The sequence below is a fragment of the Triturus cristatus genome, chromosome 4_1 (genome assembly GCF_964204655.1).
Source record: "Triturus cristatus chromosome 4_1, aTriCri1.1, whole genome shotgun sequence".
In the NCBI taxonomy this organism is placed as follows: Eukaryota; Metazoa; Chordata; class Amphibia; order Caudata; family Salamandridae; genus Triturus; species Triturus cristatus.
In genome coordinates, this window is record NC_140585.1 from 43,884,327 (window position 1) to 43,956,163 (window position 71,837).

Here is a 71,837-nt window from a genome sequence, read left to right on the forward strand (position 1 = left end):
AAGCCGTTGGGATTTTCCCTGCTGGGATTATTGATTTCTCCAAGAACTCATCTATTATGCATGAACTACTATTCCTTGGGGGTTAATTCATGACGTCTTCCTCTGCCCGATTTTATGTCAATGCTAGCATTCCTAGACACCTTCCAGGTATAAATATACCTTCACTTGCCCTAGCAATTCACGGCACAGCACAGCTCGGCAATACCGCTCGCCACGGCAAGTCCTGAAGGAGTTCGAGTCCCCGCCGGATGCACTGAACAGACGCTGTCTTCCCTGCACGCAGAGATTCCAGCTTCCAGTGTTCCAACTCCCCTTGCGGGGTGTTAGAGTTCGCAATCTGGAAAGAGTTTCCCACCTCTCTCATTCTAAGGTATGCAGCTGACGAGAACCTAAAGAAATTCTTGGCATCTCATATAAAATACTAACTTAAGCTCAGACCAACTATAGCTTAAATCAACACCTACTTCCTACCTCGCACTACATTCAAGTTAGGTACACTGGGGTAGAATTATTTAGAAGCACCAGATGAGCATCCTCTTTTAGCCTGTGTATTTATGAGTATGTATATAGATATAGGTCATAGCTAAAAGACAATGCTGTTGCAATTTTACTTCTTCTTACGGCTGACGCTGTGCATATTATATCTTGCTTACTGTCTAATGATCGTGACAGCTCATATCTCTTACACGAGAACTAAGACTGTTCAATAAATCCTTTTTTATTGAAAACGCCTGTCTTCCTATTTTCTGTGTAACTCTGAAAAAACTAAGCATGCACGATTGACTGAGTGAAACTGTTATCTATTGTTTCCACGATTCTGAGACACGTTCCGATTTTGAAAGGAAACACTTTGGTGCCGATTACGATCCTGGAAAAAAATCCCCGTACGACTCGTATTCGGTCTTTTTACCGTACGAATCGTACAAGTGCCGTACAAACTGCCAAGTACGATTCGCATGGGAAAAAGTCCATACGAATCGCATTGGGAATAATTCCCCACACGTCCTCGGGTCTGAAAATGTGTCCGACACATCCTCGGACGATTTACCGTACAAATGTGAAAAGTGAAGTCTGACCGCGCAAGTACGATCCATCCCGTGCGTCCGATGTTACAACCGGATGGAAAAAACACCGTCCGCACCGAACTCCCATAGCAACCATGGAGACATGTGCCCGCATACGCGCCCAACACCCCCCCCAGCCCCCGTATGTACGCGCCCAACCCCCCCCAGGCCTCGTATGTACGAGTCGAACCCCCACCTGTGCATGTACACCCGTGTACGTACGAGTCGAACCGCTACCCGTGTATGTACACCCGTGTATGTACGAGTCGAACCCTCACCCGTGTATGAACACCCGTGTACGTACGAGTCGAACCCCCACCGTGTATGTACACCCGTGTACGTACGAGTTGAACCCCCACCCGTGTATGTACACCCGTGTACGTACGAGTCGAACCCCCACCCGTGTATGAACACCCGTGTATGTACGAGTCGAACCCCGACCCGTGTATGTACACCCCCGTACGTACGGCCCATACCCCCACCCGCATATGTATGGAGCGTACCCCCACCCCAACCGTGTATGTACGACCCGTACCCTCACCCGCGTATGTATGGAGCGTACCCCCACCCCAACCATGTATGTACGGCCCGTACCCTCACCCGCGTATGTATGGAGCGTACCCCCACCCCAACCGTGTATGTACGGCCCGTACCCCCAAACGCGTATGTATTGAGCATACCCCGACCCCAACCGTGTATGTACGGCCCGTACCCCCACCCGCGTATGTATTGAGCGTACCCCGACCCCAACAGTCTAAGTACGGAGCGCACCCCAGGCCCCAACACCAGCACCTTCACCCAACATCGCGCATGTACGAGTCGTACCAAGCCAGAGACAAGGACAGCACTGTACAACAAAATGGCCGATGTCCACACCGTACACACGCTAAAAACACACGTACACAACCAGGACAAAGCAAAACAACACAAGAAGACTCTATTTGAATCGCACAAAGCCACAAAACATGTCCAACAAGCACAAATACAACACATTCACTGACCTGCAACTGCCAAACTCCCAAACAGAGGCCCAAAACACAACCACTCCTTATAACACACCCACCCAAAGTTCAAACACAGCCACACCCACCAATGGACCAATAAAAAGGGCCCACAGACACAAACCATGAGCCTTTGCAACAGACTCACTGCTGCCAGACCCCACAGACAACCCACAGCACCATACTTGAACCTTTACTACACCTTACACTTGCACACCTTCACACAACCACCTTCACAAACACCCCCTCATAACATTCACACACACACCTGCACAACCACACACACACAACCATCCACACCCACACCCCCCACAACCATCCACACCCACACCGCTCACCATGCCCACTAACAAGAATCCAAAGTTCACTAGCCAAGAGTTGGAGGTCCTTGTCGACGAAATCCTCAGAGTCGAGCCACACCTCTTTGGAACATTGGTCAGACAGACCAGCATTTCCGAAAAAACAGCCATGTGGCAGACGATTGTCGATGCTGTGAATGCTGTTGCGTCCACCAGAAGGACCAGGCATGAATGCCAAGCCAGGTGGTACGATCTGCGGAGGAGGGTCTGAGCCAAAATGACCGACGACCACAACCAGGCCAACATCACTGGAGGAGGGCCGCCCCGCAGACGCGTACAATACCATCCCTGGGAGGAGAGGGTGATGGCCATACTGCCGGTGGTGGCAGTGGACGGAGTAGAAGGACTCCGAGAGCCTGGTGAGTACACAAACAACTCACCTCACATGGGGGGAACGTCATCCACAACCAAACTCACAATCATGCACGCAACCACCCCAAAGCCATCGCATGACTCAACCACACTCCATAAACATGCACATGCCACTAGCGCCACCATGCCCCATGCACCCAGCTAGACAATGCCAAGTCACAGGCCACAGAAAATACCAACACAAGACACGGTAACCCGGATGGCGGGAGTGTGGGCCTCAAAATCACATAGTGCAACTCAGAAGCAGACAACTATGCCCTCAGCCCATAGGGCCTAGGTCACAGCCAGACAAACAGTGTGTCCCCACACAGGAAAGACTTGCCAACAAATGGCGGATGCCTGCATGAAGACATGGGGGTGAAGGCACTTTTTGCACATGACAGCAGCTAATGAACAGCCAACACTGTGAAAGAGTGGCAGCACACACCACCACAGCAGCAGCACAGACACAGACACTACACCCAATGGGTGCCTGGAGATCAGAAACAAACTCACATGAACAAGCCAAGGGCCATTCAAAGACCTGCAAACTCTGTGTGCCTAGGAAGCTGGGCTGAGGTGACAGAGGGTGACAGACAGAGGGAGGAAGAGGGGGACAGAGAGGGAGGGAGACACAGGGAGACGGACAGAGGGAGGAGGTTGACACAGGGAGGGAGGGAGAGGGGGACAGAGAGGGAGGGAGACACAGGGAGACGGACAGAGGGAGGAGGCTGACACAGGGAGGGAGGGAGAGGGGGACAGAGAGGGAGGGAGACACAGGGAGACGGACAGAGGGAGGAGGCTGACACAGGGAGGGAGGGAGAGGGGGACAGAGAGGGAGGGAGAAAGGGAGACACAGGGAGACCAATTCACCCCTGGGTGGCGTGGGAATGTCTGCCCGTCAGCAGGTGGACTGCGTGCATGTAGACAAGGGTGGCCAGTGCCTGAATCCCCCTCTCTCCTCCATGGCAAAACACTGGGCCATGTGTCAACCTGTGTACAAGCACAACGCCAGCTACCTGCTTCATATAAGTGTGTGGAACAACTCCATTTGCCATGTACAGTGCAACACGGAAGGCGCCAATGCATGGCTCGCCACACCTGCTCACTCCACTGCTGACTGCAGTCACAATTGACGCAGCAAGTAAGACTGTGTCACACATAGGTAAAGTCTCAAAAGCTGTGGCCAAGGGACATACCCATGCACAAGTGCACTCTGAGTGGAATGCAAGACATATCCAAATACCCAGAGGAAATGTGCCAACTTTCAAACGAATGAAACATGGATGTTGCATGGAACAAAAATAACATTGTCTCTCTCACACACAGGTCAACGTCGTGGATCACCCCCCAACACTGGGGGGGAAGACTCACAGGACCTGGCTCTGCGGGATGACGATCCCACCGGCAGCGACGACTCTCACCACTCTGTGGACGACCCCGACCAACCTGGCCCCTCTGGTGTCCAACCACCTGCAGCACCTGCGTCAGGTACAACTGGGCCAACCACCACCCCCACTCCTGCCACATCCCAGGAGACACCCAGGATCCCTGCCCCACCACCACAACGCAGCCAGGTCGACCAGGAGGGACACGGTGTACCGGGCACCCAGGAGGAGGCAGGCGACAACGCAAATGCCACCCCTCAGGGGTCCCGGAGACCCGATGTGCCCACAAGGGCAGGCCAGGCGCAAGTGGGCAGGGGTGGTGGGAGTGGAGGACGGCGGAGGCGCGAGCCTGACCAGTTGGCTGCGGAGCCGTTATATTCCCATGTGAGAAACATCCTGAACACATACCGGCAGGACACCACGGGCATGAGCCAGGTTATGTCCACCCTCAACGAGATGAAGGGGACCCTCGAGGAGATCAAGACCCAGCAGGCCCAGCAACATGCGGAGCAACATGCCTGTCTACAGCGACACCAAGGACGGATAGAGGACAGACAGGCCGAGCTCGTGACGTTGTTCACGGGAATAAACCGTTCACTCCGTCGGATAGCCGACAACATGGGCAACCCTCCCTGTGCCACCAGGCGAAGAACATCACCACCCACAGGGTGGGATCAGGAGGAGGAGGATACATCCGACGGAGCATCCCAAACATCGTCACGGCCTGCTTCTGAGGGTTCCCGCAGGAGGGTGGGTTGTCCACGGAAAAGACCGTGAGGGTCAGCGCAACAGCACCATCTCCCAGGACACCTGGCCTGGCACCTGGCCCAACAGCAGCACATCAGCAAATGAAATTCTCTGCCACATGGACTTGCTGGTCACTGTCTGACCAATGTTGACAAAGACTGTGGCATGGACTCTGATGATTTCCAATGGCAAGGATACCAACTCCCTCAGTGAACTTTGGATTCTACACACCCGGAAAGCTCCTCTTGTCACCCCCCCCCCCCCCAACACGTACCCCTACACAAATAAAAACTGTCACAATCAAGAGATGATGCCTACATTTTGCATTATTACATTACATGTGTCTTGTAAAGTCTAACCATGCCCGAGTTCTCATATGACTTCAACCATCCATACCCTGGGGCCTGAGTCTGGCACAGGACACACATGGGTCACAATGTATTAGCCAAGACAGACATGGAGCACCATACACACCCGTGATGGTCCCGACCAGCTCAGGGGGTGGCCGCACAACCGTGCCGACAGACATATTGAGGACAGCAACAGTCATGCGCAGAGGTCAGGGATCATGTGGAGTGTCCTGGGGGGCACCCAGGCATGTGTAGACAGGTGGCAGAACCATGTCCTGCAAGCTTGAGTCAGGTGGATGCTGAGAATGGTGGCCTGGCCAACGTTGGATGCATGGGGATGGCACATGTCACAATACCCACACAGTCATGGACACCATGCACAATACAGAGTCTAATCCCAGACAAACAGCTTGCATCTTGCTACTCTACACATAGACACATAGCCACTATCACTGAGAACCATGCCAGACATGCCGTATGCACCGTGGCAACACACCAGCATTGACTGGGAAGAGGCACCTTGGAGGCATAGGGACACCTTTATTAGTCATGTATTCCGGAATGCAGAGGCAACTCGGAGTACACATACACAGGTCATGTGGAGTAAAATGTGGGTCCAACACTAGCACCCCCCTTCTGCAACACAAATGCTTGATATCCATGGAACTGGCACACAAGTGTCGGGTAACAGCTAAACACCCCCTGCTGCTCACGGAGAGGCTGCCATACACCATTGATCCTCTGATGTGGAAGTCACACACCATGTCAAGCCAATGCAAACCGTATATGTCCGAGGGCAGTGTTACACACATTGATGCCTTCATCACAATCCACTATCCCATTACAGATGACTGTCAACAAGTCTGACCATCTATTCAGGTGAATCCACCTACATGTCATGTGTCCCATGGTGATGCGACATGTCTGCAGAGGAACCAAACATCGACAGGGGCAGTGTGCACACATCGTAAACAACTGCCACACCCAATACACCCCCGATGCATCCCTTACCCTAAGTAGACTTCAAAACTTGTCCGTGCGTGTAACGCTGAGTCAGCACACGATGACGTGTCCATGAGGAATAGCAGTGCCACAACAATGCAACCAGCAGACGGCATGCGCAAGTACCTGGGGATGAGAGACGCACAAGAAGTCAGCCACAAAAAGCCCATCCACTTGCATGTGCATGTACTCGACACATATAAGGATGACAACATGCTAGTTCACATTTATGACTGCGGAAAGACACCCATCACTGGCACCATCACTCGAGTGACACATCCACACACACCTCTGACTCACGTGGCATACATGCAGATGGACACACACATAGCAACACATGCCACACAGGGACCAATGCGTGCACACTCAGACACTGGTACTCACCACTAGGCAAAGAAGTCGCGTATGAGCCGACTCCGGATGTCCTCTTGCGGCTCCACATCCTCCACATCACTAGCCCCATTGCCAAGCCCTTCGTCCTCCACGGGTGGATGGTCCTGATCATCTTGATCCAGGATGAGTGGCACAGCTTTCTCAACTGCCATGTTGTGCAGCATGCAGCAGACCATGAAGATTTTGCAGACCTTCACCGGGGCATATGGGAGGGCGCCGCCGGTCTTGTGTTGGCACCTGAATCGACTCTTCAGGAGGCCAAATGTCCTCTCTATCACTCGCCTGGGCCGGCGTGCTGGGGTTGCGGAGAGGTGTGATCAGCCATGGCATGTTGGGATAGCCAGCGTCCCCTACATGGAAACCACATGGACATGAGTAGGACAGGAGAAGCCGTCGGGCTGGAAGTCTACGCAAAATACAGGACAGACAGAGTGTACCCACCAACAACACATGCTCGTTCGTTGCGCAGCTGCGTCATCATTTCAGGCACCCTGCTACGCCTCATGATGTAGGCATCGTGTGCTGATCCTGGAAAACGAGCACAGACATGTGAAATCACCATGTTGGACAGACACACCACAAGGGCATTGATGGAGTGGTAGTGTTTGCGATTCCTGTGCGCTACCTCCTGTGCCCGTGGTGGTACCAAAGACACATGTGTCCCATCTATGGACCCAATGACATGGGGCATCCCTCCCAGGGCATAGAATCCACCCTTGACCCCAGTCAACTGTTCAGGAGTTGGGAAATGGATGAACTAATCCAGGTGAAGCAACATGGCCTCTCAGAAATCATGCAGCACACGGCTGAACATGCTCTGGGACATGCCACCAACATGAGCTATGGTATATTGAAAGGTACCCGTGGCAAGAAAATGTAGGGCTGCCATTACCTTCAGCTTGGGTGTGAGTGCCGTAGGATACCTGTGCAGCGGTTGCAGGTGTGGTGCCAGCCTTGCCGTCAACTCCTCAATCAACGGTTGTGGGAAGCGGTAGCAGCGTATAGAGTCATTCTCCCGCATGTCAGCCAAGTCCGGAATTGGTCGGGGAAGAGGCGGCGCTCTGCAGTAATTTGGAAGTGACAAGGAAGAGTGAGTGCACAACAACAACAATTTATATGTACTGAGCACATGTTAATCTGTCAATACACATATGCCACATAGGGAGTCAGGTATGTGCTACATGCCCTGGACACGTATGGCTGCCAGGTGACACTCCTACCAAGACCCAGCTACACACGGAGATTGTGAACCTCCACATCCCATGGCATGGGACTAGCTGTGTCCCAGTGTAAGTGAACAGCCAGACGCAACACAGGAGTGACATACATCAACACATCAGCAGAAGTAGGATGTCGATTGCAGAGACAGGTAGCGGAACACTAGAGCCACAGGTCACATGACATTACACTAGGACAGCCCACACACCTTGCCATTAACCCCTTCTGTGCCCATGACGAGCTGGACTCGTCATGGAGCACAGTCGTGCTGTGCCCATGACGAGTCCAGCTCGTCATGGGACCCTACCTTGGGGGAAGCGCTGGCGCTCCCCCCGTGATTCGTCGATTATTTTTTTTTTTACTGGGGAGGCAGGGGAATGTCTTCCCCTGCCTCCCCCCGCCCCCCCCCCCCGCGTCATCAATGACGTCAGCGCACGAGCCGCGCTGACGTCACCGGAGGCTTCCCCTTTGCTCTCCGAGGCGCAGGAAGCCATTTGCTTCCTGCGCGTCGGAGAGTAAAGGTCAGTTTTGGGGCTGGGGAGGGGGTATTATTACATCGGTGGGTTAGGTAGGGTGGGGGCACAATGTTGGGGGGGGGTAGAAATGTTTTTATGTAGGCTCCGCTTTGTTCCTGCGCTTGGATCGTCCAAGTGCAGGGGCTTCTATGTGAAATGGATCCAAAAAATAAACGCTCGTTTTAGTTTTTGTCTCGTTTTCTGTGTGATGGGTGCTGCTAGCGTGGGATGGGGGGCGAAATAAAGTCAGCCATAGGGGTTGCAAAGTGGCCAGATTGATTTTATTTGCATCCAAATACACCAGCATCAGAGTTTGCCAGTGCAGTGTGACTTTCGTTTTCTCGTGTAACTTTGAACAGCATTGTTGTACCAAGGGGGGGCGAAAGAAAGTAAGACAGAGGGGTTGCAAAGTGGCCAGATTGATTTTATTTGCTTCCAAGTACACCAGCATCAGAGTTTGCCAGTGATGTGCTTCTTTCGTTTTTTGTCTTCCTTTGAACAGTATTGTTGTTCCCAGGGGGGGCGAAATAAAGTAAGCCATAGGGGTTGCAAAGTGGCCAGATTGATTTTATGTGCATCCAAGTACACCAGCATCACATAGTTTTCCAGTGAAGTGCTACTTTCGTTTTCTGATCTTCCTTTGAACAGCATTGTTGTTCCCCGGGGGCAAAATAAAGTTAGACAGAGGGATTGCAAAGTGGCCAGATTGATTTTATTTGCATCCAAGTACACCAGCATCAGAGTTTGCCAGTGCAGTGCGACTTTCGTTTTCTCGTCTAAATTTGAACAGTATTGTTGTTCCCAGGGGGGGCTAAATAAAGTAAGACAGAGGTGTTGCCAAGTGGCCAGATTGTTTTTATTTGCATCCAAGTACACCAGCATCAGAGTTTGCCAGTGTATTGCTACTTTCGTTTTCTCGTCTTCCTTTGAGCAGCATTGTTGTTCCCAGGGGGGGCGAAATAAAGTCAGCCAAAAGGGTTGCAAAGTGGCCAGATTGATTTTATTTGCATCCAAATACACCAGCATCAGAGTTTGCCAGTGCAGTGCGACTTTCGTTTTCTCGTGTAACTTTGAACAGCATTGTTGTACCAAGGGGGGGCGAAAGAAAGTAAGACAGAGGGGTTGCAAAGTGGCCAGATTGATTTTATTTGCTTCCAAGTACACCAGCATCAGAGTTTGCCAGTGATGTGCTTCTTTCGTTTTTTTGTCTTCCTTTGAACAGTATTGTTGTTCCCAGGGGGGGCGAAATAAAGTAAGCCATAGGGGTTGCAAAGTGGCCAGATTGATTTTATGTGCATCCAAGTACACCAGCATCACATAGTTTTCCAGTGAAGTGCTACTTTCGTTTTCTTGTCTTCCTTTGAACAGCATTGTTGTTCCCCGGGGGCAAAATAAAGTTAGACAGAGGGATTGCAAAGTGGCCAGATTGATTTCTTTTACATCTTGTGATCGGTGGGTGCTGGTAGGGGGGTGGGGGGTGAAACAAAATAAGTCAGAGGGGTTGCAAAGTGCCCTGTTTTTTTTTTTAGTATACAAATACACCAGCATCACAGAGTTTGCCAGTGAAGTGCTACTTTAGTTTACTCGTGTAACATTGAAGAGCATTGTTGTTCCCAGGGGGGGCAAAATAAAGTGAGACAGAGGGGTTGCAAAGTGGCCAGATTGATTTTATTTGCTTCCAAGTACACCAGCATCAGAGTTTGCCAGTGAAGTGCTACTTTCGTTTTCTCGTCTTCCTTTGAGCAGCATTGTTGTTCCCAGGGGGGGGCGAAATAAAGTCAGCCATAGGGGTTGCAAAGTGGCCAGATTGATTTTATTTGCATCCAAAAACACCAGCATCAGAGTTTGCCAGTGCAGTGCTACTTTCGTGTTCTCGCCTAACTTTGAACAGCATTGTTGTACCAAGGGGGGGCGAAAGAAAGTAAGACAGAGGGGTTGCAAAGTGGCCAGATTGATTTTATTTGCATCCAAATACACCAGCATCAGAGTTTGCCAGTGCAGTGCGACTTTCGTTTTCTCGTCTAACTTTGAACAGTATTGTTGTTCCCAGGGGGTGTGAAATAAAGTAAGACAGAGGGGTTGCCAAGTGGCCAGATTGTTTTTATTTGCATCCAAGTACACCAGCATCAGAGTTTGCCAGTGTATTGCTACTTTCGTTTTCTCATCTAACTTTGAACAGCATTGTTGTTCCCAGGGGGGGCGAAATAAAGTAAGACAGAGGGGTTGCAAAGTGGCCAGATTGATTTCATTTGCATCCAAGTACACCAGCATCAGAGTTTGCCAGTGTATTGCTACTTTCGTTTTCTGGTCTTCCTTTGAACAGCATTGTTGTTTCTAGGGTGGGAGAGTGTACCATTTCTGGAGGTACTGCAATACCTGGTTGATGGATGAATTGGAAAACACAATGTGCACCATGGTTCTGTTTTTATGGATGTGGTCTACCATACTGCTTATGTTTTGTAAGGATGTAAGCAATGGACAGTGAAACGGTTCCCTTCAGGGCCCTCTAGTCATGTCCATAACTTTTCCGGTGAAACCCCTCGCTGATTTCTGAATAGTTAGTGAGAGATCGTTTAGGTAACCATGTTGTTTCTGCTTACATTGCACATGCTTTGCATTCCCTAGGAGTGTTATTTTTTTTTTAGGCAGTGTATTACTCTTATCAAGTGCATAATTTGAATTGAGCCACATCCAAGTGTTTATAGCGAGCACAATTAGGTTATAGCTGAAGGCAGTGCGAGTTTCTCTCAGTGGGAAGTATGGCGTTCAGTGGGGATGTGGCACTATGGCCGGAGCTGTTGAATTTGGAAATGGGGAACCGGGTTCTGCATTCATGACCAGTCCACCACACCACTGTACTGAGGGAGCACATTCCCATGCTACACCGTAGAAGGCCCCACTAGACCTTAGAAGGCTTGATGTCTTAGCACAAGCAGGTGTACTGTAGTGGTGTCAACTTACAAAAGAGTACAAAGTACAAGTAGAGGTATAAAAGTGCAATAAATGGCAGACACGCAAAACACAGGAACACACTGGGTAGGCACTTCTACGGGCATGGAGAACAGAATTTCCTATAATGTAAAGACTTCCTTCACACAATAGAGAGGGTGTGAATTAAGTTTGGAAGTGTCTTAGCAGGAGGAGAACTTTGAGGTTTGTTTTGAAGGACTGGGAAGAGGGAGGGGGTGGTCCGGAGCTGAGGCTCAGTTCCAGATTCTCGCCGCGTTGCTTGTAAAGGATTGGGCCATCGATCTTTCCTTTTTGAAAGTGGGAGGGTCAAGCAATACATTTTGCGCAGTACGTGATGGTCTAGAGCATTATATGCATATGTTACAATCAAGTTTTTTTTCTTCTTTTTATTCTAGTCTAAAGCTTTTCGACGGTGGCTGTTCTGCAGTTTTGTGTAGTTGCATTGTGTTGGTAAGAAATTTTTTGTTGTTGTATTTACACCAAATGAGTAATAATATAATGTCTGAATGAATTTTTTTGTAAGTGATGTCATAATGGCGGCATATTTAGTTAGTGGTTTGAGCATGAAATTCTTTGCGATGTGTTTTGCATAGTCTTATGTGTAATTGCTTTTCTCTTTCTTTTTTAGTGGGATATTGTTGATCCATACTGTGTCTGTACAGAGTTGGTGGTGGTGAGTAGTTTAGCTGCCTCTGGCAAGTGAGTGGTATTGTTTTGGAGTATATTTGAGTTTTTGATAAAGGTGCTTTTTGCTTATTACTTATTTTACAAAGAGTTTGTTGTTGTTGACAAGTTACCTTTATTAGTAAGCAATATGGCTAGCCGTAGAATGACTGCTCAACAGGTGGTCGGTATGCTTCTTGAATCTTCCTCTGAGCATGATTATGAGACTGACAGTGCGTCTGAGGGAGAGGAGGGAGGGGAAGATTCTGGCAGTGAGTTTTCACTCAACATGGAATCATCGGATGATGAAGGTACTCTCAGTGCAGATGAAGGTACTCTTGGTGTGGATGAAGCAACTCTCAGAGCGGATGAAGTGCCTGTCTTAGAGGAGGAAACTGCTGTGCCGATGGTGCAAGAGGCGTCTGGATTGCAGTCTGAGGCTGCTAGGCTTCCTACTGGAAGTGCTGGACTTTGGGTTGATCCAAACATGGTGCAGCCAGTGTTGCCTGCCTTTAGCGGTGATGCAGGGTGTACAGTGAATTGTGAAAACTTTTTGCCTATACAGTTTTTTCAGTTGTTTATGGATGATGTATTTTTGGGTGAGATTGTTGAGCAGACAAATTTGTATGCTGAACAGTTTTTGAGGAACAACAGCGACAAACTTAGGCCCCAGTCTAGAGCTACCCGGTGGACTCCCACATATCTGGAAGAGATTAAGAAGTTTTTGGGTTTGACTTTATTGATGGGTGTGGTAAGGAAGCCAACCTTGGCTTCATATTGGTCTACTAGCCCCTTGTTGGCAACTGCCATATTTCCTGCAGTTATGACTCATAATCGGTATTTACTTTTGCTACGTATGCTGCATTTTGTTGATAATTCTATGGCGTTGCCACGAGATCACCCTGACTGTGACCGTCTTTTTAAGATTCGGCCCGTTCTTGATCACTTTGTGGATCGATTTTCTGAGATCTATACTCCAGGGAAAGAAATATCTATTGATGAGTCTTTGGTCTTGTTCAAGGGCCGTTTGGTTTTTAGGCAGTACATCCCTAGCAAGAGGGCACGCTATGGAATTGAGCTGTATATGTTGTCTGAGAGTAGGACAGGATATGTTTTTAATTTTCGTGTGTACACTGGTAGAGATTCTACTATTGACCCCCCAGGTTGTCCGTCCACTTTTGGAGTTGCAGAGAAAATTGTGTGGGATCTTGCTAGGAGACTGTTTAACAGAGGCCACCATTTGTACCTTGATAACTTCTATACTGCTGTGCAATTATTTAAGGAATTGTATAAAGTGGACACTTTTGCATGTGGCACAATCCGCTCTAACCGTAAAGCTTATCCGAAAGAGCTTGTTTGCAAAAAACTTCAGAGGGGGCAGTGCAGTTCCTTGCGTAGTGATGAACTACTAGCTGTAAAATTTGTGGACAGGAGGGATGTGTACATGCTGACTACCATCCATGATGAGAGTACTTCACCTGTGGCTGTTTGGGGTCAGGTTGCTGAAGTGCGCAAACCTGTGTGCATTCTAGACTACAATAAGCACATGGGTGGTGTTGACAGAGTAGATCAGAGGTTGGAACCTTACTCTGCTATTCGGAAGGCTTATGTTTGGTATAAGAAGTTGGCCATCCATTTCTTCGAATTAGCAATGTTCAATGCTTTTATTGTGTTCAAGGAGTGTTCTCCTGCGTCAAAGTTGACATTTCTTCAGTTTCAGCACTCTGTGATAGCTAGCCTTGTTGTTGTGGAACAGGCAAGTGTTCCTAGATTTGGAGTGGTGGAGGATGTGGTTCGTTTGAAAGATCGCCACTTTCCTGATTTCATCCCTCCCACACCGGCAAAAGATTTTCCCACTAGGAGATGTAGAGTCTGTTGGCGAAGAGATAAGCGGAAGGAGTCTCGTATGTACTGCTCCGACTGTCCATCTAAACCTGGGCTGTGTGTCCCTGCTTGTTTTAGAGCGTACCATACACAAAATAATTTTTGGGAGCAATCATGAGTGGTAAAGTTAACTGATTGGTTTGTATTCTTTGAAAAATTTGATTCTGTTTCAAGGTTGGCATTAGTGCAATGTGTTTAGTTTCTGATTTTGTGTTTGTAGATTTGTATCTATTTGTGATTTGTTTGTGTTTTTATTTTTGTCTAAAAAAATCCTAAATGTGTTGGCAGTGTGTGTGGACTGGCACTTCTTTGGCGGTGTACGTGGAATGGTGCTTGGCTGGCGGTGTGCATGGACTGGTGCTTGGCTGGTGGTGTGCGTGGACTGGTGCTTGGCTGGCGGTGTGCGTGGACTGGTGCTTGGCTGGCGGTGTGCGTGGACTGGTGCTTGGCTGGCGGTGTGCGTGGACTGGTGCTTGGCTGGCGGTGTGTGTGGACTGGTGCTTGGCTGGCGGTGTGTGTGGACTGGTGCTTGGCTGGCGGTGTGTGTGGACTGGTGCTTGGCTGGCGGTGTGTGTGGACTGGTGCTTGGCTGGCGGTGTGCGTGGACTGGTGCTTGGCTGGCGGTGTGCGTGGATTGGCGCTTGGCTAGCGGTGTGCGTGGACTGGTGTTTGGCTAGCGGTGTGCGTGGACTGGTGCTCGGCTAGCGGTGTGCGTGGACTGGCGCTCGGCTGGCTGTGTGAGTAGTGACTTGCTGCTGGTCACTACACACACTGCTAGCTGAGTGCCACTCCACGCAATCCATCTGCTTGTGTAGTTGCTGTGTCAGGAATGTGGGCGTGTGAAAGTGATGGGCCCTTGAATGGCGCTGTGTGTTGGTGTGAGTTTTGTTATGAGATGGGCCCGCGGCTGGCGGTATGAATGGTTTTGTATGTCTCACGCGTATGAAAGGTGTATGAATGGCCTGTAAAGAGGTTGGTGCCTTGTCGTGGCTTTACAGCTCACGAGCTGTGAGTCAATGGTTCAGTTTCTCGCCCTTTCAATTATTAACAGTGCATTTCATTTTTGTGAAATCACTTGCTAATACAATTGTATATTCTGAACCATCACTCACTCTCGTGCCAAATCCAACCAGTATGTGTGTGTGCTTGAGGATTAGATGGCTGTGCAGTAATATTTGCCTTTCTGAAGCAGGGTGTACCTTGTCCCTTTTGTGAATTTTGTAATGTGTTGTTTTTGTGCCTGGTGGTGCGAATGGTCTTGTGTGTATCACGTATGAAAGGTGTGTGTATGGCCTGTAAAGCGGTTGGTGCCTTGCCGTGGCTTTACAGCTCACGAGCTGTGAGTCATTGGTTCAGTTTTTTCTCCATTGAATTATTGACAGTGCATTTCATTTTTGTGAAATCTCTTGTTAATAAAATTTAATATACTGAACCATCACTCGCCCTCATGCCAAATCCAACCAGTATGTGTGTGCGTTTGAGGAATAGGTGGCTGTGCAGGATTCTTTGTCTTTTTAGTTTCTCTGCCAAGGTGTATGTTCCATGTAAAAATAACCCACCAACTGTAGATATTGTCGTAAACCCATGGGAGTTCATGGTGATGTCTCTCTTGTGAATTCCAAAAAGGTTTTTTATCCTCAATGTCCTGTGAACCTCAAAATATCGGTCACATCGTCCATGCAATATTGTGCCAAAATTCTCACGTTGTAGAAACAATGTCAAAACGTTCTGGTTTTGCAAGGGGGTCAACTGTCTTTTTGGCCCGTGCTCGGCGGCCATCTAGGGAAACCTACCAAACCCATACATTTCTGAAAACTATACACTCGGGGGCTTCCAGGGAGGTATGGCTTGCGTGGATCCCCCAACGTTTCCTTACCCAGAATCCCCTGCAAACCTCAATTTTAGCTGAAAAAATCACTTTTTTCACACATTTTGGGGTGGGAAAGTAGTGGCATCACCGGGCTAACACAAATTTACCACCACCCAGCGTTCCCCCAGGTCTCCCAATAAAAATGGTGCCTCACTTGTGTGGGAGGCCCAAGTACCCGTGGCAGGCAAGGGCCCAAAACGCAGTGAGGCGACATCAAAATGGCCTGTCGCAAAACCACCTGGTTTTGCAAGGGGGGTCACTTAGGTTTTTGGCCCGGTGCTCGGCGGCCATCTAGGGAAACCTACCAAACCCATGCATTTCTGAAAACTAGACACCCGGCGGCTTCCAGGGAGGTATGGCTTGCGTGGATCCCCCAACGTTTCCTTACCCAGAATCCCCTGCAAACCTCAATTTTTGCTGAAAAAATCACTTTTTTCACACATTTTGGGGTGGGAAAGTAGTGGCATCACTGGGCTCACACAAATTTACCACCACCCAGCGTTCCCCCAGGTCTCCCGGTAAAAATGGTGCCTCACTTGTGTGGGAGGCCCAAGTACCCGCGGCAGGCAAGGGCCCAAAACGCAGTGAGGCGACATCAAAATGGCCTGTCGCAAAACCACCTGGTTTTGCAAGGGGGGTCACTTAGGTTTTTGGCCCGGTGCTCGGCGGCCATCTAGGGAAACCTACCAAACCCAAGCATTTCTGAAAACTAGACACCCGGCGGCTTCCAGGGAGGTATGGCTTGCGTGGATCCCCCAACGTTTCCTTACCCAGAATCCCCTGCAAACCTCAATTTTAGCTGAAAAAATCACTTTTTTCACACATTTTGGGGTGGGAAAGTAGTGGCATCACCGGGCTCACACAAATTTACCACCACCCAGCATTCCCCCAGGTCTCCCGGTAAAAATGGTGCCTCACTTGTGTGGGAGGCCCAAGTACCCGCGGCAGGCAAGGGCCCAAAACGCAGTGAGGCGACATCAAAATGGCCTATCGCAAAACCACCTGGTTTTGCAAGGGGGGTCACTTAGGTTTTTGGCCCGGTGCTCGGCGGCCATCTAGGGAAACCTACCAAACCCATGCATTTCTGAAAACTAGACACCCGGCGGCTTCCAGGGAGGTATGGCTTGCGTGGATCCCCCAACGTTTCCTTACCCAGAATCCCCTGCAAACCTCAATTTTTGCTGAAAAAATCACTTTTTTCACACATTTTGGGGTGGGAAAGTAGTGGCATCACCGGGCTCACACAAATTTACCACCACCCAGCGTTCCCCCAGGTCTCCCGGTAAAAATGGTGCCTCACTTGTGTGGGAGGCCCAAGTACCCGCGGCAGGCAAGGGCCCAAAACGCAGTGAGGCGACATCAAAATGGCCTGTCGCAAAACCACCTGGTTTTGCAAGGGGGGTCACTTAGGTTTCTGGCCCGGTGCTCGGCGGCCATCTAGGGAAACCTACCAAACCCAAGCATTTCTGAAAACTAGACACCCGGCGGCTTCCAGGGAGGTATGGCTTGCGTGGATCCCCCAACGTTTCCTTACCCAGAATCCCCTGCAAACCTCAATTTTTGCTGAAAAAATCACTTTTTTCACACATTTTGGGGTGGGAAAGTAGTGGCATCACCGGGCTCACACAAATTTACCACCACCCAGCGTTCCCCCAGGTCTCCCGGTAAAAATGGTGCCTCACTTGTGTGGGAGGCCAAAGTACCCGCGACAGGCAAGGGCCCAAAACGTAGTGATGCGACATTTGGGATAGGCAATGTTGATGTCGCATCACTACGTTTTGGGCCCTTGCCTGCCGCGGGTACTTGGGCCTCCCACACAAGTGAGGCACGATTTTTACCGGGAGACCTGGGGGAACGCTGGGTGGTGGTAAATTTGTGTGAGCCCGGTGATGCCACTACTTTCCCACCCCAAAATGTGTGAAAAAAGTGATTTTTTCAGCAAAAATTGAGGTTTGCAGGGGATTCTGGGTAAGGAAACGTTGGGGGATCCACGCAAGCCATACCTCCCTGGAAGCCGCCGGGTGTCTAGTTTTCAGAAATGCATGTGTTTGGTAGGTTTCCCTAGATGGCCGCCGAGCACCGGGCCAAAAACCTAAGTGACCCCCCTTGCAAAACCAGGTGGTTTTGCGATAGGCCGTTTTGATGTCGCCTCACTGCGTTTTGGGCCCTTGCCTGCCACGGGTACTTCGGCCTCCCACACAAGTGAGGCACCATTTTTACCGGGAGACCTGGGGGAACGCTGGGTGGTGGTAAATTTGTGTGAGCCCGGTGATGCCACTACTTTCCCACCCCAAAATGTGTGAAAAAAGTGATTTTTTTCAGCAAAAATTGAGGTTTGCAGGGGATTCTGGGTAAGGAAACGTTGGGGGATCCACGCAAGCCATACCTCCCTGGAAGCCGCCGGGTGTCTAGTTTTCAGAAATGCATGGGTTTGGTAGGTTTCCCTAGATGGCCGCCGAGCACCGGGCCAAAAACCTAAGTGACCCCCCTTGCAAAACCAGGTGGTTTTGCGACAGGCCATTTTGATGTCGCCTCACTGCGTTTTGGGCCCTTGCCTGCCGCGGGAACTTGGGCCTCCCACACAAGTGAGGCACCATTATTACCGGGAGACCTGGGGGAACGCTGGGTGGTGGTAAATTTGTGTGAGCCCGGTGATGCCACTACTTTCCCACCCCAAAATGTGTGAAAAAAGTGAATTTTTCAGCAAAAATTGAGGTTTGCAGGGGATTCTGGGTAAGGAAACGTTGGGGGATCCACGCAAGCCATACCTCCCTGGAAGCCGCCGGGTGTCTAGTTTTCAGAAATGTGTGGGTTTGGTAGGTTTCCCTAGATGGCCGCCGAGCACCGGGCCAAAAACCTAAGTGACCCCCCTTGCAAAACCAGGTGGTTTTGCGATAGGCCATTTTGATGTCGCCTCACTGCGTTTTGGGCCCTTGCCTGCCGCGGGTACTTGGGTCTCCCACACAAGTGAGGCACCATTTTTACCGGGAGACCTGGGGGAACGCTGGGTGGTGGTAAATTTGTGTGAGCCCAGTGATGCCACTACTTTCCCACCCCAAAATGTGTGAAAAAAGTGATTTTTTCAGCAAAAATTGAGGTTTGCAGGGGATTCTGGGTAAGGAAACGTTGGGGGATCAACGCAAGCCATACCTCCCTGGAAGCCGCCGGGTGTCTAGTTTTCAGAAATGCGTGGGTTTGGTAGGTTTCCCTAGATAGCCACCGAGCACCGGGCCAAAAACCTAAGTGACCCCCCTTGCAAAACCAGGTGGTTTTGCGACAGGCCATTTTGATGTCGCCTCACTGCGTTTTGGGCCCTTGCCTGCCGCGGGTACTTGGGCCTCCCACACAAGTGAGGCATCATTTTTACCGGGAGACCTGGGGGAACGCTGGGTGGTGGTAAATTTGTGTGAGCCCGGTGATGCCACTACTTTCCCACCCCAAAATGTGTGAAAAAAGTGAATTTTTCAGCAAAAATTGAGGTTTGCAGGGGATTCTGGGTAAGGAAACGTTGGGGGATCCACGCAAGCCATACCTCCCTGGAAGCCTCCGGGTGTCTAGTTTTCAGAAATGCATGGGTTTGGTAGGTTTCCCTAGATGGCCGCCGAGCACCGGGCCAAAAACCTAAGTGACCCCCCTTGCAAAACCAGGTGGTTTTGCGATAGGCCATTTTGATGTCGCCTCACTGCGTTTTGGGCCCTTGCCTGCCGCGGGTACTTGGGCCTCCCACACAAGTGAGGCACCATTATTACCGGGAGACCTGGGGGAACGCTGGGTGGTGGTAAATTTGTGTGAGCCCGGTGATGCCACTACTTTCCCACCCCAAAATGTGTGAAAAAAGTGAATTTTTCAGCAAAAATTGAGGTTTGCAGGGGATTCTGGGTAAGGAAACGTTGGGGGATCCACGCAAGCCATACCTCCCTGGAAGCCGCCGGGTGTCTAGTTTTCAGAAATGTGTGGGTTTGGTAGGTTTCCCTAGATGGCCGCCGAGCACCGGGCCAAAAACCTAAGTGACCCCCCTTGCAAAACCAGGTGGTTTTGCGATAGGCCATTTTGATGTCGCCTCACTGCGTTTTGGGCCCTTGCCTGCCGCGGGTACTTGGGTCTCCCACACAAGTGAGGCACCATTTTTACCGGGAGACCTGGGGGAACGCTGGGTGGTGGTAAATTTGTGTGAGCCCAGTGATGCCACTACTTTCCCACCCCAAAATGTGTGAAAAAAGTGATTTTTTCAGCAAAAATTGAGGTTTGCAGGGGATTCTGGGTAAGGAAACGTTGGGGGATCCACGCAAGCCATACCTCCCTGGAAGCTGCCGGGTGTCTAGTTTTCAGAAATGCGTGGGTTTGGTAGGTTTCCCTAGATGGCCACCGAGCACCGGGCCAAAAACCTAAGTGACCCCCCTTGCAAAACCAGGTGGTTTTGCGACAGGCCATTTTGATGTCGCCTCACTGCGTTTTGGGCCCTTGCCTGCCGCGGGTACTTGGGCCTCCCACACAAGTGAGGCATCATTTTTACCGGGAGACCTGGGGGAACGCTGGGTGGTGGTAAATTTGTGTGAGCCCGGTGATGCCACTACTTTCCCACCCCAAAATGTGTGAAAAAAGTGAATTTTTCAGCAAAAATTGAGGTTTGCAGGGGATTCTGGGTAAGGAAACGTTGGGGGATCCACGCAAGCCATACCTCCCTGGAAGCCGCCGGGTGTCTAGTTTTCAGAAATGCATGGGTTTGGTAGGTTTCCCTAGATGGCCGCCGAGCACCGGGCCAAAAACCTAAGTGACCCCCCTTGCAAAACCAGGTGGTTTTGCGATAGGCCATTTTGATGTCGCCTCACTGCGTTTTGGGCCCTTGCCTGCCGCGGGTACTTGGGCCTCCCACACAAGTGAGGCACCATTTTCACCGGGAGACCTGGGGGAACGCTGGGTGGTGGTAAATTTGTGTGAGCCCGGTGATGCCACTACTTTCCCACCCCAAAATGTGTGAAAAAAGTGATTTTTTCAGCTAAAATTGAGGTTTGCAGGGGATTCTGGGTAAGGAAACGTTGGGGGATCCACGCAAGCCATACCTCCCTGGAAGCCGCCGGGTGTCTAGTTTTCAGAAATGCATGGGTTTGGTAGGTTTCCCTAGATGGCCGCCGAGCCCCGGGCCAAAAACCTAAGTGACCCCCCTTGCAAAACCAGGTGGTTTTGCGATAGGCCATTTTGATGTCGCCTCACTGCGTTTTGGGCCCTTGCCTGCCGCGGGTACTTGGGCCTCCCACACAAGTGAGGCACCATTTTCACCGGGAGACCTGTGGGAACGCTGGGTGGTGGTAAATTTGTGTGAGCCCGGTGATGCCACTACTTTCCCACCCCAAAATGTGTGAAAAAAGTGATTTTTTCAGCTAAAATTGAGGTTTGCAGGGAATTCTGGGTAAGGAAACGTTGGGGGATCCACGCAAGCCATACCTCCCTGGAAGCCGCCGGGTGTCTAGTTTTCAGAAATGTCTGGGTTTGGTTGGTGTCCCTAGGTGCCGGCAGGGCTAGGGTTCAAAAACTACAGCTAGTCACTTTGCCAAAAAAGGGTCATTTTTCACTGCAAAATGGAGGTGTGACCACGTTGCGTTTTGCGCCGTTTCCTGTCGCGGGCACTAGGCCGACCCGCACAAGTGAGGTACCATTTTTCTCATAGGACTTTGGGCAACGCGGGGTGGGTGGAAATTTGTGGATCCACGCAGATTCCAGAACTTTCCATCCCAGAAATGTGGGGAAAATTTGTTTTTTTTTGTCATTTTTTTACGTTTGCAAGGGATTCTGGGTAACAGACCATGGTGGGAGGCAGTCAAGTCACCCCATCCTGGATTCCCCTGGGTGTCTAGTTTTCAGAAATGTCTGGGTTTGGTTGGTTTCCCTAGGTGTCGGCAGGGCTAGGGTTCAAAAACTACAGCTAGTCACTTTGCCAAAAAAGGGTCATTTTTCACTGCAAAATGGAGGTGTGGCCACGTTGCGTTTTGCGCCGTTTCCTGTCGTGGGCACTAGGCCGACCCGCACAAGTGAGGTACCATTTTTCTCGTAGGACTTTGGGGAACGCGGGGTGGGTGGAAATTTGTGGATCCACGCAGATTCCAGAACTTTCCATCCCAGAAATGTGGGGAAAATGTGTTTTTTTTGTCATTTTTTTACGTTTGCAAGGGATTCTGGGTAACAGACCTTGGTGGGAGGCAGTCAAGTCACCCCATCCTGGATTCCCCTGGGTGTCTAGTTTTAAAAAATGTATAGGTTTGCTAGGTTTCCCTAGGTGCCGGCAGGGCTAGGGTTAAAAAACTACAGCTAGTCACTTTGCCAAAAAAGGGTCATTTTTCACTGCAAAATGGAGGTGTGACCACGTTGCGTTGTGCGCCGTTTCCTGTCGCGGGCACTAGGCCGACCCGCACAAGTGAGGTACCATTTTTCTCGTAGGACTTTGGGGAACGCGGGGTGGGTGGAAATTTGTGGATCCACGCAGATTCCAGAACTTTTCATCCCAGAAATGTGGGGAAAATGTGTTTTTTTTGTCATTTTTTTACGTTTGCAAGGGATTCTGGGTAACAGACCATGGTGGGAGGCAGTCAAGTCACCCCATCCTGGAATCCCCTGGGTGTCTAGTTTTCAAAAATGTATAGGTTTGCTAGGTTTCCCTAGGTGCCGGCAGGGCTAGGGTTCAAAAACTACAGCTAGTCACTTTGCCAAAAAAGGGTCATTTTTCACTGCAAAATGGAGGTGTGACCACGTTGCGTTTTGCGCCGTTTCCTGTCGCGGGCACTAGGCCGACCTGCACAAGTGAGGTACCATTTTTCTTGTAGGACTTTGGGGAACGCGGGGTGGGTGGAAATTTGTGGATCCACGCAGATTCCAGAACTTTCCATCCCAGAAATGTGGGGAAAATGTGTTTTTTTTGTCATTTTTTTACGTTTGCAAGGGATTCTGGGTAACAGACCATGGTGGGAGGCAGTCAAGTCACCCCATCCTGGATTCCCCTGGGTGTCTAGTTTTCAAAAATGTATAGGTTTGCTAGGTTTCCCTAGGTGCCGGCAGGGCTAGGGTTCAAAAACTAATGCTAGTCACTTTGCCAAAAAAGGGTCATTTTTCACTGCAAAATGGAGGTGTGACCACGTTGCGTTTTGCGCCGTTTCCTGTCGCGGGCACTAGGCCGACCCGCACAAGTGAGGTACCATTTTTCTCGTAGGACTTTGGGGAACGCGGGGTGGGTGGAAATTTGTGGATACACGCAGATTCCAGAACTTTCCATCCCAGAAATGTGGGGAAAATGTGTTTCTTTTGTCATTTTTTTACGTTTGCAAGGGATTCTGGGTAACAGACCATGGTGGGAGGCAGTCAAGTCACCCCATCCTGGATTCTCCTGGGTGTCTAATTTTCAAAAATGTATAGGTTTGCTAGGTTTCCCTAGGTGCCGGCAGGGCTAGGGTTAAAAAACTACAGCTAGTCACTTTGCCAAAAAAGGGTCATTTTTCACTGCAAAATGGAGGTGTGACCACGTTGCGTTTTGTGCCGTTTCCTGTCATGGGCACTAGGCCGACCCGCACAAGTGAGGTACCATTTTTCTCATAGGACTTTGGGGAACGCGGGGTGGGTGGAAATTTGTGGATCCACGCAGATTCCAGAACTTTCCATCCCAGAAATGTGGGGAAAATGTGTTTTTTTTGTCATTTTTTTACGTTTGCAAGGGATTCTGGGTAACAGACCATGGTGGGAGGCAGTCAAGTCACCCCATCCTGGAATCCCCTGGGTGTCTAGTTTTCAAAAATGTATAGGTTTGCTAGGTTTCCCTAGGTGCCGGCAGGGCTAGGGTTCAAAAACTACAGCTAGTCACTTTGCCAAAAAAGGGTCATTTTTCACTGCAAAATGGAGGTGTGACCACGTTGCGTTTTGCGCCGTTTCCTGTCACGGGCACTAGGCCGACCCGCACAAGTGAGGTACCATTTTTCTCGTAGGACTTTGGGGAACGCGGGGTGGGTGGAAATTTGTGGATCTACGCAGATTCCAGAACTTTCCATACCAGAAATGTGGGGAAAATGTGTTTTTTTTGTCATTTTTTTACGTTTGCAAGGGATTCTGGGTAACAGACCATGGTGGGAGGCAGTCAAGTCACCCCATCCTGGATTCCCCAGGGTATCTAGTTTTCAAAAATGTATAGGTTTGCTAGGTTTCCCTAGGTGCCGGCAGGGCTAGGGTTCAAAAACTACAGCTAGTCACTTTGCCAAAAAAGGGTAATTTTTCACTGCAAAATGGAGGTGTGACCACGTTGCGTTTTGCGCCGTTTCCTGTCGCGGGCACTAGGCCGACCCGCACAAGTGAGGTACCATTTTTCTTGTAGGACTTTGGGGAACGCGGGGTGGGTGGAAATTTGTGGATCCACGCAGATTCCAGAACTTTCCATCCCAGAAATGTGGGGAAAATGTGTTTATTTTGTCATTTTTTCACGTTTGCAAGGGATTCTGGGTAACAGACCATGGTGGGAGGCAGTCAAGTCACCCCATCCTGGATTTCCCTGGGTGTCTAGTTTTCAAAAATGTATAGGTTTGCTAGGTTTCCCTAGGTGCCGGCAGGGCTAGGGTTCAAAAACTACAGCTAGTCACTTTGCCAAAAAAGGGTCATTTTTCACTGCAAAATGGAGGTGTGACCACGTTGCGTTTTGTGCCGTTTCCTGTCATGGGCACTAGGCCGACCCGCACAAGTGAGGTACCATTTTTCTCATAGGACTTTGGGGAACGCGGGGTGGGTGGAAATTTGTGGATCCACGCAGAATCCAGAACTTTCCATACCAGAAATGTGGGGAAAATGTGTTTTTTTGTCATTTTTTTACGTTTGCAAGGGATTCTGGGTAACAGACCTTGGTGGGAGGCAGTCAAGTCACCCCATCCTGGATTCCCCTGGGTGTCTAGTTTTCAAAAATGTATAGGTTTGCTAGGTTTCCCTAGGTGCCGGCAGGGCTAGGGTTCAAAAACTACAGCTAGTCACTTTGCCAAAAAAGGGTCATTTTTCACTGCAAAATGGAGGTGTGACCACGTTGCGTTTTGCGCCGTTTCCTGTCACGGGCACTAGGCCGACCCGCACAAGTGAGGTACCATTTTTCTCGTAGGACTTTGGGGAACGAGGGGTGGGTGGAAATTTGTGGATCTACGCAGATTCCAGAACTTTCCATACCAGAAATGTGGGGAAAATGTGTTTTTTTTGTCATTTTTTTACGTTTGCAAGGGATTCTGGGTAACAGACCATGGTGGGAGGCAGTCAAGTCACCCCATCCTGGATTCCCCAGGGTATCTAGTTTTCAAAAATGTATAGGTTTGCTAGGTTTCCCTAGGTGCCGGCAGGGCTAGGGTTAAAAAACAACAGCTAGTCACTTTGCCAAAAAAGGGTCATTTTTCACTGCAAAATGGAGGTGTGACCACGTTGCGTTTTGCGCCGTTTCCTGTCGCGGGCACTAGGCCGACCCGCACAAGTGAGGTACCATTTTTCTCGTAGGACTTTGGGGAACGCGGGGTGGGTGGAAATTTGTGGATCCACGCAGATTCCAGAACTTTCCATCCCAGAAATGTGGGGAAAATGTGTTTTTTTTGTCATTTTTTTATGTTTGCAAGGGATTCTGGGTAACAGACCATGGTGGGAGGCAGTCAAGTCACCCCATCCTGGATTCCCCTGGGTGTCTAGTTTTCAAAAATATAGAGGTTTGCTACGTTTCCCTAGGTGCCGGCAGGGCTAGGGTTCAAAAACTACAGCTAGTCACTTTGCCAAAAAAGGGTCATTTTTCACTGCAAAATGGAGGTGTGACCACGTTGCGTTTTGCGCCGTTTCCTGTCGCGGGCACTAGGCCGACCCGCATAAGTGAGGTACCATTTTTCTCGTAGGACTTTGGGGAACGCGGGGTGGGTGGAAATTTGTGGATCCACGCAGATTCCAGAACTTTCCATACCAGAAATGTGGGGAAAATGTGTTTTTTTTGTCATTTTTTTACGTTTGCAAGGGATTCTGGGTAACAGACCATGGTGGGAGGCAGTTAAGTCACCCCATCCTGGATTCCCCTGGGTGTCTAGTTTTAAAAAATGTATAGGTTTGCTAGGTTTCCCTAGGTGCCGGCAGGGCTAGGGTTCAAAAACTACAGCTAGTCACTTTGCCAAAAAAGGGTCATTTTTCACTGCAAAATGGAGGTGTGACCACGTTGCGTTGTGCGCCGTTTCCTGTCGCGGGCACTAGGCCGACCCGCACAAGTGAGGTACCATTTTTCTCGTAGGACTTTGGGGAACGCGGGGTGGGTGGAAATTTGTGGATCCACGCAGATTCCAGAACTTTTCATCCCAGAAATGTGGGGAAAATGTGTTTTTTTTGTCATTTTTTTACGTTTGCAAGGGATTCTGGGTAACAGACCATGGTGGGAGGCAGTCAAGTCACCCCATCCTGGAATCCCCTGGGTGTCTAGTTTTCAAAAATGTATAGGTTTGCTAGGTTTCCCTAGGTGCCGGCAGGGCTTGGGTTAAAAAACTACAGCTAGTCACTTTGCAAAAAAAGGGTCATTTTTTACTGCAAAATGGAGGTGTGACCACGTTGCGTTTTGCGCCGTTTCCTGTCGCGGGCACTAGGCCGACCCGCACAAGTGAGGTACCATTTTTCTCGTAGGACTTTGGGGAACGCGGGGTGGGTGGAAATTTGTGGATCCACGCAGATTCCAGAACTTTCCATCCCAGAAATGTGGGGAAAATGTGTTTTTTTTGTCATTTTTTTACGTTTGCAAGGGATTCTGGGTAACAGACCATGGTGGGAGGCAGTCAAGTCACCCCATCCTGGATTCCCCTGGGTGTCTAGTTTTCAAAAATGTATAGGTTTGCTAGGTTTCCCTAGGTGCCGGCAGGGCTAGGGTTAAAAAACTACAGCTAGTCACTTTGCCAAAAAAGGGTCATTTTTCACTGCAAAATGGAGGTGTGACCACGTTGCGTTTTGCGCCATTTCCTGTCGCGGGCACTAGGCCGACCCGCACAAGTGAGGTACCATTTTTCTCGTAGGACTTTGGGGAACGCGGGGTGGGTGGAAATTTGTGGATCCACGCAGATTCCACAACTTTCCATCCCAGAAATGTGGGGAAAATGTGGGGTTTTTTTTGTCATTTTTTTACGTTTGCAAGGGATTCTGGGTAACAGACCATGGTGGGAGGCAGTCAAGTCACCCCATCCTGGATTCTCCTGGGTGTCTAGTTTTCAAAAATATATAGGTTTGCTACGTTTCCCTAGGTGCCGGCAGGGCTAGGGTTCAAAAACTACAGCTAGTCACTTTGCCAAAAAAGGGTCATTTTTCACTGCAAAATGGAGGTGTGACCACGTTGCGTTTTGCGCCGTTTCCTGTCGCGGGCACTAGGCCGACCCGCACAAGTGAGGTACCATTTTTCTCGTAGGACTTTGGGGAACGCGGGGTGGGTGGAAATTTGTGGATCCACGCAGATTCCAGAACTTTCCATCCCAGAAATATGGGGAAAATGTGTTTATTTTGTCATTTTTTCACGTTTGCAAGGGATTCTGGGTAACAGATCATGGTGGGAGGCAGTCAAGTCACCCCATCCTGGAATCCCCTGGGTGTCTAGTTTTCAAAAATGTATAGGTTTGCTAGGTTTCCCTAGGTGCCGGCAGGGCTAGGGTTCAAAAACTACAGCTAGTCACTTTGCCAAAAAAGGGTCATTTTTCACTGCAAAATGGAGGTGTGACCACGTTGTGTTTTGCGCCGTTTCCTGTCGCGGGCACTAGGCCGACCCGCACAAGTGAGGTACCATTTTTCTCGTAGGACTTTGGGGAACGCGGGGTGGGTGGAAATTTGTGGATCCACGCAGATTCCAGAACTTTCCATACCAGAAATGTGGGGAAAATTTGTTTTTTTTGTCATTTTTTTACGTTTGCAAGGGATTCTGGGTAACAGACCATGGTGGGAGGCAGTCAAGTCACCCCATCCTGGATTCCCCTGGGTGTCTAGTTTTCAAAAATGTATAGGTTTGCTAGGTTTCCCTAGGTGCCGGCAGGGCTAGGGTTCAAAAACTACAGCTAATCACTTTGCCAAAAAAGGGTCATTTTTCACTGCAAAATGGAGGTGTGACCACGTTGCGTTTTGCGCCGTTTCCTGTTGCGGGCACTAGGCCGACCCGCACAAGTGAGGTACCATTTTTCTCGTAGGACTTTGGGGAACGTGGGGTGGGTGGAAATTTGTGGATCCACGCAGATTCCAGAACTTTCCATACCAGAAATGTGGGGAAAATGTGTTTTTTTGGTCATTTTTTTACGTTTGCAAGGGATTCTGGGTAACAGACCATGGTGGGAGGCCGTCAAGTCACCCCATCCTGGATTCCCCTGGGTGTCTAGTTTTCAAAAATGTATAGGTTTGCTAGGTTTCCCTAGGTGCCGGCAGGGCTAGGGTTCAAAAACTACAGCTAGTCACTTTGCCAAAAAAGGGTCATTTTTCACTGCAAAATGGAGGTGTGACCACGTTGCGTTGTGCGCCGTTTCCTGTCGCGGGCACTAGGCCGACCCGCACAAGTGAGGTACCATTTTTCTCGTAGGACTTTGGGGAACGCGGGGTGGGTGGAAATTTGTGGATCCACGCAGATTCCAGAACTTTTCATCCCAGAAATGTGGGGAAAATGTGGTTTTTTTGTCATTTTTTTACGTTTGCAAGGGATTCTGGGTAACAGACCATGGTGGGAGGCAGTCAAGTCACCCCATCCTGGAATCCCCTGGGTGTCTAGTTTTCAAAAATGTATAGGTTTTCTAGGTTTCCCTAGGTGCCGGCAGGGCTAGGGTTCAAAAACTACAGCTAGTCACTTTGCCAAAAAAGGGTCATTTTTCACTGCAAAATGGAGGTGTGACCACGTTGCGTTTTGCGCCGTTTCCTGTCGCGGGCACTAGGCCGACCCGCACAAGTGAGGTACCATTTTTCTCGTAGGACTTTGGGGAACGCGGGGTGGGTGGAAATTTGTGGATCCACGCAGATTCCAGAACTTTCCATCCCAGAAATGTGGGGAAAATGTGTTTTTTTTGTCATTTTTTTACGTTTGCAAGGGATTCTGGGTAACAGACCATGGTGGGAGGCAGTCAAATCACCCCATCCTGGAATCCCCTGGGTGTCTAGTTTTCAAAAATGTATAGGTTTGCTAGGTTTCCCTAGGTGCCGGCAGGGCTAGGGTTAAAAAACTACAGCTAGTCACTTTGCCAAAAAAGGGTCATTTTTCACTGCAAAATGGAGGTGTGACCACGTTGCGTTTTGCGCCATTTCCTGTCGCGGGCACTAGGCCGACCCGCACAAGTGAGGTACCATTTTTCTCGTAGGACTTTGGGGAACGCGGGGTGGGTGGAAATTTGTGGATCCACGCAGATTCCACAACTTTCCATCCCAGAAATGTGGGGAAAATGTGGGGTTTTTTTTGTCATTTTTTTACGTTTGCAAGGGATTCTGGGTAACAGACCATGGTGGGAGGCAGTCAAGTCACCCCATCCTGGATTCTCCTGGGTGTCTAGTTTTCAAAAATATATAGGTTTGCTACGTTTCCCTAGGTGCCGGCAGGGCTAGGGTTCAAAAACTACAGCTAGTCACTTTGCCAAAAAAGGGTCATTTTTCACTGCAAAATGGAGGTGTGACCACGTTGCGTTTTGCGCCGTTTCCTGTCGCGGGCACTAGGCCGACCCGCACAAGTGAGGTACCATTTTTCTCGTAGGACTTTGGGGAACGCGGGGTGGGTGGAAATTTGTGGATCCACGCAGATTCCAGAACTTTCCATCCCAGAAATATGGGGAAAATGTGTTTATTTTGTCATTTTTTCACGTTTGCAAGGGATTCTGGGTAACAGACCATGGTGGGAGGCAGTCAAGTCACCCCATCCTGGAATCCCCTGGGTGTCTAGTTTTCAAAAATGTATAGGTTTGCTAGGTTTCCCTAGGTGCCGGCAGGGCTAGGGTTCAAAAACTACAGCTAATCACTTTGCCAAAAAAGGGTCATTTTTCACTGCAAAATGGAGGTGTGACCACGTTGCGTTTTGCGCCGTTTCCTGTTGCGGGCACTAGGCCGACCCGCACAAGTGAGGTACCATTTTTCTCGTAGGACTTTGGGGAACGTGGGGTGGGTGGAAATTTGTGGATCCACGCAGATTCCAGAACTTTCCATACCAGAAATGTGGGGAAAATGTGTTTTTTTGGTCATTTTTTTACGTTTGCAAGGGATTCTGGGTAACAGACCATGGTGGGAGGCCGTCAAGTCACCCCATCCTGGATTCCCCTGGGTGTCTAGTTTTCAAAAATGTATAGGTTTGCTAGGTTTCCCTAGGTGCCGGCAGGGCTAGGGTTCAAAAACTACAGCTAGTCACTTTGCCAAAAAAGGGTCATTTTTCACTGCAAAATGGAGGTGTGACCACGTTGCGTTGTGCGCCGTTTCCTGTCGCGGGCACTAGGCCGACCCGCACAAGTGAGGTACCATTTTTCTCGTAGGACTTTGGGGAACGCGGGGTGGGTGGAAATTTGTGGATCCACGCAGATTCCAGAACTTTTCATCCCAGAAATGTGGGGAAAATGTGGTTTTTTTGTCATTTTTTTACGTTTGCAAGGGATTCTGGGTAACAGACCATGGTGGGAGGCAGTCAAGTCACCCCATCCTGGAATCCCCTGGGTGTCTAGTTTTCAAAAATGTATAGGTTTTCTAGGTTTCCCTAGGTGCCGGCAGGGCTAGGGTTCAAAAACTACAGCTAGTCACTTTGCCAAAAAAGGGTCATTTTTCACTGCAAAATGGAGGTGTGACCACGTTGCGTTTTGCGCCGTTTCCTGTCGCGGGCACTAGGCCGACCCGCACAAGTGAGGTACCATTTTTCTCGTAGGACTTTGGGGAACGCGGGGTGGGTGGAAATTTGTGGATCCACGCAGATTCCAGAACTTTCCATCCCAGAAATGTGGGGAAAATGTGTTTTTTTTGTCATTTTTTTACGTTTGCAAGGGATTCTGGGTAACAGACCATGGTGGGAGGCAGTCAAGTCACCCCATCCTGGAATCCCCTGGGTGTCTAGTTTTCAAAAATGTATAGGTTTGCTAGGTTTCCCTAGGTGCCGGCAGGGCTAGGGTTAAAAAACTACAGCTAGTCACTTTGCCAAAAAAGGGTCATTTTTCACTGCAAAATGGAGGTGTGACCACGTTGCGTTTTGCGCCATTTCCTGTCGCGGGCACTAGGCCGACCCGCACAAGTGAGGTACCATTTTTCTCGTAGGACTTTGGGGAACGCGGGGTGGGTGGAAATTTGTGGATCCACGCAGATTCCACAACTTTCCATCCCAGAAATGTGGGGAAAATGTGGGGTTTTTTTTGTCATTTTTTTACGTTTGCAAGGGATTCTGGGTAACAGACCATGGTGGGAGGCAGTCAAGTCACCCCATCCTGGATTCTCCTGGGTGTCTAGTTTTCAAAAATATATAGGTTTGCTACGTTTCCCTAGGTGCCGGCAGGGCTAGGGTTCAAAAACTACAGCTAGTCACTTTGCCAAAAAAGGGTCATTTTTCACTGCAAAATGGAGGTGTGACCACGTTGCGTTTTGCGCCGTTTCCTGTCGCGGGCACTAGGCCGACCCGCACAAGTGAGGTACCATTTTTCTCGTAGGACTTTGGGGAACGCGGGGTGGGTGGAAATTTGTGGATCCACGCAGATTCCAGAACTTTCCATCCCAGAAATATGGGGAAAATGTGTTTATTTTGTCATTTTTTCACGTTTGCAAGGGATTCTGGGTAACAGACCATGGTGGGAGGCAGTCAAGTCACCCCATCCTGGAATCCCCTGGGTGTCTAGTTTTCAAAAATGTATAGGTTTGCTAGGTTTCCCTAGGTGCCGGCAGGGCTAGGGTTCAAAAACTACAGCTAGTCACTTTGCCAAAAAAGGGTCATTTTTCACTGCAAAATGGAGGTGTGACCACGTTGCGTTTTGCGCCGTTTCCTGTCGCGGGCACTAGGCCGACCCTCACAAGTGAGGTACCATTTTTCTCGTAGGACTTTGGGGAACGTGGGGTGGGTGGAAATTTGTGGATCCACGCAGATTCCAGAACTTTCCATCCCAGAAATGTGGGGAAAATGTGTTTTTTTTGTCATTGTTTTACGTTTGCAAGGGATTCTGGGTAACAGACCTTGGTGGGAGGCAGTCAAGTCACCCCATCCTGGATTCCCCTGGGTGTCTAGTTTTCAAAAATGTATAGGTTTGCTAGGTTTCCCTAGGTGCCGGCAGGGCTAGGGTTCAAAAACTACAGCTAGTCACTTTGCCAAAAAAGGGTCATTTTTCACTGCAAAATGGAGGTGTGACCACGTTGCGTTTTGCGCCGTTTCCTGTCGCGGGCACTAGGCCGACCCGCACAAGTGAGGTACCATTTTTCTTGTAGGACTTTGGGGAACGCGGGGTGGGTGGAAATTTGTGGATCCATGCAGATTCCAGAACTTTCCATCCCAGAAATGTGGGGAAAATGTGTTTATTTTGTCATTTTTTTACGTTTGCAAGGGATTCTGGGTAACAGACCATGGTGGGAGGCAGTCAAGTCACCCCATCCTGGATTTCCCTGGGTGTCTAGTTTTCAAAAATGTATAGGTTTGCTAGGTTTCCCTAGGTGCCGGCAGGGCTAGGGTTCAAAAACTACAGCTAGTCACTTTGCCAAAAAAGGGTCATTTTTCACTGCAAAATGGAGGTGTGACCACGTTGCGTTTTGTGCCGTTTCCTGTCATGGGCACTAGGCCGACCCGCACAAGTGAGGTACCATTTTTCTCATAGGACTTTTGGGAACGCGGGGTGGGTGGAAATTTGTGGATCCACGCAGAATCCAGAACTTTCCATCCCAGAAATGTGGGGAAAATGTGTTTTTTTGTCATTTTTTTACGTTTGCAAGGGATTCTGGGTAACAGACCTTGGTGGGAGGCAGTCAAGTCACCCCATCCTGGATTCCCCTGGGTGTCTAGTTTTCAAAAATGTATAGGTTTGCTAGGTTTCCCTAGGTGCCGGCAGGGCTAGGGTTCAAAAACTACAGCTAGTCACTTTGCCAAAAAAGGGTCATTTTTCACTGCAAAATGGAGGTGTGACCACGTTGCGTTTTGCGCCGTTTCCTGTCACGGGAACTAGGCCGACCCGCACAAGTGAGGTACCATTTTTCTCGTAGGACTTTGGGGAACGCGGGGTGGGTGGAAATTTGTGGATCTACGCAGATTCCAGAACTTTCCATACCAGAAATGTGGGGAAAATGTGTTTTTTTTGTCATTTTTTTACGTTTGCAAGGGATTCTGGGTAACAGACCATGGTGGGAGGCAGTCAAGTCACCCCATCCTGGATTCCCCAGGGTATCTAGTTTTCAAAAATGTATAGGTTTGCTAGGTTTCCCTAGGTGCCGGCAGGGCTAGGGTTAAAAAACTACAGCTAGTCACTTTGCCAAAAAAGGGTCATTTTTCACTGCAAAATGGAGGTGTGACCACGTTGCGTTTTGCGCCGTTTCCTGTCGCGGGCACTAGGTCGACCCGCACAAGTGAGGTACCATTTTTCTCGTAGGACTTTGGGGAACGCGGGGTGGGTGGAAATTTGTGGATCCACGCAGATTCCAGAACTTTCCATACCAGAAATGTGGGGAAAATGTGTTTTTTTTGTCATTTTTTTACGTTTGCAAGGGATTCTGGGTAACAGACCATGGTGGGAGGCAGTTAAGTCACCCCATCCTGGATTCCCCTGGGTGTCTAGTTTTCAAAAATGTATAGGTTTGCTAGGTTTCCCTAGGTGCCGGCAGGGCTAGGGTTCAAAAACTACAGCTAGTCACTTTGCCAAAAAAGGGTCATTTTTCACTGCAAAATGGAGGTGTGACCACGTTGCGTTGTGCGCCGTTTCCTGTCGCGGGCACTAGGCCGACCCGCACAAGTGAGGTACCATTTTTCTCGTAGGACTTTGGGGAACGCGGGGTGGGTGGAAATTTGTGGATCCACGCAGATTCCAGAAGTTTTCATCCCAGAAATGTGGGGAAAATGTGGTTTTTTTGTCATTTTTTTACGTTTGCAAGGGATTCTGGGTAACAGACCACGGTGGGAGGCAGTCAAGTCACCCCATCCTGGAATCCCCTGGGTGTCTAGTTTTCAAAAATGTATAGGTTTGCTAGGTTTCCCTAGGTGCCGGCAGGGCTAGGGTTCAAAAACTACAGCTAGTCACTTTGCCAAAAAAGGGTCATTTTTTACTGCAAAATGGAGGTGTGACCACGTTGCGTTTTGCGCCGTTTCCTGTCGCGGGCACTAGGCCGACCCGCACAAGTGAGGTACCATTTTTCTCGTAGGACTTTGGGGAACGCGGGGTGGGTGGAAATTTGTGGATCCACGCAGATTCCAGAACTTTCCATCCCAGAAATGTGGGGAAAATGTGGGGTTTTTTTTGTCATTTTTTTACGTTTGCAAGGGATTCTGGGTAACAGACCATGGTGGGAGGCAGTCAAGTCACCCCATCCTGGATTCCCCTGGGTGTCTAGTTTTCAAAAATGTATAGGTTTGCTAGGTTTCCCTAGGTGCCGGCAGGGCTAGGGTTCAAAAACTACAGCTAGTCACTTTGCCAAAAAAGGGTCATTTTTCACTGCAAAATGGAGGTGTGACCACGTTGCGTTTTGCGCCGTTTCCTGTCGCGGGCACTAGGCCGACCCGCACAAGTGAGGTACCATTTTTCTCGTAGGAGTTTGGGGAACGCGGGGTGGGTGGAAATTTGTGGATCCACGCAGATTCCAGAACTTTCCATCCCAGAAATATGGGGAAAATGTGTTTATTTTGTCATTTTTTCACGTTTGCAAGGGATTCTGGGTAACAGATCATGGTGGGAGGCAGTCAAGTCACCCCATCCTGGAATCCCCTGGGTGTCTAGTTTTCAAAAATGTATAGGTTTGCTAGGTTTCCCTAGGTGCCGGCAGGGCTAGGGTTCAAAAACTACAGCTAGTCACTTTGCCAAAAAAGGGTCATTTTTCACTGCAAAATGGAGGTGTGACCACGTTGTGTTTTGCGCCGTTTCCTGTCGCGGGCACTAGGCCGACCCGCACAAGTGAGGTACCATTTTTCTCGTAGGACTTTGGGGAACGCGGGGTGGGTGGAAATTTGTGGATCCACGCAGATTCCAGAACTTTCCATACCAGAAATGTGGGGAAAATTTGTTTTTTTTGTCATTTTTTTACGTTTGCAAGGGATTCTGGGTAACAGACCATGGTGGGAGGCAGTCAAGTCACCCCATCCTGGATTCCCCTGGGTGTCTAGTTTTCAAAAATGTATAGGTTTGCTAGGTTTCCCTAGGTGCCGGCAGGGCTAGGGTTCAAAAACTACAGCTAATCACTTTGCCAAAAAAGGGTCATTTTTCACTGCAAAATGGAGGTGTGACCACGTTGCGTTTTGCGCCGTTTCCTGTTGCGGGCACTAGGCCGACCCGCACAAGTGAGGTACCATTTTTCTCGTAGGACTTTGGGGAACGTGGGGTGGGTGGAAATTTGTGGATCCACGCAGATTCCAGAACTTTCCATACCAGAAATGTGGGGAAAATGTGTTTTTTTGGTCATTTTTTTACGTTTGCAAGGGATTCTGGGTAACAGACCATGGTGGGAGGCCGTCAAGTCACCCCATCCTGGATTCCCCTGGGTGTCTAGTTTTCAAAAATGTATAGGTTTGCTAGGTTTCCCTAGGTGCCGGCAGGGCTAGGGTTCAAAAACTACAGCTAGTCACTTTGCCAAAAAAGGGTCATTTTTCACTGCAAAATGGAGGTGTGACCACGTTGCGTTGTGCGCCGTTTCCTGTCGCGGGCACTAGGCCGACCCGCACAAGTGAGGTACCATTTTTCTCGTAGGACTTTGGGGAACGCGGGGTGGGTGGAAATTTGTGGATCCACGCAGATTCCAGAACTTTTCATCCCAGAAATGTGGGGAAAATGTGGTTTTTTTGTCATTTTTTTACGTTTGCAAGGGATTCTGGGTAACAGACCATGGTGGGAGGCAGTCAAGTCACCCCATCCTGGAATCCCCTGGGTGTCTAGTTTTCAAAAATGTATAGGTTTTCTAGGTTTCCCTAGGTGCCGGCAGGGCTAGGGTTCAAAAACTACAGCTAGTCACTTTGCCAAAAAAGGGTCATTTTTCACTGCAAAATGGAGGTGTGACCACGTTGCGTTTTGCGCCATTTCCTGTCGCGGGCACTAGGCCGACCCGCACAAGTGAGGTACCATTTTTCTCGTAGGACTTTGGGGAACGCGGGGTGGGTGGAAATTTGTGGATCCACGCAGATTCCAGAACTTTCCATCCCAGAAATGTGGGGAAAATGTGTTTTTTTTGTCATTTTTTTACGTTTGCAAGGGATTCTGGGTAACAGACCATGGTGGGAGGCAGTCAAGTCACCCCATCCTGGAATCCCCTGAGTGTCTAGTTTTCAAAAATGTATAGGTTTGCTAGGTTTCCCTAGGTGCCGGCAGGGCTAGGGTTAAAAAACTACAGCTAGTCACTTTGCCAAAAAAGGGTCATTTTTCACTGCAAAATGGAGGTGTGACCACGTTGCGTTTTGCGCCATTTCCTGTCGCGGGCACTAGGCCGACCCGCACAAGTGAGGTACCATTTTTCTCGTAGGACTTTGGGGAACGCGGGGTGGGTGGAAATTTGTGGATCCACGCAGATTCCACAACTTTCCATCCCAGAAATGTGGGGAAAATGTGGGGTTTTTTTTGTCATTTTTTTACGTTTGCAAGGGATTCTGGGTAACAGACCATGGTGGGAGGCAGTCAAGTCACCCCATCCTGGATTCTCCTGGGTGTCTAGTTTTCAAAAATATATAGGTTTGCTACGTTTCCCTAGGTGCCGGCAGGGCTAGGGTTCAAAAACTACAGCTAGTCACTTTGCCAAAAAAGGGTCATTTTTCACTGCAAAATGGAGGTGTGACCACGTTGCGTTTTGCGCCGTTTCCTGTCGCGGGCACTAGGCCGACCCGCACAAGTGAGGTACCATTTTTCTCGTAGGACTTTGGGGAACGCGGGGTGGGTGGAAATTTGTGGATCCACGCAGATTCCAGAACTTTCCATCCCAGAAATATGGGGAAAATGTGTTTATTTTGTCATTTTTTCACGTTTGCAAGGGATTCTGGGTAACAGACCATGGTGGGAGGCAGTCAAGTCACCCCATCCTGGAATCCCCTGGGTGTCTAGTTTTCAAAAATGTATAGGTTTGCTAGGTTTCCCTAGGTGCCGGCAGGGCTAGGGTTCAAAAACTACAGCTAGTCACTTTGCCAAAAAAGGGTCATTTTTCACTGCAAAATGGAGGTGTGACCACGTTGCGTTTTGCGCCGTTTCCTGTCGCGGGCACTAGGCCGACCCTCACAAGTGAGGTACCATTTTTCTCGTAGGACTTTGGGGAACGTGGGGTGGGTGGAAATTTGTGGATCCACGCAGATTCCAGAACTTTCCATCCCAGAAATGTGGGGAAAATGTGTTTTTTTTGTCATTGTTTTACGTTTGCAAGGGATTCTGGGTAACAGACCTTGGTGGGAGGCAGTCAAGTCACCCCATCCTGGATTCCCCTGGGTGTCTAGTTTTCAAAAATGTATAGGTTTGCTAGGTTTCCCTAGGTGCCGGCAGGGCTAGGGTTCAAAAACTACAGCTAGTCACTTTGCCAAAAAAGTGTCATTTTTCACTGCAAAATGGAGGTGTGACCACGTTGCGTTTTGCGCCGTTTCCTGTCGCGGGCACTAGGCCGACCCGCACAAGTGAGGTACCATTTTTCTTGTAGGACTTTGGGGAACGCGGGGTGGGTGGAAATTTGTGGATCCATGCAGATTCCAGAACTTTCCATCCCAGAAATGTGGGGAAAATGTGTTTATTTTGTCATTTTTTTACGTTTGGAAGGGATTCTGGGTAACAGACCATGGTGGGAGGCAGTCAAGTCACCCCATCCTGGATTTCCCTGGGTGTCTAGTTTTCAAAAATGTATAGGTTTGCTAGGTTTCCCTAGGTGCCGGCAGGGCTAGGGTTCAAAAACTACAGCTAGTCACTTTGCCAAAAAAGGGTCATTTTTCACTGCAAAATGGAGGTGTGACCACGTTGCGTTTTGTGCCGTTTCCTGTCATGGGCACTAGGCCGACCCGCACAAGTGAGGTACCATTTTTCTCATAGGACTTTTGGGAACGCGGGGTGGGTGGAAATTTGTGGATCCACGCAGAATCCAGAACTTTCCATCCCAGAAATGTGGGGAAAATGTGTTTTTTTGTCATTTTTTTACGTTTGCAAGGGATTCTGGGTAACAGACCTTGGTGGGAGGCAGTCAAGTCACCCCATCCTGGATTCCCCTGGGTGTCTAGTTTTCAAAAATGTATAGGTTTGCTAGGTTTCCCTAGGTGCCGGCAGGGCTAGGGTTCAAAAACTACAGCTAGTCACTTTGCCAAAAAAGGGTCATTTTTCACTGCAAAATGGAGGTGTGACCACGTTGCGTTTTGCGCCGTTTCCTGTCACGGGAACTAGGCCGACCCGCACAAGTGAGGTACCATTTTTCTCGTAGGACTTTGGGGAACGCGGGGTGGGTGGAAATTTGTGGATCTACGCAGATTCCAGAACTTTCCATACCAGAAATGTGGGGAAAATGTGTTTTTTTTGTCATTTTTTTACGTTTGCAAGGGATTCTGGGTAACAGACCATGGTGGGAGGCAGTCAAGTCACCCCATCCTGGATTCCCCAGGGTATCTAGTTTTCAAAAATGTATAGGTTTGCTAGGTTTCCCTAGGTGCCGGCAGGGCTAGGGTTAAAAAACTACAGCTAGTCACTTTGCCAAAAAAGGGTCATTTTTCACTGCAAAATGGAGGTGTGACCACGTTGCGTTTTGCGCCGTTTCCTGTCGCGGGCACTAGGTCGACCCGCACAAGTGAGGTACCATTTTTCTCGTAGGACTTTGGGGAACGCGGGGTGGGTGGAAATTTGTGGATCCACGCAGATTCCAGAACTTTCCATACCAGAAATGTGGGGAAAATGTGTTTTTTTTGTCATTTTTTTACGTTTGCAAGGGATTCTGGGTAACAGACCATGGTGGGAGGCAGTTAAGTCACCCCATCCTGGATTCCCCTGGGTGTCTAGTTTTCAAAAATGTATAGGTTTGCTAGGTTTCCCTAGGTGCCGGCAGGGCTAGGGTTCAAAAACTACAGCTAGTCACTTTGCCAAAAAAGGGTCATTTTTCACTGCAAAATGGAGGTGTGACCACGTTGCGTTGTGCGCCGTTTCCTGTCGCGGGCACTAGGCCGACCCGCACAAGTGAGGTACCATTTTTCTCGTAGGACTTTGGGGAACGCGGGGTGGGTGGAAATTTGTGGATCCACGCAGATTCCAGAAGTTTTCATCCCAGAAATGTGGGGAAAATGTGGTTTTTTTGTCATTTTTTTACGTTTGCAAGGGATTCTGGGTAACAGACCACGGTGGGAGGCAGTCAAGTCACCCCATCCTGGAATCCCCTGGGTGTCTAGTTTTCAAAAATGTATAGGTTTGCTAGGTTTCCCTAGGTGCCGGCAGGGCTAGGGTTCAAAAACTACAGCTAGTCACTTTGCCAAAAAAGGGTCATTTTTTACTGCAAAATGGAGGTGTGACCACGTTGCGTTTTGCGCCGTTTCCTGTCGCGGGCACTAGGCCGACCCGCACAAGTGAGGTACCATTTTTCTCGTAGGACTTTGGGGAACGCGGGGTGGGTGGAAATTTGTGGATCCACGCAGATTCCAGAACTTTCCATCCCAGAAATGTGGGGAAAATGTGTTTTTTTTGTCATTTTTTTACGTTTGCAAGGGATTCTGGGTAACAGACCATGGTGGGAGGCAGTCAAGTCACCCCATCCTGGATTCCCCTGGGTGTCTAGTTTTCAAAAATGTATAGGTTTGCTAGGTTTCCCTAGGTGCCGGCAGGGCTAGGGTTCAAAAACTAATGCTAGTCACTTTGCCAAAAAAGGGTCATTTTTCACTGCAAAATGGAGGTGTGACCACGTTGCGTTTTGCGCCGTTTCCTGTCGCGGGCACTAGGCCGACCCGCACAAGTGAGGTACCATTTTTCTCGTAGGACTTTGGGGAACGCGGGGTGGGTGGAAATTTGTGGATCCACGCAGATTCCACAACTTTCCATCCCAGAAATGTGGGGAAAATGTGGGTTTTTTTTTGTCATTTTTTTACGTTTGCAAGGGATTCTGGGTAACAGACCATGGTGGGAGGCAGTCAAGTCACCCCATCCTGGATTCTCCTGGGTGTCTAGTTTTCAAAAATATATAGGTTTGCTACGTTTCCCTAGGTGCCGGCAGGGCTAGGGTTCAAAAACTACAGCTAGTCACTTTGCCAAAAAAGGGTCATTTTTCACTGCAAAATGGAGGTGTGACCACGTTGCGTTTTGCGCCGTTTCCTGTCGCGGGCACTAGGCCGACCCGCACAAGTGAGGTACCATTTTTCTCGTAGGACTTTGGGGAACGCGGGGTGGGTGGAAATTTGTGGATCCACGCAGATTCCAGAACTTTCCATCCCAGAAATATGGGGAAAATGTGTTTATTTTGTCATTTTTTCACGTTTGCAAGGGATTCTGGGTAACAGACCATGGTGGGAGGCAGTCAAGTCACCCCATCCTGGAATCCCCTGGGTGTCTAGTTTTCAAAAATGTATAGGTTTGCTAGGTTTCCCTAGGTGCCGGCAGGGCTAGGGTTAAAAAACTACAGCTAGTCACTTTGCCAAAAAAGGGTCATTTTTCACTGCAAAATGGAGGTGTGACCACGTTGCGTTTTGCGCCGTTTCCTGTCGCGGGCACTAGGTCGACCCGCACAAGTGAGGTACCATTTTTCTCGTAGGACTTTGGGGAACGCGGGGTGGGTGGAAATTTGTGGATCCACGCAGATTCCAGAACTTTCCATCCCAGAAATGTGGGGAAAATGTGTTTTTTTTGTCATTTTTTTACGTTTGCAAGGGATTCTGGGTAACAGACCATGGTGGGAGGCAGTCAAGTCACCCCATCCTGAATTCCCCTGGGTGTCTAGTTTTCAAAAATATAGAGGTTTGCTACGTTTCCCTAGGTGCCGGCAGGGCTAGGGTTCAAAAACTACAGCTAGTCACTTTGCCAAAAAAGGGTCATTTTTCACTGCAAAATGGAGGTGTGACCACGTTGCGTTTTGCGCCGTTTCCTGTCGCGGGCACTAGGCCGACCCGCATAAGTGAGGTACCATTTTTCTCGTAGGACTTTGGGGAACGCGGGGTGGGTGGAAATTTGTGGATCCACGCAGATTCCAGAACTTTCCATACCAGAAATGTGGGGAAAATGTGTTTTTTTTGTCATTTTTTTACGTTTGCAAGGGATTCTGGGTAACAGACCATGGTGGGAGGCAGTTAAGTCACCCCATCCTGGATTCCCCTGGGTGTCTAGTTTTCAAAACTGTATAGGTTTGCTAGGTTTCCCTAGGTGCCGGCAGGGCTAGGGTTCAAAAACTACAGCTAGTCACTTTGCCAAAAAAGGGTCATTTTTCACTGCAAAATGGAGGTGTGACCACGTTGCGTTGTGCGCCGTTTCCTGTCGCGGGCACTAGGCCGACCCGCACAAGTGAGGTACCATTTTTCTCGTAGGACTTTGGGGAACGCGGGGTGGGTGGAAATTTGTGGATCCACGCAGATTCCAGAAGTTTTCATCCCAGAAATGTGGGGAAAATGTGGTTTTTTTGTCATTTTTTTACGTTTGCAAGGGATTCTGGGTAACAGACCACGGTGGGAGGCAGTCAAGTCACCCCATCCTGGAATCCCCTGGGTGTCTAGTTTTCAAAAATGTATAGGTTTGCTAGGTTTCCCTAGGTGCCGGCAGGGCTAGGGTTCAAAAACTACAGCTAGTCACTTTGCCAAAAAAGGGTCATTTTTCACTGCAAAATGGAGGTGTGACCACGTTGCGTTTTGCGCCATTTCCTGTCGCGGGCACTAGGCCGACCCGCACAAGTGAGGTACCATTTTTCTCGTAGGACTTTGGGGAACGCGGGGTGGGTGGAAATTTGTGGATCCACGCAGATTCCACAACTTTCCATCCCAGAAATGTGGGGAAAATGTGGGGTTTTTTTTGTCATTTTTTTACGTTTGCAAGGGATTCTGGGTAACAGACCATGGTGGGAGGCAGTCAAGTCACCCCATCCTGGATTCTCCTGGGTGTCTAGTTTTCAAAAATATATAGGTTTGCTACGTTTCCCTAGGTGCCGGCAGGGCTAGGGTTCAAAAACTACAGCTAGTCACTTTGCCAAAAAAGGGTCATTTTTCACTGCAAAATGGAGGTGTGACCACGTTGCGTTTTGCGCCGTTTCCTGTCGCGGGCACTAGGCCGACCCGCACAAGTGAGGTACCATTTTTCTCGTAGGACTTTGGGGAACGCGGGGTGGGTGGAAATTTGTGGATCCACGCAGATTCCAGAACTTTCCATCCCAGAAATATGGGGAAAATGTGTTTATTTTGTCATTTTTTCACGTTTGCAAGGGATTCTGGGTAACAGACCATGGTGGGAGGCAGTCAAGTCACCCCATCCTGGAATCCCCTGGGTGTCTAGTTTTCAAAAATGTATAGGTTTGCTAGGTTTCCCTAGGTGCCGGCAGGGCTAGGGTTCAAAAACTACAGCTAGTCACTTTGCCAAAAAAGGGTCATTTTTCACTGCAAAATGGAGGTGTGACCACGTTGCGTTTTGCGCCGTTTCCTGTCGCGGGCACTAGGCCGACCCTCACAAGTGAGGTACCATTTTTCTCGTAGGACTTTGGGGAACGTGGGGTGGGTGGAAATTTGTGGATCCACGCAGATTCCAGAACTTTCCATCCCAGAAATGTGGGGAAAATGTGTTTTTTTTGTCATTGTTTTACGTTTGCAAGGGATTCTGGGTAACAGACCTTGGTGGGAGGCAGTCAAGTCACCCCATCCTGGATTCCCCTGGGTGTCTAGTTTTCAAAAATGTATAGGTTTGCTAGGTTTCCCTAGGTGCCGGCAGGGCTAGGGTTCAAAAACTACAGCTAGTCACTTTGCCAAAAAAGTGTCATTTTTCACTGCAAAATGGAGGTGTGACCACGTTGCGTTTTGCGCCGTTTCCTGTCGCGGGCACTAGGCCGACCCGCACAAGTGAGGTACCATTTTTCTTGTAGGACTTTGGGGAACGCGGGGTGGGTGGAAATTTGTGGATCCATGCAGATTCCAGAACTTTCCATCCCAGAAATGTGGGGAAAATGTGTTTATTTTGTCATTTTTTTACGTTTGCAAGGGATTCTGGGTAACAGACCATGGTGGGAGGCAGTCAAGTCACCCCATCCTGGATTTCCCTGGGTGTCTAGTTTTCAAAAATGTATAGGTTTGCTAGGTTTCCCTAGGTGCCGGCAGGGCTAGGGTTCAAAAACTACAGCTAGTCACTTTGCCAAAAAAGGGTCATTTTTCACTGCAAAATGGAGGTGTGACCACGTTGCGTTTTGTGCCGTTTCCTGTCATGGGCACTAGGCCGACCCGCACAAGTGAGGTACCATTTTTCTCATAGGACTTTTGGGAACGCGGGGTGGGTGGAAATTTGTGGATCCACGCAGAATCCAGAACTTTCCATCCCAGAAATGTGGGGAAAATGTGTTTTTTTGTCATTTTTTTACGTTTGCAAGGGATTCTGGGTAACAGACCTTGGTGGGAGGCAGTCAAGTCACCCCATCCTGGATTCCCCTGGGTGTCTAGTTTTCAAAAATGTATAGGTTTGCTAGGTTTCCCTAGGTGCCGGCAGGGCTAGGGTTCAAAAACTACAGCTAGTCACTTTGCCAAAAAAGGGTCATTTTTCACTGCAAAATGGAGGTGTGACCACGTTGCGTTTTGCGCCGTTTCCTGTCACGGGAACTAGGCCGACCCGCACAAGTGAGGTACCATTTTTCTCGTAGGACTTTGGGGAACGCGGGGTGGGTGGAAATTTGTGGATCTACGCAGATTCCAGAACTTTCCATACCAGAAATGTGGGGAAAATGTGTTTTTTTTGTCATTTTTTTACGTTTGCAAGGGATTCTGGGTAACAGACCATGGTGGGAGGCAGTCAAGTCACCCCATCCTGGATTCCCCAGGGTATCTAGTTTTCAAAAATGTATAGGTTTGCTAGGTTTCCCTAGGTGCCGGCAGGGCTAGGGTTAAAAAACTACAGCTAGTCACTTTGCCAAAAAAGGGTCATTTTTCACTGCAAAATGGAGGTGTGACCACGTTGCGTTTTGCGCCGTTTCCTGTCGCGGGCACTAGGTCGACCCGCACAAGTGAGGTACCATTTTTCTCGTAGGACTTTGGGGAACGCGGGGTGGGTGGAAATTTGTGGATCCACGCAGATTCCAGAACTTTCCATACCAGAAATGTGGGGAAAATGTGTTTTTTTTGTCATTTTTTTACGTTTGCAAGGGATTCTGGGTAACAGACCATGGTGGGAGGCAGTTAAGTCACCCCATCCTGGATTCCCCTGGGTGTCTAGTTTTCAAAAATGTATAGGTTTGCTAGGTTTCCCTAGGTGCCGGCAGGGCTAGGGTTCAAAAACTACAGCTAGTCACTTTGCCAAAAAAGGGTCATTTTTCACTGCAAAATGGAGGTGTGACCACGTTGCGTTGTGCGCCGTTTCCTGTCGCGGGCACTAGGCCGACCCGCACAAGTGAGGTACCATTTTTCTCGTAGGACTTTGGGGAACGCGGGGTGGGTGGAAATTTGTGGATCCACGCAGATTCCAGAAGTTTTCATCCCAGAAATGTGGGGAAAATGTGGTTTTTTTGTCATTTTTTTACGTTTGCAAGGGATTCTGGGTAACAGACCACGGTGGGAGGCAGTCAAGTCACCCCATCCTGGAATCCCCTGGGTGTCTAGTTTTCAAAAATGTATAGGTTTGCTAGGTTTCCCTAGGTGCCGGCAGGGCTAGGGTTCAAAAACTACAGCTAGTCACTTTGCCAAAAAAGGGTCATTTTTTACTGCAAAATGGAGGTGTGACCACGTTGCGTTTTGCGCCGTTTCCTGTCGCGGGCACTAGGCCGACCCGCACAAGTGAGGTACCATTTTTCTCGTAGGACTTTGGGGAACGCGGGGTGGGTGGAAATTTGTGGATCCACGCAGATTCCAGAACTTTCCATCCCAGAAATGTGGGGAAAATGTGTTTTTTTTGTCATTTTTTTACGTTTGCAAGGGATTCTGGGTAACAGACCATGGTGGGAGGCAGTCAAGTCACCCCATCCTGGATTCCCCTGGGTGTCTAGTTTTCAAAAATGTATAGGTTTGCTAGGTTTCCCTAGGTGCCGGCAGGGCTAGGGTTCAAAAACTAATGCTAGTCACTTTGCCAAAAAAGGGTCATTTTTCACTGCAAAATGGAGGTGTGACCACGTTGCGTTTTGCGCCGTTTCCTGTCGCGGGCACTAGGCCGACCCGCACAAGTGAGGTACCATTTTTCTCGTAGGACTTTGGGGAACGCGGGGTGGGTGGAAATTTGTGGATCCACGCAGATTCCACAACTTTCCATCCCAGAAATGTGGGGAAAATGTGGGTTTTTTTTTGTCATTTTTTTACGTTTGCAAGGGATTCTGGGTAACAGACCATGGTGGGAGGCAGTCAAGTCACCCCATCCTGGATTCTCCTGGGTGTCTAGTTTTCAAAAATATATAGGTTTGCTACGTTTCCCTAGGTGCCGGCAGGGCTAGGGTTCAAAAACTACAGCTAGTCACTTTGCCAAAAAAGGGTCATTTTTCACTGCAAAATGGAGGTGTGACCACGTTGCGTTTTGTGCCGTTTCCTGTCGCGGGCACTAGGCCGACCCGCACAAGTGAGGTACCATTTTTCTCGTAGGACTTTGGGGAACGCGGGGTGGGTGGAAATTTGTGGATCCACGCAGATTCCAGAACTTTCCATCCCAGAAATATGGGGAAAATGTGTTTATTTTGTCATTTTTTCACGTTTGCAAGGGATTCTGGGTAACAGACCATGGTGGGAGGCAGTCAAGTCACCCCATCCTGGAATCCCCTGGGTGTCTAGTTTTCAAAAATGTATAGGTTTGCTAGGTTTCCCTAGGTGCCGGCAGGGCTAGGGTTCAAAAACTACAGCTAGTCACTTTGCCAAAAAAGGGTCATTTTTCACTGCAAAATGGAGGTGTGACCACGTTGCGTTTTGCGCCGTTTCCTGTCGCGGGCACTAGGCCGACCCTCACAAGTGAGGTACCATTTTTCTCGTAGGACTTTGGGGAACGTGGGGTGGGTGGAAATTTGTGGATCCACGCAGATTCCAGAACTTTCCATCCCAGAAATGTGGGGAAAATGTGTTTTTTTTGTCATTGTTTTACGTTTGCAAGGGATTCTGGGTAACAGACCTTGGTGGGAGGCAGTCAAGTCACCCCATCCTGGATTCCCCTGGGTGTCTAGTTTTCAAAAATGTATAGGTTTGCTAGGTTTCCCTAGGTGCCGGCAGGGCTAGGGTTCAAAAACTACAGCTAGTCACTTTGCCAAAAAAGGGTCATTTTTCACTGCAAAATGGAGGTGTGACCACGTTGCGTTTTGCGCCGTTTCCTGTCGCGGGCACTAGGCCGACCCGCACAAGTGAGGTACCATTTTTCTCGTAGGACTTTGGGGAACGCGGGGTGGGTGGAAATTTGTGGATCCACGCAGATTCCACAACTTTCCATCCCAGAAATGTGGGGAAAATGTGGGTTTTTTTTTGTCATTTTTTTACGTTTGCAAGGGATTCTGGGTAACAGACCATGGTGGGAGGCAGTCAAGTCACCCCATCCTGGATTCTCCTGGGTGTCTAGTTTTCAAAAATATATAGGTTTGCTACGTTTCCCTAGGTGCCGGCAGGGCTAGGGTTCAAAAACTACAGCTAGTCACTTTGCCAAAAAAGGGTCATTTTTCACTGCAAAATGGAGGTGTGACCACGTTGCGTTTTGTGCCGTTTCCTGTCGCGGGCACTAGGCCGACCCGCACAAGTGAGGTACCATTTTTCTCGTAGGACTTTGGGGAACGCGGGGTGGGTGGAAATTTGTGGATCCACGCAGATTCCAGAACTTTCCATCCCAGAAATATGGGGAAAATGTGTTTATTTTGTCATTTTTTCACGTTTGCAAGGGATTCTGGGTAACAGACCATGGTGGGAGGCAGTCAAGTCACCCCATCCTGGAATCCCCTGGGTGTCTAGTTTTCAAAAATGTATAGGTTTGCTAGGTTTCCCTAGGTGCCGGCAGGGCTAGGGTTCAAAAACTACAGCTAGTCACTTTGCCAAAAAAGGGTCATTTTTCACTGCAAAATGGAGGTGTGACCACGTTGCGTTTTGCGCCGTTTCCTGTCGCGGGCACTAGGCCGACCCTCACAAGTGAGGTACCATTTTTCTCGTAGGACTTTGGGGAACGTGGGGTGGGTGGAAATTTGTGGATCCACGCAGATTCCAGAACTTTCCATCCCAGAAATGTGGGGAAAATGTGTTTTTTTTGTCATTGTTTTACGTTTGCAAGGGATTCTGGGTAACAGACCTTGGTGGGAGGCAGTCAAGTCACCCCATCCTGGATTCCCCTGGGTGTCTAGTTTTCAAAAATGTATAGGTTTGCTAGGTTTCCCTAGGTGCCGGCAGGGCTAGGGTTCAAAAACTACAGCTAGTCACTTTGCCAAAAAAGGGTCATTTTTCACTGCAAAATGGAGGTGTGACCACGTTGTGTTTTGCGCCGTTTCCTGTCGCGGGCACTAGGCCGACCCGCACAAGTGAGGTACCATTTTTCTCGTAGGACTTTGGGGAACGAGGGGTGGGTGGAAATTTGTGGATCCACGCAGATTCCAGAACTTTCCATACCAGAAATGTGGGGAAAATTTGTTTTTTTTGTCATTTTTTTACGTTTGCAAGGGATTCTGGGTAACAGACCATGGTGGGAGGCAGTCAAGTCACCCCATCCTGGATTCCCCTGGGTGTCTAGTTTTCAAAAATATATAGGTTTGCTAGGTTTCCCTAGGTGCCGGCAGGGCTAGGGTTCAAAAACTACAGCTAGTCACTTTGCCAAAAAAGGGTCATTTTTCACTGCAAAATGGAGGTGTGACCACGTTGCGTTTTGCGCCGTTTCCTGTTGCGGGCACTAGGCCGACCCGCACAAGTGAGGTACCATTTTTCTCGTAGGACTTTGGGGAACGTGGGGTGGGTGGAAATTTGTGGATACACGCAGATTCCAGAACTTTCCATCCCAGAAATGTGGGGAAAATGTGTTTTTTTTGTCATTTTTTTATGTTTGTAAGGGATTCTGGGTAACAGACCATGGTGGGAGGCAGTCAAGTCACCCCATCCTGGAATCCCCTGGGTGTCTAGTTTTCAAAAATGTATAGGTTTGCTAGGTTTCCCTAGGTGCCGGCAGGGCTAGGGTTAAAAAACTACAGCTAGTCACTTTGCCAAAAAAGGGTCATTTTTCACTGCAAAATGGAGGTGTGACCACGTTGCGTTTTGCGCCATTTCCTGTCGCGGGCACTAGGCCGACCCGCACAAGTGAGGTACCATTTTTCTCGTAGGACTTTGGGGAACGCGGGGTGGGTGGAAATTTGTGGATCCACGCAGATTCCACAACTTTCCATCCCAGAAATGTGGGGAAAATGTGGGGTTTTTTTTGTCATTTTTTTACGTTTGCAAGGGATTCTGGGTAACAGACCATGGTGGGAGGCAGTCAAGTCACCCCATCCTGGATTCTCCTGGGTGTCTAGTTTTCAAAAATATATAGGTTTGCTACGTTTCCCTAGGTGCCGGCAGGGCTAGGGTTCAAAAACTACAGCTAGTCACTTTGCCAAAAAAGGGTCATTTTTCACTGCAAAATGGAGGTGTGACCACGTTGCGTTTTGCGCCGTTTCCTGTCGCGGGCACTAGGCCGACCCGCACAAGTGAGGTACCATTTTTCTCGTAGGACTTTGGGGAACGCGGGGTGGGTGGAAATTTGTGGATCCACGCAGATTCCAGAACTTTCCATCCCAGAAATATGGGGAAAATGTGTTTATTTTGTCATTTTTTCACGTTTGCAAGGGATTCTGGGTAACAGACCATGGTGGGAGGCAGTCAAGTCACCCCATCCTGGATTCCCCTGGGTGTCTAGTTTTCAAAAATGTATAGGTTTGCTAGGTTTCCCTAGGTGCCGGCAGGGCTAGGGTTAAAAAACTACAGCTAGTCACTTTGCCAAAAAAGGGTCATTTTTCACTGCAAAATGGAGGTGTGACCACGTTGCGTTTTGCGCCGTTTCCTGTCACGGGAACTAGGCCGACCCGCACAAGTGAGGTACCATTTTTCTCGTAGGACTTTGGGGAACGCGGGGTGGGTGGAAATTTGTGGATCTACGCAGATTCCAGAACTTTCCATACCAGAAATGTGGGGAAAATGTGTTTTTTTTGTCATTTTTTTACGTTTGCAAGGGATTCTGGGTAACAGACCATGGTGGGAGGCAGTCAAGTCACCCCATCCTGGATTCCCCAGGGTATCTAGTTTTCAAAAATGTATAGGTTTGCTAGGTTTCCCTAGGTGCCGGCAGGGCTAGGGTTAAAAAACTACAGCTAGTCACTTTGCCAAAAAAGGGTCATTTTTCACTGCAAAATGGAGGTGTGACCACGTTGCGTTTTGCGCCGTTTCCTGTCGCGGGCACTAGGTCGACCCGCACAAGTGAGGTACCATTTTTCTCGTAGGACTTTGGGGAACGCGGGGTGGGTGGAAATTTGTGGATCCACGCAGATTCCAGAACTTTCCATACCAGAAATGTGGGGAAAATGTGGTTTTTTTGTCATTTTTTTACGTTTGCAAGGGATTCTGGGTAACAGACCATGGTGGGAGGCAGTCAAGTCACCCCATCCTGGATTCCCCTGGGTGTCTAGTTTTCAAAAATATAGAGGTTTGCTACGTTTCCCTAGGTGCCGGCAGGGCTAGGGTTCAAAAACTACAGCTAGTCACTTTGCCAAAAAAGGGTCATTTTTCACTGCAAAATGGAGGTGTGACCACGTTGCGTTTTGCGCCGTTTCCTGTCGCGGGCACTAGGCCGACCCGCATAAGTGAGGTACCATTTTTCTCGTAGGACTTTGGGGAACGCGGGGTGGGTGGAAATTTGTGGATCCACGCAGATTCCAGAAGTTTTCATCCCAGAAATGTGGGGAAAATGTGGTTTTTTTGTCATTTTTTTACGTTTGCAAGGGATTCTGGGTAACAGACCACGGTGGGAGGCAGTCAAGTCACCCCATCCTGGAATCCCCTGGGTGTCTAGTTTTCAAAAATGTATAGGTTTGCTAGGTTTCCCTAGGTGCCGGCAGGGCTAGGGTTCAAAAACTACAGCTAGTCACTTTGCCAAAAAAGGGTCATTTTTTACTGCAAAATGGAGGTGTGACCACGTTGCGTTTTGCGCCGTTTCCTGTCGCGGGCACTAGGCCGACCCGCACAAGTGAGGTACCATTTTTCTCGTAGGACTTTGGGGAACGCGGGGTGGGTGGAAATTTGTGGATCCACGCAGATTCCAGAACTTTCCATCCCAGAAATGTGGGGAAAATGTGTTTTTTTGTCATTTTTTTACGTTTGCAAGGGATTCTGGGTAACAGACCATGGTGGGAGGCAGTCAAGTCACCCCATCCTGGATTCCCCTGGGTGTCTAGTTTTCAAAAATGTATAGGTTTGCTAGGTTTCCCTAGGTGCCGGCAGGGCTAGGGTTCAAAAACTAATGCTAGTCACTTTGCCAAAAAAGGGTCATTTTTCACTGCAAAATGGAGGTGTGACCACGTTGCGTTTTGCGCCGTTTCCTGTCGCGGGCACTAGGCCGACCCGCACAAGTGAGGTACCATTTTTCTCGTAGGACTTTGGGGAACGCGGGGTGGGTGGAAATTTGTGGATACACGCAGATTCCAGAACTTTCCATCCCAGAAATGTGGGGAAAATGTGTTTTTTTTGTCATTTTTTTACGTTTGTAAGGGATTCTGGGTAACAGACCATGGTGGGAGGCAGTCAAGTCACCCCATCCTGGAATCCCCTGGGTGTCTAGTTTTCAAAAATGTATAGGTTTGCTAGGTTTCCCTAGGTGCCGGCAGGGCTAGGGTTAAAAAACTACAGCTAGTCACTTTGCCAAAAAAGGGTCATTTTTCACTGCAAAATGGAGGTGTGACCACGTTGCGTTTTGCGCCATTTCCTGTCGCGGGCACTAGGCCGACCCGCACAAGTGAGGTACCATTTTTCTCGTAGGACTTTGGGGAACGCGGGGTGGGTGGAAATTTGTGGATCCACGCAGATTCCACAACTTTCCATCCCAGAAATGTGGGGAAAATGTGGGGTTTTTTTTGTCATTTTTTTACGTTTGCAAGGGATTCTGGGTAACAGACCATGGTGGGAGGCAGTCAAGTCACCCCATCCTGGATTCTCCTGGGTGTCTAGTTTTCAAAAATATATAGGTTTGCTACGTTTCCCTAGGTGCCGGCAGGGCTAGGGTTCAAAAACTACAGCTAGTCACTTTGCCAAAAAAGGGTCATTTTTCACTGCAAAATGGAGGTGTGACCACGTTGCGTTTTGCGCCGTTTCCTGTCGCGGGCACTAGGCCGACCCGCACAAGTGAGGTACCATTTTTCTCGTAGGACTTTGGGGAACGCGGGGTGGGTGGAAATTTGTGGATCCACGCAGATTCCAGAACTTTCCATCCCAGAAATATGGGGAAAATGTGTTTATTTTGTCATTTTTTCACGTTTGCAAGGGATTCTGGGTAACAGACCATGGTGGGAGGCAGTCAAGTCACCCCATCCTGGAATCCCCTGGGTGTCTAGTTTTCAAAAATGTATAGGTTTGCTAGGTTTCCCTAGGTGCCGGCAGGGCTAGGGTTAAAAAACTACAGCTAGTCACTTTGCCAAAAAAGGGTCATTTTTCACTGCAAAATGGAGGTGTGACCACGTTGCGTTTTGCGCCGTTTCCTGTCGCGGGCACTAGGCCGACCCTCACAAGTGAGGTACCATTTTTCTCGTAGGACTTTGGGGAACGTGGGGTGGGTGGAAATTTGTGGATCCACGCAGATTCCAGAACTTTCCATCCCAGAAATGTGGGGAAAATGTGTTTTTTTTGTCATTGTTTTACGTTTGCAAGGGATTCTGGGTAACAGACCTTGGTGGGAGGCAGTCAAGTCACCCCATCCTGGATTCCCCTGGGTGTCTAGTTTTAAAAAATGTATAGGTTTGCTAGGTTTCCCTAGGTGCCGGCAGGGCTAGGGTTCAAAAACTACAGCTAGTCACTTTGCCAAAAAAGGGTCATTTTTCACTGCAAAATGGAGGTGTGACCACGTTGTGTTTTGCGCCGTTTCCTGTCGCGGGCACTAGGCCGACCCGCACAAGTGAGGTACCATTTTTCTCGTAGGACTTTGGGGAACGAGGGGTGGGTGGAAATTTGTGGATCCACGCAGATTCCAGAACTTTCCATACCAGAAATGTGGGGAAAATTTGTTTTTTTTGTCATTTTTTTACGTTTGCAAGGGATTCTGGGTAACAGACCATGGTGGGAGGCAGTCAAGTCACCCCATCCTGGATTCCCCTGGGTGTCTAGTTTTCAAAAATATATAGGTTTGCTAGGTTTCCCTAGGTGCCGGCAGGGCTAGGGTTCAAAAACTACAGCTAGTCACTTTGCCAAAAAAGGGTCATTTTTCACTGCAAAATGGAGGTGTGACCACGTTGCGTTTTGCGCCGTTTCCTGTTGCGGGCACTAGGCCGACCCGCACAAGTGAGGTACCATTTTTCTCGTAGGACTTTGGGGAACGTGGGGTGGGTGGAAATTTGTGGATCCACGCAGATTCCAGAACTTTCCATACCAGAAATGTGGGGAAAATGTGTTTTTTTGTCATTTTTTTACGTTTGCAAGGGATTCTGGGTAACAGACCATGGTGGGAGGCCGTCAAGTCACCCCATCCTGGATTCCCCTGGGTGTCTAGTTTTCAAAAATGTATAGGTTTGCTAGGTTTCCCTAGGTGCCGGCAGGGCTAGGGTTCAAAAACTACAGCTAGTCACTTTGCCAAAAAAGGGTCATTTTTCACTGCAAAATGGAGGTGTGACCACGTTGCGTTGTGCGCCGTTTCCTGTCGCGGGCACTAGGCCGACCCGCACAAGTGAGGTACCATTTTTCTCGTAGGACTTTGGGGAACGCGGGGTGGGTGGAAATTTGTGGATCCACGCAGATTCCAGAACTTTTCATCCCAGAAATGTGGGGAAAATGTGGTTTTTTTGTCATTTTTTTACGTTTGCAAGGGATTCTGGGTAACAGACCATGGTGGGAGGCAGTCAAGTCACCCCATCCTGGAATCCCCTGGGTGTCTAGTTTTCAAAAATGTATAGGTTTTCTAGGTTTCCCTAGGTGCCGGCAGGGCTAGGGTTCAAAAACTACAGCTAGTCACTTTGCCAAAAAAGGGTCATTTTTCACTGCAAAATGGAGGTGTGACCACGTTGCGTTTTGCGCCATTTCCTGTCGCGGGCACTAGGCCGACCCCCACAAGTGAGGTACCATTTTTCTCGTAGGACTTTGGGGAACGCGGGGTGGGTGGAAATTTGTGGATCCACGCAGATTCCACAACTTTCCATCCCAGAAATGTGGGGAAAATGTGGGGTTTTTTTTGTCATTTTTTTACGTTTGCAAGGGATTCTGGGTAACAGACCATGGTGGGAGGCAGTCAAGTCACCCCATCCTGGATTCTCCTGGGTGTCTAGTTTTCAAAAATATATAGGTTTGCTACGTTTCCCTAGGTGCCGGCAGGGCTAGGGTTCAAAAACTACAGCTAGTCACTTTGCCAAAAAAGGGTCATTTTTCACTGCAAAATGGAGGTGTGACCACGTTGCGTTTTGTGCCGTTTCCTGTCGCGGGCACTAGGCCGACCCGCACAAGTGAGGTACCATTTTTCCCGTAGGACTTTGGGGAACGCGGGGTGGGTGGAAATTTGTGGATCCACGCAGATTCCAGAACTTTCCATCCCAGAAATATGGGGAAAATGTGTTTATTTTGTCATTTTTTCACGTTTGCAAGGGATTCTGGGTAACAGACCATGGTGGGAGGCAGTCAAGTCACCCCATCCTGGAATCCCCTGGGTGTCTAGTTTTCAAAAATGTATAGGTTTGCTAGGTTTCCCTAGGTGCCGGCAGGGCTAGGGTTCAAAAACTACAGCTAGTCACTTTGCCAAAAAAGGGTCATTTTTCACTGCAAAATGGAGGTGTGACCACGTTGCGTTTTGCGCCGTTTCCTGTCGCGGGCACTAGGCCGACCCTCACAAGTGAGGTACCATTTTTCTCGTAGGACTTTGGGGAACGTGGGGTGGGTGGAAATTTGTGGATCCACGCAGATTCCAGAACTTTCCATCCCAGAAATGTGGGGAAAGTGTGTTTTTTTTGTCATTGTTTTACGTTTGCAAGGGATTCAGGGTAACAGACCTTGGTGGGAGGCAGTCAAGTCACCCCATCCTGGATTCCCCTGGGTGTCTAGTTTTCAAAAATGTATAGGTTTGCTAGGTTTCCCTAGGTGCCGGCAGGGCTAGGGTTCAAAAACTACAGCTAGTCACTTTGCCAAAAAAGGGTCATTTTTCACTGCAAAATGGAGGTGTGACCACGTTGCGTTTTGCGCCGTTTCCTGTCGCGGGCTCTAGCCCGACCCGCACAAGTGAGGTACCATTTTTCTCGTAGGACTTTGGGGAACGCGGGGTGGGTGGAAATTTGTGGATCCACGCAGATTCCAGAACTTTCCATCCCAGAAATGTGGGGAAAATGTGGTTTTTTTGTCATTTTTTTACGTTTGCAAGGGATTCTGGGTAACAGACCATGGTGGGAGGCAGTCAAGTCACCCCATCCTGGATTCCCCTGGGTGTCTAGTTTTTAAAAATGTATAGGTTTGCTAGGTTTCCCTAGGTGCCGGCAGGGCTAGGGTTCAAAAACTACAGCTAGTCACTTTGCCAAAAAAGGGTCATTTTTCACTGCAAAATGGAGGTGTGACCACGTTGCGTTTTGCGCCGTTTCCTGTCGCGGGCACTAGGCTGACCCGCACAAGTGAGGTACCATTTTTCTCGTAGGACTTTGGGGAACGCGGGGTGGGTGGAAATTTGTGGATCCACGCAGATTCCAGAACTTTCCATCCCAGAAATGTGGGGAAAATGTGTTTTTTTTGTCATTATTTTACGTTTGCAAGGGATTCTGGGTAACAGACCTTGGTGGGAGGCAGTCAAGTCACCCCATCCTGGATTCCCCTGGGTGTCTAGTTTTCAAAAATGTATAGGTTTGCTAGGTTTCCCTAGGTGCCGGCAGGGCTAGGGTTCAAAAACTACAGCTAGTCACTTTGCCAAAAAAGGGTCATTTTTCACTGCAAAATGGAGGTGTGACCACGTTGTGTTTTGCGCTGTTTCCTGTCGCGGGCACTAGGCCGACCCGCACAAGTGAGGTACCATTTTTCTCGTAGGACTTTGGGGAACGCGGGGTGGGTGGAAATTTGTGGATCCACGCAGATTCCAGAACTTTCCATACCAGAAATGTGGGGAAAATGTGTTTTTTTTGTCATTTTTTTACGTTTGCAAGGGATTCTGGGTAACAGACCATGGTGGGAGGCAGTCAAGTCACCCCATCCTGGATTCCCCTGGGTGTCTAGTTTTCAAAAATGTATAGGTTTGCTAGGTTTCCCTAGGTGCCGGCAGGGCTAGGGTTCAAAAACTACAGCTAGTCACTTTGCCAAAAAAGGGTCATTTTTCACTGCAAAGTGGAGGTGTGACCACGTTGCGTTTTGCGCCGTTTCCTGTCGCGGGCACTAGGCCGACCCGCACAAGTGAGGTACCATTTTTCTCGTAGGACTTTGGGGAACGCGGGGTGGGTGGAAATTTGTGGATCCACGCAGATTCCAGAACTTTCCATCCCAGAAATGTGGGGAAAATGTGGTTGTTTTGTCATTTTTTTACGTTTGCAAGGGATTCTGGGTAACAGACCATGGTGGGAGGCAGTCAAGTCGCCCCATCCTGGATTCCCCTGGGTGTCTAGTTTTTAAAAATGTATAGGTTTGCTAGGTTTCCCTAGGTGCCGGCAGGGCTAGGGTTCAAAAACTACAGCTAGTCACTTTGCCAAAAAAGGGTCATTTTTCACTGCAAAATGGAGGTGTGACCACGTTGCGTTTTGCGCCGTTTCCTGTCGCGGGCACTAGGCTGACCCGCACAAGTGAGGTACCATTTTTCTCGTAGGACTTTGGGGAACGCGGGGTGGGTGGAAATTTGTGGATCCACGCAGATTCCAGAACTTTCCATCCCAGAAATGTGGGGAAAATGTGTTTTTTTTTTGGTCATTTTTTTACGTTTGCAAGGGATTCTGGGTAACAGACCATGGTGGGAGGCAGTCAAGTCACCCCATCCTGGAATCCCCTGGGTGTCTAGTTTTTAAAAATGTATAGGTTTGCTAGGTTTCCCTAGGTGCCGGCAGGGCTAGGGTTCAAAAACTACAGCTAGTCACTTTGCCAAAAAAGGGTCATTTTTCACTGCAAAATGGAGGTGTGACCACGTTGCGTTTTGCGCCGTTTCCTGTCGCGGGCACTAGGCCGACCCGCACAAGTGAGGTACCATTTTTCTCATAGGACTTTGGGGAACGCGGGGTGGGTGGAAATTTGTGGATCCACGCAGATTCCAGAACTTTCCATCCCAGAAATGTGGGGAAAATGTGTTTTTTTTGTCATTTTTTTACGTTTGCAAGGGATTCTGGGTAACAGACCATGGTGGGAGGCAGTCAAGTCACCCCATCCTGGATTCCCCTGGGTGTCTAGTTTTCAGAAATGTCTGGGTTTGGTTGGTTTCCCTAGGTGCCGGCAGGGCTAGGGTTCAAAAACTACAGCTAGTCACTTTGCCAAAAAAGTGTCATTTTTCACTGCAAAATGGAGGTGTGACCACGTTGCGTTGTGCGCCGTTTCCTGTCGCGGGCACTAGGCCGACCCGCACAAGTGAGGTACCATTTTTCTCGTAGGACTTTGGGGAACGCGGGTTGCGTGGAAATTTGTGAATCCACGCAGATTCCAGAACTTTCCATCCCAGAAATGTGGGGAAAATGTGTTTTTTTTGTCATTATTTTACGTTTGCAAGGGATTCTGGGTAACAGACCATGGTGGGAGGCAGTCAAGTCACCCCATCCTGGATTCCCCTGGGTGTCTAGTTTAAAAAAATGTATAGGTTTGCTAGGTTTCCCTAGGTGCCGGCAGGGCTAGGGTTCAAAAACTACAGCTAGTCACTTTGCCAAAAAAGGGTCATTTTTCACTGCAAAATGGAGGTGTGACCACGTTGCGTTTTGCGCCGTTTCCTGTCGCGGGCACTAGGCCGACCCGCACAAGTGAGGTACCATTTTTCTCGTAGGACTTTGGGGAACGCGGGGTGGGTGGAAATTTGTGGATCCACGCAGATTCCAGAACTTTCCATCCCAGAAATGTGGAGAAAATGTGTTTTTTTTTTTGTCATTTTTTTACGTTTGCAAGGGATTCTGGGTAACAGACCATGGTGGGAGGCAGACAAGTCACCCCATCCTGGAATCCCCTGGGTGTCTAGTTTTCAAAAATGTATAGGTTTGCTAGGTTTCCCTAGGTGCCGGCAGGGCTAGGGTTCAAAAACTACAGCTAGTCACTTTGCCAAAAAAGGGTCATTTTTCACTGCAAAATGGAGGTGTGACCACGTTGCGTTTTGCGCCGTTTCCTGTCGCGGGCACTAGGCCGACCCGCACAAGTGAGGTACCATTTTTCTCGTAGGACTTTGGGGAACGCGGGGTGGGTGGAAATTTATGGATCCACGCAGATTCCAGAACTTTCCATCCCAGAAATGTGGGGAAAATGTGTTTTTTTTGTCATTTTTTTACGTTTGCAAGGGATTCTGGGTAACAGACCATGGTGGGAGGCAGTCAAGTCACCCCATCCTGGATTCCCCTGGGTGTCTAGTTTTCAGAAATGTCTGGGTTTGGTTGGTTTCCCTAGGTGCCGGCAGGGCTAGGGTTCAAAAACTACAGCTAGTTACTTTGCCAAAAAAGGGTCATTTGTCACTGCAAAATGGAGGTGTGACCACGTTGCGTTTTGCGCCGTTTCCTGTCGCGGGCACTAGGCCGACCCGCACAAGTGAGGTACCATTTTTCTCGTAGGACTTTGGGGAACGCGGGGTGGGTGGAAATTTGTGGATCCACGCAGATTCCAGAACTTTCCATCCCAGAAATGTGGGGAAAATGTGTTTTTTTTGTCATTTTTTTACGTTTGCAAGGGATTCTGGGTAACAGAACATGGTGGGAGGCAGTCAAGTCACCCCATCCTGGATTCCCCTGGGTGTCTAGTTTTCAAAAATGTATAGGTTTGCTAGGTTTCCCTAGGTGCCGGCAGGGCTAGGGTTCAAAAACTACAGCTAGTCACTTTGCCAAAAAAGGGTCATTTTTCACTGCAAAATGGAGGTGTGACCACGTTGCGTTTTGCGCCGTTTCCTGTCGCGGGCACTAGGCCGACCCGCACAAGTGAGGTACCATTTTTCTCGTAGGACTTTGGGGAACGCGGGGTGGGTGGATGGAAATTTGTGGATCCACGCAGATTCCAGAACTTTCCATCCCAGAAATGTGGGGAAAATGTGTTTTTTTTGTCATTTTTTTACGTTTGCAAGGGATTCTGGGTAACAGACCATGGTGGGAGGCAGTCAAGTCACCCCATCCTGGATTCCCCTGGGTGTCTAGTTTTCAAAAATGTATAGGTTTGCTAAGTTTCCCTAGGTGCCGGCAGGGCTAGGGTTCAAAAACTACAGCTAGTCACTTTGCCAAAAAAGGGTCATTTTTCACTGCAAAATGGAGGTGTGACCACGTTGCGTTTTGCGCCGTTTCCTGTCGCGGGCACTAGGCCGACCCGCACAAGTGAGGTACCATTTTTCTCGTAGGACTTTGGGGAACGCGGGGTGGGTGGAAATTTGTGGATCCACGCAGATTACAGAACTTTCCATACCAGAAATGTGGGGAAAATGTGTTTTTTTTGTCATTTTTTTACGTTTGCAAGGGATTCTGGGTAACAGACCATGGTGGGAGGCAGTCAAGTCACCCCATCCTGGATTCCCCTGGGTGTCTAGTTTTCAAAAATGTATAGGTTTGCTAGGTTTCCCTAGGTGCCGGCAGGGCTAGGGTTCAAAAACTACAGCTAGTCACTTTGCCAAAAAAGGGTCATTTTTCACTGCAAAATGGAGGTGTGACCACGTTGCGTTTTGCGCCGTTTCCTGTCGCGGGCACTAGGCCGACCCGCACAAGTGAGGTACCATTTTTCTCGTAGGACTTTGGGGAACGCGGGTTGCGTGGAAATTTGTGAATCCACGCAGATTCCAGAACTTTCCATCCCAGAAATGTGGGGAAAATGTGTTTTTTTTGTCATTTTTTTACGTTTGCAAGGGATTCTGGGTAACAGACCATGGTGGGAGGCAGTCAAGTCACCCCATCCTGGATTCCCCTGGGTGTCTAGTTTAAAAAAATGTATAGGTTTGCTAGGTTTCCCTAGGTGCCGGCAGGGCTAGGGTTCAAAAACTACAGCTAGTCACTTTGCCAAAAAAGGATCATTTTTCACTGCAAAATGGAGGTGTGACCACGTTGCGTTTTGCGCCGTTTCCTGTCGCGGGCACTAGGCCGACCCGCACAAGTGAGGTACCATTTTTCTCGTAGGACTTTGGGGAACGCGGGGTGGGTGGAAATTTGTGGATCCACGCAGATTCCAGAACTTTCCATCCCAGAAATGTGGAGAAAATGTGTTTTTTTTTTTGTCATTTTTTTACGTTTGCAAGGGATTCTGGGTAACAGACCATGGTGGGAGGCAGTCAAGTCACCCCATCCTGGAATCCCCTGGGTGTCTAGTTTTCAAAAATGTATAGGTTTGCTAGGTTTCCCTAGGTGCCGGCAGGGCTAGGGTTCAAAAACGACAGCTAGTCACTTTGCCAAAAAAGGGTCATTTTTCACTGCAAAATGGAGGTGTGACCACGTTGCGTTTTGCGCCGTTTCCTGTCGCGGGCACTAGGCCGACCCGCACAAGTGAGGTACCATTTTTCTCATAGGACTTTGGGGAACGCGGGGTGGGTGGAAATTTGTGGATCCACGCAGATTCCAGAACTTTCCATCCCAGAAATGTGGGGAAAATGTGTTTTTTTTGTCATTTTTTTACGTTTGCAAGGGATTCTGGGTAACAGACCATGGTGGGAGGCAGTCAAGTCACCCCATCCTGGATTCCCCTGGGTGTCTAGTTTTCAGAAATGTCTGGGTTTGGTTGGTTTCCCTAGGTGCCGGCAGGGCTAGGGTTCAAAAACTACAGCTAGTTACTTTGCCAAAAAAGGGTCATTTTTCACTGCAAAATGGAGGTGTGACCACGTTGCGTTTTGCGCCGTTTCCTGTCGCGGGCACTAGGCCGACCCACACAAGTGAGGTACCATTTTTCTCGTAGGACTTTGGGGAACGCGGGGTGGGTGGAAATTTGTGGATCCACGCAGATTCCAGAACTTTCCATCCCAGAAATGTGGGGAAAAGGTATTTTTTTTGTCATTTTTTTACGTTTGCAAGGGATTCTGGGTAACAGAACATGGTGGGAGGCAGTCAAGTCACCCCATCCTGGATTCCCCTGGGTGTCTAGTTTTCAAAAATGTATAGGTTTGCTAGGTTTCCCTAGGTGCCGGCAGGGCTAGGGTTCAAAAACTACAGCTAGTCACTTTGCCAAAAAAGGGTCATTTTTCACTGCAAAATGGAGGTGTGACCACGTTGCGTTTTGCGCCGTTTCCTGTCGCGGGCACTAGCCCGACCCGCACAAGTGAGGTACCATTTTTCTCGTAGGACTTTGAGGAACGCAGGGTGGGTGGAAATTTGTGGATCCATGCAGATTCCAGAACTTTCCATCCCAGAAATGTGGGGAAAATGTGCTTTTTTTGTCATTTTTTTACATTTGCAAGGGATTCTGGGTAACAGACCATGGTGGGAGGCAGTCAAGTTACCCCATCCTGGATTCCCCTGGGTGTCTAGTTTTCAAAAATGTATAGGTTTGCTAGGTTTCCCTAGGTGCCGGCAGGGCTAGGGTTCAAAAACTACAGCTAGTCACTTTGCCAAAAAAGGGTCATTTTTCACTGCGAAATAGAGGTGTGACCATGTTGCGTTTTGCGCCGTTTCCTGTCGCGGGCACTAGGCCGACCCACACAAGTGAGGTACCATTTTTCTCATAGGACTTTGGGGAACGCGGGGTGGGTGGAAATTTGTGGATCCACGCAGATTCCAGAACTTTCCATCCCAGAAATGTGGGGAAAATTTGTTTTTTTTGTCATTTTTTTACGTTTGCAAGGGATTCTGGGTAACAGACCTTGGTGGGAGGCAGTCAAGTCACCCCATCCTGGATTCCCCTGGGTGTCTAGTTTTCAAAAATGTATAGGTTTGCTAGGTTTCCTGTTAGACCTGGCACCTTGGCGTGAGTCTCCCTTCCTCTTGTTGTCGCTGTGCCTCATGTGATTTTATGGTGTTGGCCGCTCAGCGCGCTGTGCCACTGCCAACCAGTGTCGCGGTGCGAGTGCTCCCTTGTAAATTGTATATGTTGGTTGGATTCCATGATTGGATTGTTTGGTTTACTATCAGACCCCAGTAAAAGTGCGCCAGGAGCGCCAGGGCATGTAAATGCAAACACCGCTGGTGGGCTTGCAGCACGGGTTGTGCCACCCACAGAAGCGGCCGGTAAAATATGTCTAAGGTCTGCCATCGCAGAACCTGCGGCAGTCTGGTACTGACATGCTGACTGGCAAGTGCCCACACTTGCCGGTCCCTAAAACCTTCCCTTAGCTGCATGTTAGTCACCCCTCTGATAGGCCCACGGGCAGGGTGCGTTGTAAGCCTAAGGTAGGACAAGCCTGGATGCGTGGCATGTCCTAGTAGTGAATGACCGCCCTCTTGTTGTTCACTACTGTAAGGCTACCCTGTTCTCATAGGCCAGTATGGGCGGCTTGGATTGTTACACCCTATGATCCTAACCGACCCAGGGAACATGGTAGGAGATCGAGTTTAGTATGCCTGAACTCGGAATAATAAGGTACATCTTTTCGCAAGGTGTATTTTAATATTCCGGGTTTGCAAATGTCGCTTTTAGAAAGCTGGCCTTTGCTTGCCTAAACATTTCAGCCGCCTCTGCGTGATGTGTATCTGATGTCTGGCTGGTGTGAGTGACAGGGCTGGGGGAACCCAGATGGGCAGGGCTAGGTAGCCTGGTGGTGAATAGGACGATCGACAGGTAGATGGGTGGGAGGAGTGCTCCTAGGCTCTGAATAGGACAGTGCTCTGACCCCTCAATGCCGGCTCCACCCCCTGTGGAGCGTCTGATGACTCTGCCCTGCACTCTGAAAGAAGAAGCCTGCATCACGTAAACAAAGTGCTCAGAAACCGGACTGGACTAGGCAAGGGCCCCCCTGGCCTGGGAGAACAAAAGATTTGCTGTATAAATGTAGGAGCCCTGCTCCTAAGAAACTAGATCCGCTTTTGACCAAGAAGAACCTCTGCCTGAGGAGGAGGCACCGGGAAAGCTGTAGGAGGAAGACTGTCCCTATCCTGGGGGATTGGCCTGCAGTGGTGACCTTGCTGCCAAAGGGGAGAAGAGAAACTGTTGCTGAAGACTTTTACTTTACTTTTACTTTCAAGACTTGTGCTTTTCCAAAACGATCTCCAAGGGCTTGGAACTGAGCTTGGCCCCTGAACTGAGCCCCAGGACCATTGGGCTCTACCTGATCTTCACTCGCCTGCCGCTGGACTGTGGTGTCCTTTCCCTCGCCGGAGCTGTGACCCTCGTGCCCCAGTCCCTCCCTGAGCCATGACCAGGACTGCTTAGCCGCCCCCGCCTTGGGAAGAGCCTCGCTCGATCGGAGCCGCTCCCCCTACGCTGTGCTGGGCTGCCCCTGTCACCTCGCTCGTTGGAGGCTCGCTGTGCACCTTCACCCTCCCGCCGGAATCGGCGTTTGTGAGCATCTCCAAGCCTCGGACAGCCCGGACGTATCGGCGTGCCCGGCTGCCCCGCTTTGTTCACCCGCCACCTGCAACACCCCGCTCTGATCGTGAGCCTGAAGATCAGACACCCATCGTGAAGTGTGGGAGCCTCGGACGCCGCCTCGCCCTTCTGTCGAAGAGCTGCTGAAATCCCGCCCCCACCTTCGCGTCAAGAAACAAGGTACTGTACTTACGAACTCGACCGTGAGCTCGCATCGGATCCAGGGTCCGCAACGTTCTGATTTCCCTGTCATCTGCCGTGGGCTTCCCGGGCGCTGCCTCAGCACGAAGTGTGCCGAGGCCTACAGTTCCCTTGTGCCCGCCTAAAGAACTTTCCGTAACAAAGAGAACTTTACCGTATTCCTAAGAATTGTGGCCCCATCAGTTCATCGTTACTGGGCCATGTATTTGAATCTGCTGAATCTACATAAAAGCTTATTTTTATATATTACCTGATTGGTGTCCGTTTGTGGTGCATGCAAGGGGTTTACTGTATGTGTAATTGCATTTGCTTAACCGTGTACGCCTGAGACTTAGCCTAAACTGCTCGCGCCACGCACCTAGAGGGTGAGCAGGGGTTATTCTGGGGAGTCATCCTTCGCCCTGACAAGAAGTAAAGGGTCCCTGCTTGTTATGGGTTCACACCTGCGTCAACCAGAGCCCCCTCATTTCTAACATTTCCCTACGTGCCGGCAGCGCTAGGGTTCAAAAACTACAGCTAGTCACTTTGCCAAAAAAGGGTCATTTTTCACTGCAAAATGGAGGTGTGACCACTTTGCGTTTTGCGCCGTTTCCTGTCGCGGGCACTAGGCCGACCCGCACAAGTGAGGTACCATTTTTCTCGTAGGACTTTGGGGAACGCGGGGTGGGTGGAAATTTGTGGATCCACGCAGATTCCAGAACTTTCCATACCAGAAATGTGGGGAAAATGTGTTTTTTTTGTCATTTTTTTACGTTTGCAAGGGATTCTGGGTAACAGACCATGGTGGGAGGCAGTCAAGTCACCCCATCCTGGATTCCCCTGGGTGTCTAGTTTTCAAAAAGGTATAGGTTTGCTAGGTTTCCCTAGGTGCCGGCAGGGCTAGGGTTCAAAAACTACAGCTAGTCACTTTGCCAAAAAAGGGTCATTTTTCACTGCAAAATGGTGGTGTGACCACGTTGTGTTTTGCCCCGTTTCCTGTCGCGGGCACTAGGCCGACCCGCACAAGTGAGGTGCCATTTTTCTCGTAGGACTTTGGGGAACGCGAGGTGGGTGGAAATTTGTGGATCCACGCAGATTCCAGAACTTTCCATCCCAGAAATGTGGGGAAAATGTGTTTTTTTGTCATTTTTTGACGTTTGCAAGGGATTCTGGGTAACAGACCATGGTGGGAGGCAGTCAAGTCACCCCATCCTGGAATCCCCTGGGTGTCTAGTTTTCAAAAATGTATAGGTTTGCTAGGTTTCCCTAGGTGCCGGCAGGGCTAGGGTTCAAAAACTACAGCTAGTCACTTTGCCAAAAAAGGGTCATTTTTCACTGCAAAATGGAGGTGTGACCACGTTGCGTTTTGTGCCGTTTCCTGTCGCGGGCACTAGGCCGACCCGCACAAGTGAGGTACCATTTTTCTCGTAGGACTTCGGGGAACGCGGGGTGGGTGGAAATTTGTGGATCCACGCAGATTCCAGAACTTTCCATCCCAGAAATGTGGGGAAAATGTGTTTTTTTTGTCATTTTTTTACGTTTGCAAGGGATTCTGGGTAACAGACCATGGTGGGAGGCAGTCAAGTCACCCCATCCTGGATTCCCCTGGGTGTCTAGTTTTCAAAAATGTATAGGTTTGCTAGGTTTCCCTAGGTGCCGGCAGGGCTAGGGTTCAAAAACTACAGCTAGTCACTTTGCCAAAAAGGGGTCATTTTTCACTGCAAAATTGAGGTGTGACCACGTTGCGTTTTGCACCGTTTCCTGTCGCGGGCACTAGGCCGACCCACACAAGTGAGGTACCATTTTTCTCGTAGGACTTTGGGGAACGCGGGGTGGGTGGAAATTTGTGGATCCACGCAGATTCCAGAACTTTCCATCCCAGAAATGTGGGGAAAATGTGTTTTTTTTTGTCATTTGTTTACGTTTGCAAGGGATTCTGGGTAACAGACCATGGTGGGAGGCAGTCAAGTCACCCCATCCTGGATTCCCCTGGGTGTCTAGTTTTCCAAAATGTATAGGTTTGCTAGGTTTCCCTAGGTTCTGGCAGGGCTAGGGTTCAAAAACTACAGCTAGTCACTTTGCCAAAAAGGGGTCATTTTTCACTGCAAAATTGAGGTGTGACCACCTTGCGTTTTGCACCGTTTCCTGTCGCGGGCACTAGGCCGACCCACACAAGTGAGGTACCATTTTTCTCGTAAGACTTTGGGGAACGCGGGGTGGGTGGAAATGTGTGGATCCACGCAGATTCCGGAACTTTCCACGACAGAAATGTGTGGAAAATGTCTTTTTTTTGACAATTTTTTAGGTTTGCAAGGGATTCTGGGTAACAGACCCTGGTGGGAGGCAGTCAAATCACCCCATCCTGTATTCCTCTGGGTGTCTCGTTTTCAAAAATGTATAGGTTTGCTAGGTTTCCCAAGGTGCCCGCAGAGCTAGGGTTCAAAAACTAGAGCTATGCACTTTGCAAAAAAAGGGTAATTTTGCATTGTGAAAATGTGGTGTGACCATGTTGCGTTTTGCGCCGTTTCCTGTCGTGGGCACTATACCTACCCACACAAGTGAGGTACCATTTTTATCGGGAGACTTAGGGTAATTCAGATTTGTAAAGGAACTGTTATTATCTATTGACTTTCCATGCATTTCTGCTTTCCAAATGAAAGATATTGTGTAAAACAGAAGTCATTCTAAAAAATGACTGATAATTCTCATGCTAGTATGAGTATTCCCAATTTCAGAAATGTGCAAATATCTACTGTTTCTAAACTCTATATTTTGTTCCCATTTCAGAAATACATAGGTGTCTTTCATACCGATTTTTCCATGTACACTTTTTTACAGAATAATTACTATATACCCGGTACATAATAAAAAACCATTGCAAGTTACTACTCAGTTTTTGGCTCTGGGTTCGTCTGGTTCTTGGTGAACCTTGCTGAATTCAGAATGTTGTCTTCTTTTCGAAAATGTATGGCTTTCTAGGATCCACTATTGCTTTTGTACCCATTTCTGCCACTAACTGGAAGTAGGTCAAAAGCACAAAAAATAGCAAAAATAGGCTATGTCCCAGAAAAATGCCAAAACTGTGTAAAAAATGTTGGGTTTCTGACAAAAGTCAAGTATCCCCGAAAAGCTGGGAAAATGGTGATTTCAACCCCACAAACCCTTTTTTAATAACATTTGCAGGGAAAAACCCAGATGCTTTCATTTGCAGCCCGTTTTTCCAATTTTTCCAAAAAACCCCCAAATTTTGCTGTATTTTGTCTTTTCTGTGACCCCTCCAGGGGAATCCACAAACCCTGAGTACCTTTAGAATCCCCATGATGTTGGAAGAAAAGGACGCAAATTTGGCGTGGATACCTAATGTGGTCAAAAAGTTACAGGGGCCTAAGCGCGCACTACCCCAAATAGCCAAAAAAAGGCCTGGCACAGGAGGGGCAAAAGGCCTGGCAGCGAAGGGGTTAAGGTGTACATGTCATGACTCACCACACATACATTGAGAGGATGCAGACAGGTCCTTGTTATGCTACTCCGTGTCCCATGCATACATACACACCTTACATCCGATACCACATGTGGCCTGGTGTGCGTAACAGTGTGCCATGGCCATCTACACACAGACACATGTTGGTTGCTGCAACAGCAGATGCTTTTGAGGGAACACCAACATCAAGCTAATGTGAACACACCACACATACATGACATAGACACATCGTGCACCTTGGGTAGTCACATGTCTGGTGTGGTAACCCCTGTAGCGGGCATCAGGGGACACTTGCGTGTGTTGTTGACTGTGCCATGCCAGAGACGCTCATCCCAAGTGTGCAGTACGACATGCACACATGTCAAAGGAGTTAAGGGCATGTCTGGCAGATATTGCACCGTCACACATAACATCTGTACACATCTCATCATACATCTATTACATTCACAACTCAGGAGTAATGTGCCACATCACAGCCTTTCACACCTGTGCCCCACACATGTAGTACTGCCCAGACAATGCCTTGATGTCCATCCATGGACAAGTATGTCAGCTCTATTCCTTCCTGTGTGCTGCCTGTCACCGCTGTGATGTGTGAAAGGCACCGTACATTCGCTCTGAGGGCCTGTGTACGTTCCCTATCACTATGGGAGTGCTGCCGTAGGCCTACCCATAGTGATAGTGAGCGTACGCGCGTGTGTACGGTCCGTATCACTATGGGTACGCATACGCGAGCACTCCCATAGTGATAGTGAGCGTATGCGCGTGTGTACGGTCCGTATCACTATGGGTACGCATTCGCGAGCACACCCATAGTGATAGTGAGCGTACGCGCGTGTGTACGGTCCGTATCACTATGGGTATGCATACGCGAGCACACCCATAGTGATACGGACCGTACACACACGCGTACGCTCACTATCACTATGGGTGTGCTCGCGTATGCGTACCCATAGTGATACGGACCGTACACACGCCTGTACGGGCCGTTGCTATGCATTTGGGGTGCCCTAGGGCCCCGGAACGCACCGTACCTGTGTGTGAATCTCCAAATTACATAGGGGACACATGAGGGACAAGTATAAAGGCCTACATGCATGCTGGTTGTCATGGAGACCAAGTTTAAAGTATGAATTTTTTTCTGCAGGTGCACAGCAAAAGTCGGTTTGAATGAATCTAATTTGCTTGCAAAGTGGTTGTGGAGTTGACATCATGCTCAAGAAAAAAAACAATAAAAACCCACTGACTGTGCTAGGTTTAAAGGGATTGGAGGAAACATAGGATGCAAATGTGAGTGACCAATCACTCTGTACTCCTGTGCATGAAACAGGCCAGCAAGGCAGATATAAGGCAGCCAGGTCCCATGAGAGAGCACTTGCCTGCACATCTTTGGATTCTACGACCCAGCTGCTGCTCGTGATTCCCTGGAACCATGTCAAGGTCTGTGGAGAGGGCCCAGCGTTTCACCCTGGAGGAGAACCTGGCATTGCTGGATGTGATCCTCCCACAGTACCCCCTGTTGTATGGGCGACCAGGGTATCAGGTGAGTGCAGAGTCTACTAGCACAGACTGTGTCCCTTTTTTGTGACTGTGACTTCTGGCATTGTGTCCAGGTGTGACACATATGCAATTTACTGTAGGGGGGGTCCCAGGGGGGGGAATGCCTGATGTCTCCCAGCCAGAGCATGCTGTGGTGCATGTCTGCCGTCCTCACTTGCATTGTGTTTACTGTGACAATCACTGCATGGTGCATGCCACATTCTGCCTGTCTTATCCTCCTGGGAATGTTGCCTCTACAGTCCTCATGTGATTATGTGGTCAGCCCAGTGTGACAGGTGACTGTACCCACAGATGTGTGTTAGTTCTGTGTAACTGTGCTGAGAGTGTCCACATGATGTGTTCGTACCCTGGACATCGGTGTGTGCGTAAGTCCCCTGTCATGTGGGTGGGTGCATATGTGGAGTGTAGCACCCAAGCTGCATGAGGGATGGATATACCCTGCCCATCTGATGTGAGCAGGGAGCAGTGCTGTGTGTCTGACGTGCAGAGCCAGCCCCACACCTGTGAGCCCCCCCCGTCTACTGGCACATGTGCAGAGTGAGGTTTAGAGCTGCATTTGGCAATGGCAGGTGAATGTCCTGTGCCTGTGTGTGTCTGTGTACTCTGCCGAGGTAGCGTCAGTGGCCTGTGGCATGTGACTGCTTTGAGATGCTGCACATAATCCTGGTGTAGCTTGTGATGCACAGTGTGAGCCTGGATCATTGATTGTGTCGTTGCCCTCATTCCACCTGTGTACTTTCAATGGCACGTACTGCTTTTGCCCTTCCCCAGAGGATAATGTCCCTATGACAAAGGTGCAATGCGTTGGCTGCATACTATGCCTGGTTCTAACCAGCAAATTTGTTCTAAAATGTGTCTCTGTGACATGTGCCAGGTGTATTGATGTAGTGTCACTTGTTCATCCTCACAGGTAGGCGCCTCTGCCAAGAAGCAGATCTGGATGAACGCCGTCAGTGCCATGAGGAGGACGGAGGGTCGCAAGCGGCGCCTGGCCCAGGTGAGAAAACGCTGGCAGGATATCCGGTGCTGGACGCGGAGGATCGCACGGGTCCTGCTGGAGGACTCACCTGAGACCCATAAGAACCGTGGGCGCCGCCGTCTGACCCACATCCACAAGCGTGTGCTGGCGGTGGTCTTTCCAGACTTGGACAGGCACTTACAGGAGAAGCAGCAGCAGGAAGGGGGTAGGTACATGTGTGTTTGTTGTGTGTCACCAGCATTTGTAAGTGCGCAGTTGCATGGATACACTGCCAGGGTTCAAAGGTGCTGTGCAGATCCTGTCACCCACAGTATAGCGGTGCTCTCCTGCCTCCCTTCCCCTCCTTGCAATGTGTTCCCTGGTCTGTGTGTAGTCACTCCTTCACAAGGTTATCTAGGCTGGCAGTTTATCCACGTGAACAATGCCTGTAGCATCATGTGTGGGGGTGGTGTGTAACAGGTTTTGGGACCTTGCCTGTGCCCTGTCCAGTTCAGTACTTGTGGGTTCCATGTCAGTTGGCACTGATGCTAAGTCCAGACATGGGAGTTAGTCTCTCAAGTGTCATGCCTTACAGCACGCATGTCCTATGTTGAGGCCTGTTACATGATGTGCATGAGTGTGCGATACGCATAGTGCAGGGATGGTGGCGTGTGTTGCAGTCATTCCCATTCAGGACCATGGAGTTGTGTGGCCACTACTGTCCCCTGGGGCATATTTTCCTAGGTGTCATGTGTGTCATCACAAAATGTGGACACTCTCAGTGTCTACAGCATAGGTTGTGCTCTGTGCCATTGTCCCCTGGCACCATGTATATTGACGTAAAATGTAGTACAAGTGTCCACTGTACAGCCTGACCTGATTTTCCTTCTTCATACTCACGGTGGCCAGTGCCTGTGTGTCTTGTTACAATCATCTGATGATGGCCATTTGTACATGATTCTTTGGACAGGTGCACCTTGGGTATTTTGTGTCCAATCTTGCATTTTTCCAGCCCATGTGTATTTCACCCAGACTAAGAGATGTAAGTGCTTCCTGTGTCTCAACAAATTGTCTCATGTAGGGGGTGGTTGGTGTGGGCAAAGCCTACATGTCAAAACCTGAAATCTCCTTGCTAGGTCTGGCCAGTGTGTGATGTTTGTCTGGACATACACTCAAGGTGCAGTGAGCCAGTCATGGTGGGCATGTTTTCAGTATTACCTATGCAGCATGTGCCTCAAGTTCATGGATATGGTCCCTGCTCATCCCTATTTTCGGCAACTATGTGTGGTGCAGATGCAGTGCTGGATTGTCCCCAGGGCCTGGCTCCTCTGTCAAAATCCATTTCATGTCATTTGCAATTGTGTCATGCTCTCCATAGTTTTTCAGTGGCATGGTGGGTCAACCAACTGTGTGTTGCAGGGCCTACATATGTACCTTGTATTGTAGATATTACTCATCTTTCTTTTCAGGCTATGCACTGTAACCTATGTAGATTGGACTCATGTGACATATGTATACAGGTGTATGATTAATTCCTGTCTCTTCACCTTGCCCACAGCATCGTCGGGGGACACGGATGGAGACATCAGCACAGACCGAGCGGAGGGACCGAGCACCAGTGCCAGCAGTGACATCTTGGCTGGCACATCGAGTGGAACTGAGGCGGAGGGGAGTGAGGCGGAGGACCTGTCCACTGCCACCACAGAATATGAAGCTGACGGGTCCGAGGCTGAGCTCTCCGAGTGGGCCGAGGCTGCACGCACCACCAGCTGACAGCGGCACAACATCTCTCCCCGCCCCCTCCATTGCCATTAGCCACCTCCCACTTGCTCGTGTCTCTTCCCAGCGTGCCCGGTCACCACATGTCTCCTTCGTGCCAGGCACCGCACCCCCTGCCCCTGTCTCCACTGCTGCCACCAATGCCGAGTCTGTGGACATCCAGAGGCAGTTGCAGGTTGGTCAGGCTGCGATGCTTAATGTCCTCCATGGCCACAGCCAAGTGCTGAACAACATGGAGGCATACTTGGAGGGCATTTTCTCATCGCAGGCTGACCAACGCAACTTGCTGAGGTCCATTGACTCAACACTGACTGCAGCAGTGGGTCTCCTGCAGCGCTTCGTCCAACCCCCTACCCCATCCACACTTCCCACTCCCATGCCTGTCCCACGTACACCCAGACGTCAGCATGCACCCACCACAACAGACACAGGCACCACACCAGCAGGGAAGGTCAAACGCACACCTCCTGGCACGCACACACAGGGTGAAGTAGGCACACCCACTGGGTCGGGGGACAAACGTAAGACACGCAGCCAGAGTGGGAGTCCGCATTCCACAAAATCCACTCCCTCCAAATCCCCTCCCCTCAGCTCTCCTGGCCAAAAGTCGGATACAGGGTCAGTCCTGCCCAGTCTGTCCATCAGCCCCAGTGTGGCACCACCCCGCAAGCGGTGGAGGCAGGACACCGGCAGGGGAGTTGAGTCCCCCCCCTGTCCACACCCTCCCCCAGTGGCGCTGCGACCCATCCCTCCGACCCCCCCCCTCCTTGGGGCCTGTGGTTCCTTCGGGTGCAGGGGAGTCGCTGGAGGACCTTGCTAAGGTGTGCAGCGCCATCCTGACCTCCGCCTTTGGCGCTGCCCCACCCCCTGTGGTGGAGTCCTCCGTCCCTGCACCCACGACGCCTACCCTTCGCCCTCATGTCCCTGCGGTGCCTGGTCCTTCCCCCCACATGATGCCCCCCCCCCCCCCCTCTGGAAGACAAAGGAGTCTGACTGTGCAGGCAAGCTAGGGGACATGCGTCCCACTGTGTCCCCCACCTGGATTTGAACTTTGGATTGCCCTATGGGCATTGTACATTTTGAACTTTCAAGGGACAAACAGATTTTTGGATGCTGAATAAAGCAATTTCTTTTTCCTTAGTACACTACT